The sequence below is a fragment of the Salvelinus namaycush genome, chromosome 11 (assembly GCF_016432855.1).
Source record: "Salvelinus namaycush isolate Seneca chromosome 11, SaNama_1.0, whole genome shotgun sequence".
In the NCBI taxonomy this organism is placed as follows: Eukaryota; Metazoa; Chordata; class Actinopteri; order Salmoniformes; family Salmonidae; genus Salvelinus; species Salvelinus namaycush.
In genome coordinates, this window is record NC_052317.1 from 13212771 (window position 1) to 13284859 (window position 72089).

The 72089-nt window shown below is 42.0% G+C and overlaps 1 protein-coding gene across 1 annotated transcript; it reads right to left on the bottom strand.

Annotated features, from left to right (window-relative positions):
- Nucleotides 1–3953: 3953 nt before the first annotated feature.
- On the bottom strand, nucleotides 3954–37955 carry LOC120056292 (choline transporter-like protein 5-A; the record flags this gene model as incomplete). The annotated part of the gene is made up of 22 exons (XM_039004535.1): nucleotides 3954–4087; nucleotides 6927–6992; nucleotides 7308–7392; nucleotides 7485–7573; nucleotides 8100–8170; nucleotides 8271–8344; nucleotides 8499–8602; nucleotides 8701–8795; nucleotides 8967–9229; nucleotides 9347–9434; nucleotides 9676–9768; nucleotides 9893–9992; nucleotides 10398–10529; nucleotides 13462–13574; nucleotides 13713–13796; nucleotides 13923–14046; nucleotides 14125–14185; nucleotides 16555–16683; nucleotides 17258–17342; nucleotides 20033–20117; nucleotides 28998–29071; nucleotides 37891–37955. Coding segments are annotated over 22 exons (2214 nt in total), but the record flags the coding sequence as incomplete, so codon positions are not given.
- Between the last annotated feature and the right edge of the window lie 34134 nt (nucleotides 37956–72089).

A 72089-nucleotide genomic window follows, 5' to 3' on the forward strand; every position in this document is an offset into this window, starting at 1 on the left:
TGTTTTAGGACTACAAGTAATGTATTGGAAAAGTGAACTAATGTTGGCTTGCTCCAAGGTGGACGATATTGAAAATGGGTTCAACTCAATTTCCAACAGCACGGTAAGCCTATGTTCAATATTGGCAAAAAAGTATCAGAGCATTCATCGTGTTTTGAGAATATTTTTCTTCATTTCTTGCTATTACCATTAGTTTAAATGGCCTATAATTGGACCGAATTGTCTACTCCAAACAGATAGGCTATGATTTGGTTCCAAGTTAGCGACATAATTTTATAGTAGATTTCTGATGTGCCCACCATTAGTTTTCTGGGCACAAATCAGTTAATTCATTACCTGAGGGAGTGTGCGTTTATTAATCAAAATAAATTAATGCAGCTGTGACAGCCGCGGGCTGATCGCACGTTGGTTTGAAGAGGGCTGCAGTGGCGCTAATTGCCAAAAGTCAGCAAACATTATTTGATTTGGCCAATAAGGCTATTTGTTTTTTAATATAGCCTATTCTGTTCAACCATTTGTTTTAAATTTCACTTTGAGAATTGCCCTCCTGCAGACAACTAATTTGACATCAGAAACGGATGAGTTGGCTATAAAATTTTCTCAAGAATCGTGCAATTTGGTTTGTAAATTCTTATTCTTCGAGATGGTATCTTATTTTACTCCAATTTCTTTTGACCCCTCACTATGCCTAAGGAGGGATGTGGAGGTGCATCTTCCGACCCTCAGAGCATAGGCTACCTGTGATTCCTACTTTTACTTGAACGCCTATTTCAGTAAGCGTAAAACCTTCTGTGGAAATTATGACAACTTCCAAACTCAGTTTGGACACATTATGTCAAAAATAATTTTTTGGGTCCGTAGTTTACGTATGTAAAATATTGTTCATTTTTGACTTTAATTTACTAATTTTATATCCAGGGCACCTCGGAAGACATTTTTGAAGACGAGTCATATTCACCGTCTTCGTCTTTGTCGTCATCCTCGACACTGCAGACGATGGCATCAGCCTCTCTGGGGAAAAGCCTTTGTGCAAGTTGTGGTTTGGAGATAGTTGACAAATACCTGCTCAAGGTAAGTTGCCGAGCCCATGACGGGCTTAATTTATTAATCCTATTCAACCAAGGCCTAAAAGTCTTGTTAAATGGTTGTCCCACGTCCATAAACTAATAGGCCTACAGTATTCACATTTTCAACTGAGAAGAAAGTTAGCCTAAATAAAATCACATTTCAGTTCAGATATTTAAAAAAATATTAAACATTTATTACTGACATCGAAAGATATTCATACTTGCCTTTCGTGTACTAAAATGGTAGATTAAGCTACTATTTTGGTTGAATAAATGTTTGAGGTCTGACTGCTATGGCTACATTTCAGGTGAACAACTTGTGCTGGCACGTGAAGTGCCTCTCGTGCAGCGTGTGCCAAACTCCTCTTGGAAGGCATGTCAGTTGTTACATCAAAGAGAAAGAGGTTTTCTGCAAACTCGACTACTTCAGGTAATTATATGGCCTCAGATTGTGTATCTTAAGCCTGTTTAAATAAAAAATATTGATTCTTAGAATTGAGTGTTGACATTACCTTGGGCCCTGTGAGGCCATGCACCACCTCAGCCTACAATTTACATTTCTTATGTTTGAGAACAAAGGTTTAAATCTTCAATTTGATCATGCATTTTTACATCAAACTAACTTTTCATTGCAACTTTTATAAACTTGTATATGTTATCAAGAATATTTGCATTCCCCACAGTTCTACATTATTAGTAGGCTAGAATGTATTTTAGCCTATCATGCAAAATTGTATAATACAAATGTGTTGCATTATGTAGTTCACTGTAAACGACAAACATATCAGTGTCATGTTAAAATACAATCCAACTTTCTCACAGGAAGTATGGAACTCGCTGCGCCCGCTGTGGCAGGAACATCCACTCCAACGACTGGGTAAGGAGGGCGAAGGGCAACACCTACCACCTGGCCTGCTTTGCCTGCTTCTCCTGCAAGCGCCAGCTCTCCACGGGGGAAGAGTTTGCCCTGGTGGAGGAGAGGGTGCTGTGCCGCATCCACTACGACTGCATGCTGGACAACCTGAAACGGGCCATGGAAAGTGGTAAGCAGCATTAAGGGTGTATAGAAAGAACAGGAAGGCCTGTATTTTGAGAAGGTGTTTATTGTACAATATTCAGACTGTACACAGGCCTTTTTTCTACACATTTATGATGTAGCAATTTAATTGAATGATGTTCTTTTGAAACATTCGTTGATAACTGATTGTTTGTGGTCACATGTCCTTACAGGAAAAGGTGTGAATGTAGAGGGAGCCCTACCGTCAGAGCAGGAAGAGTCCCAGGCCAAACCAACTAAGAGGGCTCGCACTAGCTTCACTGCAGACCAGCTACAGGTGAACATCATGGCTGATTTTTAAAAACTTTCTGTTCCCCCAGAAACCACTGACATGCATTTTTGGAATTGCACTTGACACCCCCCAAGTGCTCACTCTACTGATAGATACTGTACTTTGAGGAAAAATGTACCTTCTATGCCTGTGGTATGTGGTTGTCCCACCTAGCGATCTTAAGATGAATGCACTAACAAAGTTGTTCTGGATAAGAGTGTCTGCTAAATGCCTAACATGTAAAAGTGCCAAAACCATACCAAGATCAATATTCATGTGTGCATCTTGCTTTCTCTGTATCTCGTCTGTCAGGTGATGCAGGCTCAGTTTGCTCAGGACAACAACCCTGACGCTCAGACCCTCCAGAAACTGGCAGAGAGGACTGGTCTCAGTCGCAGGGTCATCCAGGTGAGCGCGCTAACATTTTAGCCTAGTCAAATAATTAGGTGTCCCTGAAATGACAAAGAAAGCTTAACCCATCCCTGTTCCATCTCCAGGTTTGGTTCCAGAACTGCCGAGCTCGTCATAAGAAGCACGTGAGCCCCAACCACCACATGTCGTCCGCAGCAATGTCATCCTTGCAGCAGTCAAGGCTTTCTCCGCCTCTCCTGGATGATCTCCAGTACACGGCTTACATACCAACAGACACACCCATGCACACGCCCATGCTTACCGCACTACACACATACATGGATGGTGAGCAAAGTCGGCACTTGGAGATCACAGGTTCATATTTTTACATGTCTTGTGTATCATGAGTGACATCTTATTAGTTTTGTTAGAAATCAGTGCAAAGATCTGAAGTCACAATAATATTTGAAATCACAATATGACTAGTGTATCAATATTACTATAACCAATCATGGGTTTTGGACTAACAATAGCATGTTTGTGTTCTTCAGTGCACTCTCCATCCTCACTGGTGTTCCAGCCTATTATGTCCCATTCCATGACACAGCTGCCAATCAGCCATGCCTGATCGTTATATTCCACCCCCTGCAGAACCGGGTCAGAATGCTGCGGAGCGATACTCACCGTCCATCAAAGGGCGTGGGGCACCTACATTAAATTATTTGTTGAGGGTTTATCGAAGGAGTTACAATGGTCAGAATTTAATGTCTAAACTTTTTGTTAATATATATATAGTATCTATATTGGTTATGAAATTTCATATTTAATTTATTTGATGCATGTGACAGCACTTTGTTTAAAGTAATGAAATGATATCTTTGTTTCTGTTTTGTCGCTGATTATATAGCTCATCTCTGTTTTTGATGGCTGTGAAGAAATACTGAATAAAAGCCATATGATCACTGCTGACAATGAGGGACTGGACTTTACTAGATGCCGTCTTGTTCTGAAGTTCATGAGGATTATAATGCCATTTGACACACTTCACATTTTAACTGATTGAGGAGTCTTTGTTGTAGGGGGCATATGCCGAAAAGTCACATTTCTGTTGCTGGTAGACTTTCGCTTGGGCACTGGCACATGCCCATGGGCAAGAATGCCGTTAGAACATTGAGACTCATCCTCTTGCCTTTAGTCCCTCGTCGTTTCACTCTACTGAATCTTTTTCTCTCTTCCTACTCTTCTGTCTTTTCGTCCGGCGCCTGCGGAGCATCCTCCTCAGAGTGCGGGTCATGTGGTAGGGTCGAGTTGCTGAACCATCATTGTACTCTTGATCCAGCACTGGAATAAGAGTTGAAAAGACTAACTGAAACTGAGGGAGAATAGACTGGCATTTGGGATTTATGGTTCTGTGTAAAAAAGTCTTAGCTGCAATAGCTGTAGCTTTATCATGTTTTTACACTTTTTTTTGTTGGTGTAATTGCATTGTGGCACAGCAAATGCTGTAAAGCACATGGAACTATTCAAATGCTTTTTATTTATAGAAGTCACTTCATGTTCTCATTGACTACATTTTACAAAAGAAAATCCCAAATGAAAAATACATTAAATACTGATCCCAAAATGTAGAAAAGAGCATGTACAAGTAATTGACAATATTAAAAACGTAGCACTTTTTTCATCTGTACCACTGACGTACAAATTCGACAAATGGCTTTGACATCCTTCCATTGTCAGGAGTCTGAAATATGTTTAGCCTAAAGTAAAAACCTCAATTTCCCACTAGCTAGACACGCTAACTAGAACCTGCAGTTGTCATACATAATACCTTATGCTCAACTAACAGAACTACATTTTTTTTATGGGTCTTCATTGCAGTGACACTGACACGTGCACATCCTCTGTATTTGCCAGAGCCACGGTGATCAAGGTAAAAGAAAATCACTTCAGACAACTGTAATCCACCAAACATCCCAACATCCATTATTTTGCTTGCAGGCTTTCCTATCAGACAACATAGTATTTGTATGGCTTATGGAAAGCAATCCATTGGCCAGGAAGTAACACCATTCAGTTGTAAGGACATCCCATCAAGACCAAGAGATGACATGCCTTCAAATCCTGAGCTCTGGTTGAGTTAAAGTGAAACCATCAGGTTTGATGAAGTCGATTCACTATTCATACAGCAGGGGAGGAGCATATTAGTTATACAGGAGCCCTTATTTGAAACTGCTAGTCCCCTCATACATACAGTACCAGTCAAAAGTTTGGTCACACCTACTCATTCAAGTTTTTAAATAAATTATTTTCCCAATTTTCTAAATTGTAGAATAGTAGTGAAGACATCGAAAATATGAAATTACACACGGAATCATGTAACCAAAAAAGTGTTAAACCAATCAAAATAAGTTGGGTGATTGTGGAGGCCAGGTCATCTGATGCAGCACTCCATCACTCTCCTTGGTCAAATAGCCCTTACACAGCCTGGAGGTGTGTTTTGGGTCATTGTCCTGTTGAAAAATCTCTGAACAGTTGAAATTGAGATGTGTCTGTTACTTGAACTCTGTGATGTACAATCTGAGGTGCAGTTAATTGCAGATTTCTGAGGCTGGTAACGCTAATTAACTTATCCTCTGCAGCAGAGGTAACTCTGGGTCTTCCTTTCTGGGGGTGGTCCTCATGAGAGCCAGTTTCATCACAGCACTTGATGGTTTTTGCGCCTGCACTTGAAGAAACTTTCAAAGTTCTTGAAATGTGTCTTTGCTTATTTAAGCTGTTCTTGCCATAATATGGACTGTGTCTTTTACCAAATAGGCCTATCTTCTGTATACCCCCCCCCCCCCTTGTCACAACACAACTGATAGGCTCAAACGCATTAAGGATAGAAATTTCACAAATTCACTTTTAAAAAGGCACACCTGTTAATTGAAATGCATTCCAGGTGAGCTGCTTGAGAGAATTCCAAGCTGCTTGAGAGAATGCCAAGAGTGTGCAAAGGGTAGCTACTTAAATAAAAAATATATTTTGATTTGTTTTACACTTTTTTGGTTACTACATGATTCCATATGTGTAATTTCATAGTTTTGATGTCTTCACTATTCTTCAATGTAGAAAATAGTTTTAAAAAAATAAGAAAAACCCTGGAATGAGTAGGTGTGTAAACTTTTGACTGGTACTGTACATGTAGGGTATCACACACATAATGTAGGCTACCAGTGCTATACATTACATGAGCCCATGTGTGGGTGTAAAGGTCATCACAGTTGCAGGTTTTGAACGCAAACTGCACTGTTTTCTGCAGTAGTGGGATATAGGGCAGAATTTGATCATGATTGTCCTTGACACAGTTGTTGCTTAACATTTAGTGGCTGAATATTTGGAACACCATTCGTACCCAATATTGACTTTGAGTAGCATAAATCAACCGGTTTGAGCATTAGCTAAAAGTCTGCAGAACAAGTATTAGTCGGACTACAATTTAGAGTTCTGTCAGTCTGCTGCACCCAAAAGGTTCCTTTTGTTCTAAATATGGAAGTTCAGCGCGTGATTGTTTTTGCAGTAAGGGCCATCGTCCATGTAAACTGCAGTTACAGTACAGCTGCTGAGGACTAATAATGATGCTAGGGATGATACAGTAGTGTACTGCATGTTGGATATGCATAGCCTCTGGTCTGTTTGGAGCAAAGCAGAAGTGTTTCTCTCTCTCTCTGGACCAGAGAGTTACAAGTCTGTTTCAGTATCAGCACAAGTCACAGTGAAGTCTGACCACCTGAACTTGTTCCAAAATAGTTCCTGCCTGTCAGTCCCTAGTCTTGAGGTAAGGCAGTAGCAAAGTCTAATGGCCACACTATTAGTCTCATTGTTCGATTCTCTAAGTCTAACAGTTATTCTAATGATCACACGTCATAGTCAATGTAAGTGTTCGTATGAGTCTCTCAAAATCAGTCAATGTTAGTTCTGAAGACTATAGAAGTTTCTGAGTTTCAAAAGTCACAGTCAATGGTCTCATTCTCCATTAGAGACTGATATCTCCTTGTTAGCTGATAGACAGCATAGTGTAGGTAGCCAGAGTTGAGCTCTGTTCAGTTTAAAGCATGCTAAATAACTTGGAAGAAGTAAAGCTATTGGTTTGTAGGAGAGTGTTGCGTTCCTCAGTGGTGCTCAGTTTTTCTCAGAATACTGTGCAGCTCAGCAGACATGAGGAAGGGTTTCTCAGGGCTCCCGTCATTCCTCTCCAAGTCCTCACCTGGAGGGGTGTATGGGAGGAGTGGAGAAAGGAATACAGGAGGAAGGGAGAGGTGGAAAGGAGATGAGCAAGAGGGATTAGAGGTGCTCAGATAGAACGTGAAGCAAAGCAAGAGAACAGCCACGGTGGTTTTAACAGTTGTCAAAAAAGAAGAAGGTCAAAGCGTTGATATTGGGATCGAGTGAATAGCCAAGGATGAGAGCAGGTGTATTCCTTCAGATGTTATTTTCGAATTAAAATGGAAATGAATCAAAAACCAACACCACAGTGTTTAGGAAGCATGTCTATGAAGAAGAATACATAGGCTTTACTTACAGAAACACAGAAACAGCGTGTCCACACACATTGCATAGACGCTGAAGAATCCATGAGCGATCAAATAGGACCCGAATATCACCGTCTGCCAATGAGAAGACACGATAATACACCATCAATACCCAGCTGAATGTAGGATGTACCCATTTCTATACCCTTTCTATTGTTGTATCTTACCAGTAGAGGTACCCAGTAGTAATGCAAGGTCGGCACATCTTCCTGAACAATTGGTATTTTGTGTGTGAAGAAAAAGAAGGCTATGACGCCTGCAACACACAAAAAACACAACATTGTAAATACCCCAGCCAGGTCACCCGTGATACAATTCAGTATTTGACGTCCATCCATGTCCCAGGACGTCAGGAGTTTATGTGGAAACTGGCCACTAGGTGGCACCAGTGAGCGCTGTTACCTTAAAGTAGGTTTCGGTAAGCTTCTGCCTTTGATTCCAAAGGTTGTAAGTTTGAATCCAGCGATAACTATGAACTTAATCATTCAGAGTTAATGACTAACCTTAAGAATTTGGAGTTAATGCCTAAACGTAACCTTAAACACTTGAAATTCAACGTTTGGAACAACTTTGAAATTCGACGTTTGAGAAACATGGATGAACATCTAATTCTGACATGAAACTGTGAGAGCTTGTTGAAAAGCCCACAGATATGCTTCATCTTTTATTTAGACTTTAAAACACGACTTTTGACTGATTGCAGTCAAATAAAATATCAACTGTTATCTAAAAGGGTTATTAAGTAGTCACAAGAAAAAATATGTTTTTTTGCAATGACTCACCTACACTCCCTGCTATTAGCACTTTCCCCAGGAACAGTAGGAAGTCTGTCACTCTGTCCAGCACCGCCACCCTGCAGGAGAGAGGGGTGAACCCAGTAAGGTTACCCCAGTGAAGTGCCAGCCAACACTGGGTAGCCTAATAATCCAACCCCTGGCTTCAGAGGGCCTTACCTTACTACGTTTCTCATCAATAGGCAGAAGGCATCTCGAGCTGACGTGCAGAAGCACTTCCCATATATCGCAATCTAGAGGGAGCACACAGACCATGGGACCATATTGAGTTATAGCATACACAGTAGCTAATCTACCCTTGATTCAGTTGCTACATAAGCAGCGATTAACACAGATCAAAGCCATGTAATAATATCAATACATATAGACACACATCACACTACTCACCATAATGTAAGCATTTCTGTTCATGAATTTGATGAAGCGCTCTAGACACCAGAAACAGCATTTGAGGCAGCAGAGCAGGAAGCGTGCTGCCACGTTACTGGCACCTGAACACAGACCACCGACCATTAGTGATGAGTTACTCCACAGAGTCACATCCACGACTAGATGATGTACGACTGTGCTTTACTAAAGCCGAACTCACCTTTGAGTTTTGAATCTAGATACTCCAGGATAATTCGAGCCATCTGAACCAGGGCCAGAATCAGAGCACCAAATGCCAGCGAGCCAGTGTGATACCTGTAACCCAGCCACACACACATCTTTAGTCAGTCTATCATGAAAAAAAATCAGAACCTCCCAAACACCTAAAAACCTGTCTCAAACAATCCCTGAGCCATAGTGAAACGAACACTTCCAGTTAGATTGCTAATCTTCCGTACTGGCAGAATGGTACGGAAGGCTCCTTACCGTATGGCCCTGCTAAATGAAGAAAACAGGGGGCAGGTGGGGATGTCCTGGGGCTTCCTCCGGGCCCAGTAGTAGGAGGCGAAGGCCCCAGCCAGGGTACACTGGCCCAGGGCGATGATAAAGTTGACCAGCCACAGGAAGATGAGCAGGTTGGACAGCTGGAGGATGAAGAGGTAGCGGTGGTAGGGCGTCTCCCCGCCGTAGAACGCAAATGTACACTGGGCGCCCGGACACGTCTTGGACACGTTGGTCTTGTTGAAAGTCTGGGAGGGAAATTGTGATAATAAATGACTATTTATACAAATCGGGGGTACTCCACACCAGAGTTTCTGTGTATTTCTGCAGGATACTTAGAATGAGTTTAGAAAAAGGGGACTTACCTCAGGATTGCATGTCTTGTTTGCGTACATGCAGTTGGGCTCAGCAGCCATTACTTTATAGATGGCATCTCCAGAGGAGGCCAGGAATCTGTGTGTAACGCTGATTAAGCATCAAACATGTTGCTGTTGTACAACAATACACAACAAAACAGCACTTTCTTAGATCAATCTCTGTGTCTCTGTTTCTGTTTCTGTATTCCATAAGTCATTCAATACAATATACCTTATAGAATCTGGGTCTTAGGTCGGAATCATGAACTGCACGATGAACGAAGAAATAAACCAACAGCGCCCTCTAGTGGAGAAACACCACACCAGTAAGAGGATACACAGAGGTGACGGAAAAGTAGGAGATGCAGATGGCCAGCAGCAGGAAGGTGATGATTGGGTAGAAAAGTGTTGACATGATGTAGCTAACAGCCCTAGAGACAGAGGCACAAGAAGAACATTGAAAATAAACTCTTCTCAAACAACAGTCATGAAGAAAGACGGCGAGAGAACACAAACAGTTACTGCGAGAGAAACTGTTACTATTAGTCGACTTACTTGCTTCCCTCCCTCAGTAGAGCGATAGCGATCCGTACTCTCTTCCTCAGAAAGATCAGAATGATCAAGATGGAGGCCTCTATGGTACACAGAGCTATCACTAACAGAGAGAGAGGGGGGAAAACACAGCAGAAGGTTAGAGAGAGTCTGAGCCAAACCATAGTTACATCAATCCATAGTAACATCAATCCATAGTAACATCAATCCATAGTAACATTAAATCATAGTAACATCACACCATAGTAACGTCAAACCATAGTAACATCAATCGATAGTAACATCAAACCATAGTAACATCAAACCATAGTAACATCAAGCCTAACCCAAATGATCCTCTCCAAATGTAATGTATTAACTAAACGACAGACTGTGTATTTACAGAACATCTATTTACTAATTTTCAACTTTTACAGGAACTGGTATTCAGGCTAAATGGTTTGAAAGAGGCTTATCCCTAAGACAAAGCTGAGAGAGAGAGATTGTCATGAGTGAGGTGATGACATACAGAAGATGAGCCATGTTTGACTGAGATGCAGGTAAACCGTGACGTCTGTCTGGAAGCCGATGTCTACGATGGTCACATCTGCCCCGGGCTGCTGCCTCAAGAGGGAGAACTCCAGGTAACAGTGCCATATCCCTACAGAGACACAGGAAGCAGAGGTTAGAGAGGTGAAAACACACACACACACTGACACACACTGGTACACGGCCATGCACGCACACACGTATGTACAGTTACACACACACTTTATTATAGTAAACTAAAACTAAAATGAAAACTAATCATGAAAAAACATTTTGTAAACAAAATAAATAATGAACACACCCGTTGCCACAGCAGCACTGCAGATATTGGCCGGGTTTGAGTGGTAAGGCTAAAGCAAACAACTGTAGACCAAATTGGAGTGAAGTCGGGGGAGGTGCATCTGCAACAGCTGAAGGTCTAATATTGATGTGTTTTTTCAACAGCAAGGCTCAGATCAACATGGCAGTGTTGCCATTGTTTCTAAAAGATTTTCTGTGTAATGTCGAAATAAACATGTCTCCAACCCCCATATCACACACTCACAAACTGAAATCATAATATAATATTATGTGTGTACATTGTACAGTTGTGACCAAACGTTTTGAGAATTACATTTACATTTAAGTCATTTAGCAGACGCTCTTATCCAGAGCGACTTACAAATTGGTAAATGACACAAATATACATTTCCACAAAGTTTGCTGCTTCAGTGTCTTTAGATATTTTTGTCAGATGTTACTATGGAATACTGAAGTATAATTACAAGCATTTCATAAGTGTCAAAGGCTTTTATTGACAATTACATGAAGTTGATGCAGAGTCAATAGTTGCAGTGTTGACCCTTCTTTTTCAAGACCTCTGCAATCCGACCTGGCAATCACTTCTGGGCCACATTCTGACTGATGGCAGCCCATTCTTGCATAATCAATGCTTGGAGTTTGTCAGAATTTGTGGGTTTTTGTTTGTCCACCCGCCTCTTGAGGATTGACCACAAGTCTCAATGGGATTAAGGTCTGGGGAGTTTCCTGGCCATGGACCCAAAATATCAATGTTTTGTTCCCCGAGCCACTTAGTTATCACTTTTGCCTCATGGCAAGGTGCTCCATCATGCTGGAAAAGGCATTGTTCGTCACCAAAATGTTCCTGGATGGTTGGGAGATGTTGCTGGTACCATTCTTTATTCATGGCTGTGTTCTTAGGCAAAATTGTGAGTGAGCCCACTCCCTTGGCTGAGAAGCAACCCCACACATGAATGGTGTCAGGATGCTTTACTGTTGGCATGACACAGGACTGATGGTAGCGCTCACCTTGTCTTCTTCGGACAAGCTTTTTTCCGGATGCCCCAAACAATCGGAAAGGGGATTCATCAGAGAAAATGACTTTACTCCAGTCCTCAGCAGTCCAATCCCTGTACTTTTTGCAGAATATCAGTCTGTCCCTGATGTTTTTCCTGGAGAGAAGTGGCTTCTTTGCGTTCCCTTCTTGACACCAGGCCATCCTCCAAAAGTCTTTGCCTCACTGTGCGTGCAGATGCACTCACACCTGCCTGCTGCCATTCTTGAGCAAGGTGGTGCCCCGATCCCGCAGCTGAATCAACTTTAGGAGACGGTCCTGGCGCTTGCTGGACTTTCTTGGGCGCCCTGAAGCCTTCTTTACAACAATTGAACCACTCTCCTTGAAGTTCTTGATGATCTGATAAATGGTTGATTTAGGTGCAATCTTACTGGCAGCAATATCCTTGCCCGTGAAGCCCTTTTTGTGCAAAGCAATGATGACGGCATGGTAAGGTAACCATGGTTGACAGAGAAAGAACAATGATTCCAAGCACCACCCTCCTTTTGAAGCTTCCAGTCTGTTATTCGAACTCAATCAGCATGACAGAGTGATCTCCAGCCTTGTCCTCATCAACACTCACACCTGTGTTAACAAGAGAATCACTGACATGATGTCAGCTGGTTCTTTTGTGGCAGGGCTGATATGCAGTGGAAATATTTTTGTTGGGATTCAGTTCATTTGCATGGCAAAGAGGGACTTTGCAATTAATTGCAATTCATCTGATCACTCTTCATAACATTCTGGAGTATATGCAAATTGCCATCATACAAACTGAGGCAGCAGACTTTGTGAAAATTCATATTTGTGTCAATCTCAAAACTTTTGGCCACAACTGTACAATCACTTAGTGAGACAGAGCCTCAAATATCAAATTAATTTGTATATATCCACTGTGAACATAAATTGCGGAAATTTGGTTTGTTTTTCAGTCACGCCTTTGGTCACGTTCACGTGGGTGAAATAAAACCCCCCTGATGATTGACAATAGAGCCTTCAATTGCAGAAACTTGCGGTTGACTGCGGTCAAAACTTCATGACCTTTGATCACATGATTTTTGTAAAGTTCATGCACCTGACATGTGGGTGCAAGTCGGACCATTTTTATCCCCAGAATGTAACACACATTGAAAGGTGGTGACCAACGACGGTAACCGACTTGATAAAATTGATCAGCTCGAACGTGGCCATTGAGATGAGCATGATGCAAAACCTTGTTCTCACACAGACAGTCACACAGAGTATCTGCGCATGTGCACGGGTACGCTTCACGCTGCTACAACGTGGTAGCTATGGAACCAAAACAGCGGAGAAGTTTAACCTCGCGCTTCACCGCTCCTGGTTGTTGTGGAAATTGACCCACTACTACGGTTTACTTTGTGCATCTATGTCATCTCGCTGAGTCTACCTTTAAACCTAACCTAATCTATGACCTGACTCATCACCTTCATCACTTTACGCATTACTGTCCCACACTGGCAAGAACTGACAACCCCAAAACACACTAAAACCTTAACTAAATAATATAAAAACTAAATATATGTTTTTAAAAAACATCAACTAAATAAAAACTAGTAAAGTGGATCAGAAAACAAACTGAAACTAAACTGAATTTCAAATAAAAGTCTTAAAATTAATAGAAATAAAAACAAATATTAAAAACACAAAACTCTAATAACTTTGACACACACACACACACACACAGACCGACCGTAAGCGATCACCAGTATGACGGCGATGATGGTGAACCAGAGGAGGAGTCCGGCAGTGAAACGTAGCAGCAGGATGAAGATCAGACTGACCACCAGTGCTATCACCAGACCTCTGGAAATAACACACAGTACACACTCTAAATATAGTATTTTACAGTACCGTAAAAGTACAATAAAGTACCGTACAGTACAATTCATTGTCCGTTATAAGAACTCAACCCAGTGTATCTCTGCCAGTAAGAGTTCTTACATTAAGATCCAGTTCCATGAGGCGGCGTAGTCCTCCACAATCTTCATCCCAACCTCCTTAGCATCCACTAGACCTGTGATGCCACTGCAGGAGACAATACCCATTATAAAACTGCCATAATTACAGAAATGTTTGTGTGTGTGTACTGTATGTGCCCGCATGCATGTATACACACATCCACATGCATGTGTGGGTGTCTTTGTAACTCACTTGGCGGCGTCTCTTAGTTCAGTCACACTGCGGGCTTTGTCCAGGGCATCTTTGAAGTGGGTTCTTTTGGCCACCGTCAGGGTTCCGTTCAGAGTGATGAAGTCAGGAAAGCAACGCTGTAGGACTAGTAGACGAGATCATTCAGTATCATAACTTCTTCCTTATTGCCCGCCAGTTGCTGTCATTTTTTTGCTGTACTTACACGGTCTGCTAGGCACAATCATTGATGGACAGTCCTCGTCTCGTAACACTTGTGCAACAGGCTTAAAGCAAGAAGAGGAGGAATGTCAGTCATGTCATACTAATTGTCGTTACGCTCTGTGAACAGAAAATTACAAAAGTGTTAAAACTCTGTTTTTAATTCATAATCTTTAACACAACGCAGCACAGTTCAGTAGCCTGGGTGTGAGGTATTTGTATTTATTATGGATCCCCATTAGTTCCTGCCAAAGCAGCAGCTACTCTTCCTGGGGTCCAGCAAAATTAAGGCAGTTTATACAATTTTAAAACATTACAATAAATTCACAGATTTCACAACACACTGTGTGCCCTCAGACCCCTACTACACCACTACCACATATCTACAGTACTAAATCCATGTGTATGTATAGTGCGTATGTTATCGTGTGTGTGTGTGTGCGTGCGTGCGTGCGTGCGTGCGTGCGTGCGTGCGTGCGTGCGTGCGTGCGTGCGTGCGTGTGTATGCATGTGTCTGTGCCAATGTTTGTGTTTTTTAATCTGTTTTTTAAATACAATTTTACTGCTTGCATCAGTTACTTGATGTGGAATAGAGTTCCATGTTGTCATGGCTCTATGTAGTACTGTGTGCCTCCCATAGTCTGTTCTGGACTTGGGGACTGTGAAGAAACCTCTTGTGGCATGTCTTGTGGGGTATGCATGGGTGTCTGAGCTGTGTGCCAGTAGTTAGACCGGCAGCTCGGTGCATTCAACTTGTTAATACCTCTCATAAATAAAAGTAGTGATGAAGTCAATCTCTCCTCCACTTTCAGCCAGGAGAGATTGACATGCATATTATTAATATCAACTCTCTGTGTACATCTAAGGGCCAGCCGTGCTGCCCTGTTCTGAGCCAATTGCAATTTTCCAAAGTCCTTTTTTATGGCACCTGACCACACGACTGAACAATAGTTAAAGTGCGACAAAACTAGGGCCTGTAGGACCTGCCTTGTTGATAATGTTGTTAAGAAGGCAGAGCATCGCTTTATTATAAACAAACTTTTCCCCATCTTAGCTACTACTGCATCAATATGTTTTGAAAATGACAGTTTACAATCTGGGGTTACTCCAAGCAGTTTAGTCTTCTCAATTTGCCTAATTTCCACATGATTTATTACAAGATTTAGTTGAGGGTCAGGGTTTAGTGAGTGTTTTGTTCCAAACACAATGCTTTAGGTTTTATAAATATTTAGGGCTAACTTATTCCTTGCCACCCACTCTGAAACTAACTGCAGCTCTTTGTTGAGTGTTGATGTAATTTCAGTCGCTGACGTGTATAGTGTTGAGTCATCCGCATACATAGAAACTCTGGCTTTACTCAAGTCAGTGGCATGTCGTTAGTAAAAATTGAAAAAAGCAAGGGGCCTTAACAGCTACCCTGGGGAATTCCTGATTCTAACTGGATTATATTTGATAGGCTTCCATTAAAGAACACCCTCTGTGTTCTGTTAGACAAGTAAATCTTTATCCACATTATAGCCATAACACAAACGTTTTTCCAGCAGCAGACTACGATCAATAATGTCAAAAGCTGCACTGAAGTCTAACAAGACAGCCCCCACAATCATTTTATCATCAATTTCTCTCAGCCAATCATCAGTCATTTGAGTAAGTGCTGTGCTTGTTGAGTGTCCTTCCCTATAAGCATGCTGATATTCTGTTGTCAATTTGTTTACTGTAAAATAGCATTGTATCTGGTCAAACACAAATTTTTCTAGACGTTTACTAAGGGTGGGTAACAGGCTGATTGGTCGGCTATTTGAGCCAGCTTTAATATTCTTGGGTAGCGGAATGACTTTAGCTTCCCTCCAGGCCTGAGGGCACACGCTCTCTAGTAGGCTTAAATTGAAGATGTGACAAATAGGAGTGGCAATATCATCTGCTATTATCCTCAGTAATTTTCCATCTAGATTGTCAGGCCCTGGTGGCTTGTCATTGTTGATAGACAACAATAATTTTCTCACCTCTTCCACACTGACTTTATAGAATTCAAAAGTACAATTCTTGTCTTTCATAATTTCGTTCGATAATACTTGGATGTGTAGTGTCAGGGTTTGTTGCTGGCATGTGATCCCTAAGTTTGCTTATCTTGCCAATGAAAAAGTCATTAAAGTAGTTTGCAATATCAGTGGGCTTTGTGATGAATGAGCCATCTGATTTAATAAATGATGGAGTCGAGTTTATTTTCCCAAAATTTCATTTAAGGTGCCCCAAAGCTTTTTACTATCATTCTTTATATAATTTATCTTTATTTCATAGTGTAGTTTCTTTTTCTTTTAATTTAGTTTATTTAGGTTGCTCCTGCTTTAGACAACTAGTCGTTGTTACACACGATGAAAGTAGTTCACATCCTAACAGTACACACTTCCAAACAGTACTACGCCTACATGCATACCTTTGTTGGGTTGTTGAATCCTGGTTTGCAGAACAGCCTGTAATATTCCCAGGGGGCTGCAGTGATTTGGTATTGCAACTGCATATCTGTGTAGGTTGCAAATCTGTCCGGGCACTTGGAAACACACATCTGAGGAAGTATTGAACACACTAATGAATACTCAGTAAGATGATATGACACCCTTTTTTAAAGGCCCAATGCAACCGTTTTTTATATCAATATCGAATAACTTCGGAGCAACAATTAAGTACCTTACTGTAACAGCTTTCATAAACAATTGACAAAAATTGCTTTTTTAGCAAAAAACTATTTCTCAAGCTAGAATTTTCCTCGGACTGTCTGGGAGTGGTCTGAGTGGGGAAGGGAAAACTGAAAACTAGCTGTTATTGGCAGAGAGGTTTGGAACTCTCTCTGTTATTGGTCTATTAACCAATTCACTTCATGGTGAGGTCACCATGGAAAGCCGGAACTCCCACCCATGCAAACCTGCTGATTAGAAGGTCCTGTGTAGATTGTATTTTCAACCAGCAACTATCAGGAAATAACACTGATGTTTTGTTTTTGTTTTTTACAGTGTTAGTTTCATCAGCTGTTGTACAATATGATATAAAACAAATATTTTGACTGCACTGCGCCTTTAACAATAACTGTACCTATGTACTCTATGAGTCAATATTGTTATTGACCAATATGTTATGAATACCTGAGTGGTGGGACACTGGAGGTTGATGAGGACAGCAGGGTTGGCACATTTCAGGATATTGAAGTAGAACAGTATGGATTTTTTTCTATAGAGAAAAAAAAACATTGACACAGTGCTGATACAGTATTAGCACTAGGTGGCTGCAGAGTACAGAGCACACATTCAAAGAAAAGCCCTCACATACAATGATGTTAAAATGGACAACTATCTCTTCCCTTCTGTTCTTAATATCTCAATGCATTTTTGCTGAATTTCAGGATGATATTCTCCAGTATTTCAGTATAATGGTTGAGAGAATGGTGTAGTCTCTCCCCGACACGTGTTCCAGACTAAACTCCATCGTAATCCTTTAAGCCTGGGAGAACAACACAGTGCTAATTATGAGCGGATGAGATCTGAGGGCCCTAGCTAGCTGGGAGTAAACACACTACTCCCTATCTCACAGCCCGGCTCCACAAACAGCCTTATCACCGCTCCGCAGCCGCCACTAAAGAACTACTTTAATCATTGCCAAGGTTACAGCCTGTCAATCACACTTGAGGTTTATGAGGGGAATTCAACACCAAGCTGTTTAGTGTGGGGATCCAGTACCAAGACTTTTGATTCAATGGGTTGGATTCTGTTGACAATGGGAACTGTGTGTGTGGGGGTGAGCTGCCTTTCAATTGTAATGGTCAATATAACAACATTGAAGCATGCAGGGCTAAGATAAAGAACCAGCCAATGGCCCAGGTGGCCTCGCTAGGGCTAGATTGAAGTTAACATTAACAACAGATCTAGGATCAGATTATCCTACATTGAATTCAAGGGGCTGAAAACCTATTTAACCCTGTATCAGTGGTAGGGGGGAAATTCTACTTCTGGAAGGTGTGTTAATTGGCAGGTATGCACCCATTAATAGCAGCAAACTGGGCACAAGGGAATTATCATGTCCTCAAATTGCTCATAGGTATGTCCCTATGGCTGCGTTTACATAGCCAGCCTAATTCTGATCTTTTACCACTAATTATTCTTTTAACCAATCAGATCAGATCTTTTGCCAATAATTGGGCAAAAGATCAGAATCGGGCTGGCTGTGTAAACACAGCCTAATTACTCAGAGATATAGAGATATACAGTTGAAGTCGGAAGTTTATATACACTTAGGTTGGAGTCATTAAAACTCGTTTTTCAACCACTCCACAAATTTCTTGTTAACAAACTATAATTTTGGCAAGTCGGTTAGGACATCTACTTTGTGCATGACACAAGTAATTTTTCCAACAATTGTTTACAGACAGATTATTTCACTTATATTTCACTGTATCACAATTCCAGTGGGTCAGACGTTTACATACACTAAGTTGACTGTGCCTTTAAACAGCTTGGAAAATTCCAGAAAATTATGTAATGGCTTTAGAAGCTTCTGATAGGCTAATTGACATAATTTGAGTCAATTGGAGGTGTACCTGTAGATGTATTTCAAGGTCAACCTTCAAACTCTGTCCCTCTTTGCTTGACATCATGGGAACATCAAAATAAATCAGCCAAGACCTCAGAAAAAACATTGTAGACCTCCACAAGTCAGGTTCATCCTTGGGAGCAATTTCCAAATGCCTGAAGGTACCACTTTCATCTGTACAAAGAATAGTACGCAAGTATAAACACCATGGGACCACGCAGCCATCATACCGCTCAGGAAAGAGATGCGTTCTGTCTCCTAGAGATGAACATACTTTGGTGCGAAAAGTGCAAATCAATCCCAGAACAACAGCAAAGGACCTTATGAAGATGCTGGAGGAAACATGTACAAAAGTATCTATATCCACAGTAAAACGAGTCCTATATCGACATAACCTGAAAGGCCGCTCAGCAAGGAAGAAGTCACTGCTCCTAAACCGCCATAAAAAAGCCAGACTACGGTTTGCAACTGCACATGGGGACAAAGATCATACTTTTTGGAGAAATATTCTCTGGTCTGATGAAACAAAAATAGAACTGTTTGGCCATAATAACCATCGTTATGTCTGGAGGAAAAAGGGGGAGGCTTGCAAGCCGAAGAACACCATCCCAACCGTGAAGCACAGGGGTGGCAGCATCATGTTGTGGGGGTGCTTTGCTGCAGGAGGGACAGGTGCACTTCACAAAATAGATGACATCATGAGGCAGGAAAATTATGTGGATATATTGAAGCAACATCTCAAGACATCAGTCAGGAAGTTAAAGCTTGGTCGCAAATGGGTCTTCCAAATGGACAAGCATACTTCCAAAGTTGTGGCAAAATGGCTTAAGGACAACAAAGTCAAGGTATTGGAGTGGCCATCACAAAACCCTGACCTCAATCCCATAGACAATTTGTGGGCAGAACTGAAAAAGCGTGTGCGAGCAAGGAGGCCTACAAACCTGACTCAGTTACACCAGCTCTGTCAGGAGGAATGGGCCAGAATTCACCCACATTATTATGGGAAGCTTGTGGAAGGCTACCTGAAACATTTGACCCAAGTTAAACAATTTAAAGGCAATGCTACCAAATACTAATTGAGTGTATGTAAACTTCTGACCCACTGGGAATGTGATGAAAGAAATAAAAGCTGAAATAAATCATTCTCTCTACTATTATTCTGACATGTCACATTCTTAAAGTGGTGATCGTAACTGACCTAAGACAGGGAATTTTTACTAGGATTAAATGTCAGGAATTGTGAAAAACTGAGTTCAAATGTATTTGGCTAAGGTGTATGTAAACTTCAGACTTCAACTGTACCTGGTTAATCAGTCACTACAGTAATTACTCACGCGTTTGGGGTGCCCTTCTGCCCACAGAACTGTCCGTAGCTGTCTGTAGGGTAGATCACCTTCCTGGGGTCACCGTGTAGCCACGCTAGAGAGAGAAAAGGGAGGAGGTAGGAGGGAGAGAGAAAAAGAGAGAGAAAGAGAGAAACCAGTGAATGAATGAATCACCCTCTTGTATCTCTGTTTTCCTTTACCAAAATAAAAGACCAACAGATGGAAAGTCTCTTTGCACGATAGACTGAAATCGTATTCCCATTCCCTGGATCTAACTGCTCTGATTCTTTTGTGTAGGACAATCCTGATGTGTTCTTCAGCTCCTGTGGCAGGGTTTTAAAGACAAGGTCAGTGTGTGTATTCTAGTGCCTCTCTACTGCTCTAGCTGAGTGTTGACAAGAGTCAATAGTGTCCGCCAAAAGCACAATCCCTCTTCTAAGGCTTATTTTCCGCATCGTTTACAGCACTGTTCAGAAAGCGTACAGGATAGGAGATAGCTGGATTTCCCTTTCTAAGACACCATATGTGTGTATGTGTGTGTGTGTGTGCTTGCGTACGGGCATCTTTATCTGTGTCCTTTCGTTTGGATCAATAGCAGTACCTTTTTTCCATGAATGAAAGCCACTACCTCTCTCTAAGAGTCTGATTGACTAATGGAATCATTGATTCCTGGCTAGCATTAAATGAATGGCAGGTAATGTACTTCACTGCACAGTCTATATTGTCGCCACATCAAAACTGATGCTTACAACTCACTCCGAGCAGTAAGTACAATATTCATGTTTTCACCCGTGTCTTGGCTCTTTCCTTGCCCATTAAGGTAGTATTCCATAGTCACCCATCCATAATGGGGTATCAGAATCCAACTGTAATGCGTCTGTACAGTATCGGAACTACTTAGAGAATGCTGATGACAGACAGATAGAGAGATAGAGAGTGGACTGGCAATGTAGGGACCTGGACCTGTAGATACACTCACCGGACAATTTATTAGGTACACCACCCCATTCACGAAAATGGTTCACGCCTACAGACAGTGAGTCACGTGGCCGTGGCATGCTATATAAAGCAGACAGGCATTGAGGCATTCAGTTACTGTTCAATTGAATGTGACCTAAGTGACTTTAAACGCGGTATGATCGTCGGTGCCAGGCGCGCCGGATCCAGTATCTCAGAAACGTCCGCCCTCCTGGGGTTTTCACCAATGACGGTGTCTAGGGTTTACCGAGAATGGTACGACAAACAAAAAATAACTGCATCTTGGAACACACAACTCGTCAATCCTTGTCACGGATGGGCTATTGCAGCAGATGACCACACCAGGTTCCACTCCTATCAGCTAAAAACAAGAAGAACAGAAATATTATACAAATCTTTAAAAAACAATGCACTTAAGAATTCAGGCTGTTCTGGAGGCAAAGGGGGGTCCGACCCAGTACTAGATGGGTGTACCTAATAAGTTGGCCGGTGAGTGTATATAGTATAGTTGCCACTACTCTACAAATCAAAGAGAATCAGTAATTATGCTGAATTAATTATACACTGTATGGTGTCAGACTAATCTTTTTATTATGGTCCAAGAGTACTTTAAATCAGCACAGCCAGAGGCTTCCCCCAAACCACACATGATGCGAAAGAGAGAAAGTGTGAGAAAGTGAGAGAGAAAGTATGTATGTATGTATGTATGTATGTATGTATGTATGTATGTATGTATGTATGTATGTATGTATGTATGTATGTGTGTGTGTGTGTGTGTGTGTGTGTGTGTGTGTGTGTGTGTGTGTGTAAGAGAGAAAGAGAGAGAGAAAGAAGTGGGGTGAGTGACCGTGTCTGAGAGGATGAAGTCATTGTGGATTTTGTTTTTGTGTTGTAGAGAGGGTTGGATTGGAGTAAATTGTAGTAAGGTGTGTGTATGTGTGTGTGTGTGTGTGTGTGTGCACGTGCTCATGCTTGTGCGCATGCATCCATCTTTTTTTTGTGCATGTGTGTACGGTGTTTGCAATGACTGTCTGAGTGAGTGAGTTTGCAATGACTGTCTAAATGTGTGTTTGCAATACCTGTCTTGTGTGTGTGCGTGCGTGTAGTATGTGTGTGTGTGGGTGAGGGTGGGCTCTCCTCTCCTAATAGCATGAGGTCATTTGTATCTGGCAGGCGGGATGAAGAGTAAAGAGTGACTTCATCATCGCTCCAATATCAAGCTCTCTACGCTCTATTGGTTATGACTGCCTGCATCCCTTCTGCTCTTCAAAGGATGAGATCACACTAAAATATGAGACAAGAGCTACAACACGCCATTACCGAGGAGAACTCATACTAAAATATGAGATGGAATGGCTGTGGCACATTGAAAAAGGATGAACTTGAGTCTAGAGAACTGGGCTGCAGCAGAGTGGACAACTTACATTATAATGGGTCTGGATGGCACGGTTCAATAATGACATTGGATGGAATAAGGCCCGGTCGGCGGTTAAAGGTCATGAGTCTCTGGTGGCCAGTTCTGAGTAAGCTGCCTTCATGAATATGTCTATCATCTGTCTCAAAGAAGGGTTGGGATTGGGAAGCTCCTCAGCTCAATGTTTCAGAAGCAAATATAGATATTCAAAACACTGATGCCTGCATTCACTCGTCTTATTCTGAAAACTGGAGGACGGTATTTGTGTGCTAAGTTGCCAAGGCCATTCTGTGGTTTCATTTGACTACAGGACAAAAGGTTTGTTTCCATTGTGTGCTACTAAGGACTGCCATGTAGGTTTGAATTGAATGAAGCCTTATGTTCTCAAAGGCAATGTCACAGTATATATATATATATATATATGTCCCTTTTTCAACAAAAAGACCCCTTGCTGAGACTGTCTGAATCAAAGAGATTTTTGAACAAAGGGCCTCTCACCCTTTTTCACTCTCTCCCTGGCTGTCCTTTGCAGCATATCACTTCTCTATTTCAACACTGACCAGATATCAGTCATAACCCAGCTCTCTAGAACCGGAATCAATACACAGGACTGCTGTATTTTACATTTCTGTGTTTTATCTTTCTCTCTCTTTTCTCAACGATGCAGCTCCCTCTTACTGAGCTACTGTTGGGCATAGGGAGTAGGGCTGCCTAAAACGTTTGTACCTAGTGGTGATGGTAATAGAAGGGGAACAGTTGATTTCATCAATAAGTATTCAGAATGGAAAACACATTTCCGCTAACAAGGGAAATTGTAGAGCACAGCATGCATAGTAATTAGCTGCTTGTACTCGATGTTTGAAGCAACTTTACCTTCAGTGCAGAGTCACTTCTAAAACTACACTTTCAATTTGCTGGCTGCTTACCATTTCTGAGATCATTACTATGAGAAAAGGTACAGAACTTTTGAAGCCGAAGCAATCATTGACTGACGGATTGATCTATAACAGAACAGGGGAGGAGGAGAAGAGGAGAGAGGAGATAAGAAGCACTTCATAGAGCTGTGGGGCATGAAACATTCATTTCTAGGTGCTGTGAACGTCTTCGCACTCTGTCTCTGTGAATAGAACAGATGCTACACACTTATCTTTTTATTTCTCTCTCTCGCGCACTCTTTTTCTTTGTATCTCTCTACTGCACACTCTATGACGGCAATGTTTACTATATCTCTCACACTTGCTACTTCTTTCTCTATTTCTCTCTCTCTCTCACACACGCGCGCACACACACACACACCCCCTTTCTTGTTTTTACCCTTTTATCTTCCTACTCCACCATCTAAACCCCAGTAGCTAGTTAGAAATGAATGGTATTCTGTTTTATCTTTTCTAACACAGCGCTGAGTATTGAGTGGTGGGTTTTCAGAGCCCTCTGTGATCAAAGGTTAATCTGCTGACTCGCACTCAGGGGGACAGTGTGTTTGGGTTTAGGCCAGTGTGGCATCACTGCTTTCAAAGAAGATTTCTAAACACAAGGCTTCTCATGGAGCATCTCCCTTTACATCGCTTGTTAACACGGTTTTGTTTTGAAAGTAACAGAAATTTGACTCAACTAGGACGATGAAAAAAGGGATGGATAGAATTTTACAGAATGGGGACCTGGAGGAAAATGGAGGGTCATGCTTTTCCAATTTCAGTCAGGGGGAGGGTTTAGTACTGTTTTAAATCTAGTCCGGGGGAGGGTTTAGTACTGTTTTAAATCTAGTTCAGGGGAGGGTTTAGTATTGTTTTAAATCTAGTTCAGGGGAGGGGTTAGTATTGTTTTAAATCTAGTCCAGGGGAGGGGTTAGTATTGTTTTAAATTAAGTCCAGGGGAGGGTTTAGTACTGTTTTAAATCTAGTCCAGGGGAGGGTTTAGTATTGTTTTAAATCTAGTTCAGGGGAGGGTTTAGTATTGTTTAAAATCTAGTTCAGGGGAGGGTTTAGTACTGTTTAAAATCTAGTTCAGGGGAGGGTTTAGTACTGTTTTAAATCTAGCCAAGGGGAGGGTTTAGTATTGTTTTACATCTAGTCCAGGGGAGGGTTTAGTATTGTTTTAAATCTAGTACAGGGGAGGGTTTAGTACTGTTTTAAATCTAGCCAAGGGGAGGGTTTAGTATTGTTTTACATCTAGTCCAGGGGAGGGTTTAGTATTGTTTTACATCTAGTCCAGGGGAGGGTTTAGTATTGTTTAACATCTAGTTCAGGGGAGGGTTTAGTACTGTTTTAAATCTAGCCAAGGGGAGGGTTTAGTATTGTTTTAGATCTAGTCCAGGGGAGGGTTTAGTATTGTTTTAAATCTAGTACAGGGGAGGGTTTAGTACTGTTTTAAATCTAGCCAAGGGGAGGGTTTAGTATTATTTTACATCTAGTACAGGGGAGGGTTTAGTACTGTTTTAAATCTAGTCCAGGGGAGGGTTTAGTATTGTTTTAAATATAGTTCAGGGGAGGGGTTAGTACTGTTTTAAATCTAGTTCAGGGGAGGGTTTAGTATTGTTTATCCAGGGGAGGGTTTAGTATTGTTTATCTAGTCCAGGGGAGGGTTTAGTATTGTTTATCTAGTCCAGGGGAGGGTTTAGTATTGTTTATCTAGTCCAGGGGAGGGTTTAGTATTGTTTATCTAGTCCAGGGGAGGGTTTAGTATTGTTTATCTAGTCCAGGGGAGGGTTTAGTATTGTTTATCTAGTCCAGGGGAGGGTTTAGTATTGTTTATCCAGGGGAGGGTTTAGTATTGTTTATCTAGTCCAGGGGAGGGTTTAGTATTGTTTATAATCTAGTCCAGGGGAGGGTTTAGTATTGTTTTAAATCTAGTTCAGGGGAGGGGTTAGTATTGTTTTAAATCTAGTTCAGGGGAGGGTTTAGTATTGTTTAAAATCTAGTCAATGGGAGGGTTTAGTATTGTTTTACATCTAGTCCAGGGGAGGGTTTAGTACTGTTTTAAATCTAGTACAGGGGAGGGTTTAGTATGGTTTTAAATCTAGTCAAGGGGAGGGTCATCCAATTTGTAATGGATTAAATTTAAATATTTCTCAGTGTTTTAGAATTAGTCGCTATATATCGATGTGTGCCCAATACCGCCCCTCATCTCTGATTCTTCGCTGGGCGCGCAATACCAAGTGAGCCTATAGGCTATTTAGTGAGGTCTCAATAAATGATCCATAGCCTATAGGCTATGGGCTATGAAGTGCATGCTAGGAGAAGCACAGAGCAAAGTTATATTTCTAAGATAGCTGCTGGCATGGTGTAAATAAAACTACGCTGCATTACATACTGCAATGGATATTCCAACCCTGAGCCCCAGGCCTGCTCTGCTTTTGCTGATCAAAAATGTATTTGTGTTCTGCCTAACCGATGGCTGTGCTGTGTAGGCCTACGGTGGCAGTTCAGTAATTTGTGATTAGGTCTAGTCCAAAAAATCTTGCGCGAGGACTAGCCTATAGCCTATGTTCTGTTCAGTTTGAGAAGGAGAGCGCGAAGATGGAAAGGAGGACCGGTGGCTACTACTATAATAGATGTTATTAAAAACAATATGTTTCTTGCCCATGATGTATTTATCAGAGTTATTGGCCTCTCAATAAGACAGATTAGAGAAATGTACACTGTGGTGCTGAAACTTGAAGCAGCAGCCGCAGCACAATCAATCGGAAACGGACAGCTAATATTGCTGAAAGTAGGCAAATTAGAGTAGGTATAATTCATTAAAACTGTCTTCATTTGAATTAGACTTTACTAACAACAAGAGGGCATTGTTTTGGAGCCTATTTCTTCCTATTTAAGAAATAAGAGGTAAGCCTACCTGTTTGACAGATGAAATCTAGCTATAGGCTGCTATATCCATATCCATCCATTTGTCGGTCAATTTCTCCACCCACCATGCACTCTTTAAATAGCCTACCTTTGTGTCAGTGAAGGGCTGTTAAGTTAAAACCAAGACTAGAATTGAGGGGGTATGCCATAGATCTTCCGTTAATTAAAGAAAATGGTAATAAGCACAGGCCTATCACGTGCTTAAGATTTTAAAGAAAAGAAAACGGATCCGATTATATAAAGAGATCAATAACAGCGATTTGGTCCGCGATACTTTATGCTACAAACAAGCTGTAAAATACCAAGGTAGGACGTGACTCTGATGCATATGGCGATATCATTGTTTAGTTTCTTTGTCATTCAAAGGCTGAGCTACAACCTTCTAAATCCAAGGAGACAAAACATTTACTTTGCTTGGGAAGTAATGTAATTCGGTCACTATCCATTGATTAAGCTATTCACTTTCTGTACAATAGAAGATGTTTAAACCCAGACAGCTTTTAGGAAAACACTTGTGACCTTCTCTCATTGGGTTTAGCAACGGAAGAAGAGTAGCCAGTATTTAAAGCTTACGTTTTTCTGCCTCGGTTGGTCTACTCTGTCTGGGGTGGAAAGGTAGGTCTACTCTGTCTTGGGTGGAAAGGTAGGTCTACTCTGTCTGGGGTGGAAAGGTAGGTCTACTCTGTCTGGGGTGGAAAGGTAGGCCTACTCTGTCTGGGGTGGAAAGATAGGCCTACTCTGTCTGGGGTGGAAAGGTAGGCCTACTCTGTCTGGGGTGGAAAGGTAGGTCTACTCTGTCTGGGGTGGAAAGGTAGGTCTACTCGGTCTGGGGTGGAAAGGTAGGTCTACTCTGTCTGGGGTGGAAAGGTAGGACTACTCTGCCTGGGGTGGAAAGGTAGGCTTTCTCTGTCTGGGGTGGAAAGGTAGGTCTACTCTGTCTGGGGTGGAAAGGGCGGCCTACTCTGTCTGGGGTGGAAAGGGCGGCCTCCTCTGTCTGGGGTGGAAAGGTAGGCTTACTCTGTCTGGGGTGGAAAGGTAGGCTTGCTCTGTCTGGGGTGGAAAGGTAGGTCTACTCTGTCTGGGGTGGAAAGGTAGGCCTAACTTTTGAAAGTACCATGCTCAGATTCCTAATGACATCTCTGTCAGGTGGTGGGTGTAGCTGGTGCATGAAGTCAGGCGCAGGAGAGCAGAGATGAGTGAACAACGCACTTTACTTGAGAAAACAGCACAAAGTAACAAAACCAATGTGCGAACAATAATGGTAGCCACACAACACGGGTGAACACAGCACCCGGAAAAAAACAGCCGGGAACGTACCGACCTTAACAATAAACAAACACACACAAAGACTTGGGGGAAACAGAGGGTTAAATACATGACCAGTAATTGGGAAATGAAAACCAGGTGTGTGGGAAACATAGACAAAACCAATGGAAAATGAAAAGTGGATCGGCTGTCACGTTCATCGTAATGTGGAAGAGAGGAGGACCAAGGCGCAGCGTGAAGTGAATGCATTCTTCTCTATTTATTTAACCAAAACGAAGAACACTCAAACAGACTTACAAAACAACAAACGAACGTGACGCTATATAATAAACAGTGCAGACACAGGCAACTAACACATAGACAATAACCCACCACCCACAATAAAAAACAGGCTACCTAAATATGGTTCCCAATCAGAGACAACGCAAAACACCTGTCTCTGATTGAGAACCATATCAGGCCAAACACATAGAAATAGACAAACCAGACATACAACATAGAATGCCCACTCAGATCACACCCTGACCAAACAAAACATAAAACATACAAAGCAAACTATGGTCAGGGCGTGACATCGGCGATGGCTAGAAGACCGGTGACGTCGACCGCCGAGCGCCGCCCGAACAAGGAGAGGAACCGACTTCGACGGAAGTCGTGACAATCTCAGATGTAAATATTTGCAAACAGGGACAGTTTTGTTGCAAACAAGACACACTGATTTGGCATTAGAGAAATATAATAAGATAGGCCTATTTAGGCCTATTTCTCTGTCCATTCTTAGCCTGTAATTTTGGTAATTTGTGTGGTATTAAAAAAGATTCTGCTAATATATAAAATGACATACAATTGCATTAAATGTTTACAAAAGGCAATTTTTTCTTGGACATACAAACTATATGATAAATTCCTGCAATGATTTTACTATAAAGATCTGTCCACCCCTACTCTTGTCCACGGTTCTGCGAACCCACAACCTTCTGCCACGCAGCCATATGTGCTATCAACATTCCTGCATTGCCATGTAATGCTTACCGGATGAAGAACAGTTTCTAAAACTGCATATCTTAGGCAATTGTCTGTCCAAGAAGTGAGGGTAAATGGTAGGCATGTTCTCTGTATCCACTTTATGTTTTAATTATTATTTTGGGTATAGGGGAGGGTCACTTGTTTTTTTTCAAGTGTTAAGGGAGGGTTTAGGTCAAATATATTTTGCTGAAGGCAGGGCCATCCATTTTCACTTCAGAGAGGTCCGATTTTCTCCAAGTAACCCTTATTATAAACAGCGTTCCCTCCATAAAGGCTAATATTTAGTCTGTCCAATGCTAGTCTCACATTGGCATACTTCCTAGACTCGTGGGAAGGTGAGAGATCGGATTTTGTCCAATACATGTAGACCTATATGTAATGAAAAGTTGTATAGACATCCTTACACTTTCCTGGTAATAGTGGTTATGGTTTTGTATCCACTCACCCACAGTCCCCAGTGCTATGTATCCAAGGATGACGATGATGAAGATCACACAGCAAAACACGTCTGTACAGCTTCTGTAGAGAGAGAGAGAGAGAGAGAGAGAGAGAGAGAGAGGAAGGAAGAAAATGTAAATATCCTTGACAAGGCTTTCAATATTCAACATACCCACAGAGAGAGAAACGATAGGAGAGAGAAATTAGAGCGTAAAGAGAGAGAGAAACGAGAGGAGAGAGATAAGTACCCATCAAGGCCTCGTTCATTATTCTGTTTAAGATCAAACCGCAGCAGAGGGGAACCATGGTGATGAGATGTTTTCCAAACGTTTAAATGAAATATTAACCTCAACAATCTGCTGCTATGAATCCCTGTGGACACATCACATTCCCACACTCTCTTTCCCAGGGTTTGGCCATTGGAATGGCTCTTGCAGTGTCTGTACTAGTGTGTGTACCAGTGTGTGTGTGTGTGTGTCAAGTGCTTACATGTTTCTCTACAACCGAGGACTGGATATTGTCACATATCCACAATGGGTAGTGTGCACGCAAGTGTTCCGATCCATGATTTGATTTGAGATAATTGTTAGCGTGGCCTCCAGGAAATCATTGATCCAGCGACCTATCTAGTGTCATGTTTAATCACAAAGGGGACTGTGAAGAAACAAATCCATTTTATACATCTTGTATTGTAATTTGAACTGTACTATGTATTATCTCATGTTTCATGTGGACCCCAGGAAGAGTAGCTGATGCTTTTGCAGCGGCTAATGGGGATCCTAATAAATACCAAATTAATCAGCTTACATATCAATCGAATGTGTAGAAATCCCCCCCTTGCCTCCCAGCTGACTACTTATCGAGCACTGAGGTAATGTCTGATTACTCCAATTTGATTGGTTGGGATTGACCTCTATCAATGAGAGTTATGCTCAGCCCCTCTCTAACCTGTCAGGTAAGGCCTTCATAAGTGGCAGCGTTTGTTTTGGGCGGAATTTCCACATTTTAGACCATTCCATTGGTCCTTAAGTGAAATCTCCACCCAGCCCAGGGACCGGGCAATACAAAATGAGAGCACCCAATCCCTTTCACCAGCAGTATACTTTCATTGGAATGAATGAACCTCAACAGTCCAGGTTAGTGGGTTATAACAGACCATGACTGTAAGGTGATGTGTTTAGGGAATAGTGATCAGGTTGTGATTGGCAGCACTGGGTCATTGAGTTGACAGTGTTAGCATGAGACCTGGTGTTGAGCTGCACAGCAGGCTTTCACAAACACATTGCTCAACGCTCCCCACTGCTCCCTAGTGCTCAATAATTCAGTCTTTAGCTGAGCAGCACTTTTCCCAGATCCAACAGGCCTGCCGAGACACACAGAACTGTACACAAATACACAAATACACACACAAGCACCTGCACAGTCATGCACGCATGTATGGCACACACACACACACACACACAATGTTGAGCCGTGTGAATGTGTGAGTAGTTTAGGATCCCCATTATCTACTGCACATGCACCAGCTACTCTTCCTGGGGTCCTCATAAAACGCACAAATACATGACAAAGTACAGAACAGTTATAGACAAGCACGTTACATTTAAATAATAATAAATCAATAAAAATTAAACAAGCAAAATAACTGAATAAAATAAGCGTTATATATTGGAAAGACACTAAGACACAACAAAAATACTATTTACACACAATCCTATTAAGTATTCATATTCTAAAATACAGTTAAGCAGTAGTAGTAGTAGTAGAAGGAATAGTGGTAGGACAGGTTGAAGGTTCTGCCTCCCTGGTGATATTGGGTCTGTCCATAGTACAGTAGTTAGTGTTTTCCTGCTCTGTCCTTTCCAGTCCTCTGGAACGACCATGCGTGATGCTGAAAGCATAACACTCTCCTCTTACCTCTCATTCACCAGCTGATGAGAATTAAACACATTGACTTGAGAGCAGAAACATCAGCTAAACTCAAGCAGGGAGAGAGGGAGAGAGAGACAGAGAGAGACAGAGAGAGACAGAGAGAGAGAGACACAGAGAGAGACACAGAGAGAGAGACAGAGACAGAGACAGAGACAGAGACAGAGAGAGAGAGAGAGAGAGAGAGAGAGAGAGAGAGAGAGAGAGAGAGAGAGAGAGAAAGAAAGATAATGTGTGTGTGTGTTTGTGTGTGTGTTTGTGTGCAACCTCAACAGTCCAGGTTAGTGGACTTTTTTTGCACGCTTGTGGGTGTTTGTGTGCAGGCTTGTGGGTGTTTGTGTGCAGGCTTGTGGGTGTTTGTGTGCAGGCTTGTGGATGTTTGTGTGCAGGCTTGTGGGTGTTTGTGTGCAGGCTTGTGGGTGTTTGTGTGCAGGCTTGTGGGTGTTTGTGTGCAGGCTTGTGGGTGTTTGTGTGCAGGCTTGTGGGTGTTTGTGTGCAGGCTTGTGGGTGTTTGTGTGCAGGCTTGTGGGTGTTTGTGTGCAGGCTTGTGCGTGTTTGTGTGCAGGCTTGTGGATGTTTGTGTGCAGGCTTGTGGGTGTTTGTGTGCAGGCTTGTGGGTGTTTGTGTGCAGGCTTGTGGGTGTTTGTGTGTGCGAAATAAAGTTAGAAAGATAATACTTTTTCAGAATCAGGATTCTAAAAACCCAGAGGACACTAAAATCAACTCAGAGTAGCGCACATTGATAATGCCCCTATATACACTACCGGTCAAAGGTTTTAGAACACCTACTCATTCAAGGGTTTTTCTTTATTTTTTTACTATTTTCTACATTATAGAATAAAATTGAAGACATCAAAACTATGAAATAACACATGTGGAATCATGTAGTAACCAAAAAAGTGTTAAACAAATCAAAATATATTTAATATTTGAGATTCTTCAAATAGCCACCCTTCATGAGGTAGTCACCTGGAATGCATTTCAATTAACAGGTGTGCCTTGTTAAAAGTACATTTGTGGAATTTCATTCCTTCTTAATGCGTTTGAGCCAATCAGTTGTGTTGTAACAAGGTAGGGATGGTATACAGAAGATAGCCCTATTTGGTAAAAGACCAAGTCCATATTATGGTAAGAACAGCTCAAATAAGCAAAGAGAAACGACAGTCCATCATTACTTTAAGACATGAAGGTCAGTAAATACGGAACATTTTAAGAACTTTGAAAGTTTCTTCAAGTGCAGTCGCAAAAACCATCAAGCGCTATGATGAAACTGGCTCTCATGAGGACTGCCACAGGAATGGAAGACCCAGAGTTACCTCTGCTGCAGAGGATAAGTTCATTAGAGTTAACAACCTCCGAAATTGCAGCCCAAATAAATGGTTCACAGGGTTCAAGTAACAAACATATCTCAACATCAACTGATCAGAGGAGACTATGTGAACCAGGCCTTCATGGTCGAATTGCTGCAAAGAAACCACTACTAAAGGACACCAATAATAAGAAGAGACTTGCTTGGGCCAAGAAACACGAGCAATGGACATCAGACAGGTGGAAATGTGTCCTTTGGTCTGGAGTCCAAATTGAAGATTTTTGGTTCCAACTGCCGTGTCTTTGTGAGACGCGGTGTGAGTGAACGGATGTGCATGGGTATTTCCCACCATAAAGCATGGTGTGGGGGTGCTTTGCTGGTGACACTGTCTGAGATTTATTTAGAATTCAAGGCACACTTAACCAGCATGGCTACTGCAAGATACACCATCACCTCTGGTTTGGGCTTAGTGGGACTATCATCTGTTTTTCAACAGGACAATGACCCAACACACCTCTATGCTGTGTAAGGGCTATTTGACCAAGAAGACGAGTGATGGAGTGCTGTATCAGATGACCGCGGACGCTGTATCAGATTGCATAGTGGAGAAGGTACGGTTGGAATCGAAATGGTCGGTGATCTGTTTATTAACTTCGCTTTCGAAGACTTTAGAAAGGCAGGGCAGGATGGATATAGGTCTTTAACAGTTTGGGTCTAGAGTGTCTCCCCCTTTGAAGAGGGGGATGACCGCGGCAGCTTTCCAATCTTTGGGGATCTTAGACGATACGAAAGAGAGGTTGAACAGGCTAGTAATAGGGGTTGCAACAATTTCGGCGGATCATTTTAGAAAGAGAGGGTCCAGATTGTCTAGCCCAGCTGATTTGTAGGGATCCAGATTTTGCAGCTCTTTCAGAACATCAGCTATCTGGATTTGGGTGAAAGAGAAGCGGGGGGAAAAATGCTTATTGAAATTCTCGATTATTGTAGATTTATTGGTGGGGACAGTGTTTCCTAGCCTCAGTGCAGTGGGCAGCTGGGAGGAGTTGCTCTTAGTCTCCATGGACTTTACAGTGTCACAAAACTTTTGGGAATTAGTGCTACAGGATGCAAATTTCTGTTTGAAAAAGCTAGCCTTAGCTTTCCTAACTGACTGTGTATATTGGTTCCTGCAAAAGTTGCATATCGCGGGGGCTGTTCGATGCTAATGCAGTACACCACAGGATGTTTTTGTGCTGGTCAAGGGCAGTCAAGTCTGGAGTGAACCAAGGGCTATATCTGTTCTTAGTTCTACATTTGTGGTTCGTTTTTTTGTTGTTGTTGAATTTTTACCCCCTTTTTCTCCCCAATTTCGTGGTATCCAATTGTTAGTAGTTACTATCTTGTCTCATCGCTACAACTCCCGTACGGGAGAGACGAAGGTCGAGAGCCTCCGAAACACAACCCAACCAAGCCGCACTGCTTCTTAACACAGCGTGCATCCAACCCGGAAGCCAGCTGCACCAATGTGTCGGAGGAAACACTGTGCACCTAGCGACCTGGTCAGCGCGCACTGCGCCCGGCCCGCCACAGGAGTCACTAGTGCGCGATGAGACAAGGATATCCCTACCGTCCAAACCCTCCCTAACCCGTACGACGATAGGCCAATTGTGCGTCGCCCCATGGACCTCCCGGTTGCGGCCGGCTGCGACAGAGCCTGGGCTCTAACCCAGAGTCTCTGGTGGCACAGCTAGCACTGCGATGCAGTGCCTTAGACCACTGCGCCACCCGGGAGGCCCCCAGTTCTACATTTTTTGAATGGGGCCTGCTTATTTAAGATGATGAGGAAAGCACTTTTAAAGAACAACCAGGCATCCTTTACTGACGGGATGAGGTCAATATCCTTCCAGGATACCCGGGCCAGATCGATTAGAAAGGCCTGCTCGCTGAAGTGTTTTAGGGAGCGTTTGACAGTGATGAGGGGTGGTCGTTTGACCGCGGACGCAGACAATGAGGCAGTGATCTCTGAGATCCTGGTTGAAGACAGCAGAGGTGTATTTAGAGGGCAAGTTGGTCAGAATGATATCTTTGAGGGTGCCCATGTTTACTGATTTAGGGTTGTACCTGGTAGGTTCCTTGATAATTTGTGTGAGATTGAGGGCATCTATCTTAGATTGTAGGACGGCCGGGGTGTTAAGCATATCCCAGTTTAGGTCACCTAACAGTACGAACTCTGAAGATAGATGGGGGGCAATAAATTCACATATGGTGTCCAGGGCACAGCTGGGGGCTGAGGGGGGTCTATAACAAGCGGCAACAGTGAGAGACTTATTTCTGGAAAGGTGGATTTTTAAAAGTAGAAGCTTGAACTGTTTGGGCACAGACCTGGATAGTATGACAGAACTCTGCAGGCTATCTCTGCAGTAGATTGCAACTCCGCCCCCTTTGGCAGTTCTATCTTGTCGGAAAATGATGTAGTTGGGGATGGACATTTCTGAATTTTTGGTGGCCTTCCTAAGCCTGCACTAGAAGAATTAACAATAATAAACATCTACCTGTGAGCTCTATGATAAAGAACGACCACCTCAGTCTGAAGGATGATGGACAACTTATAGAGATAAATCACCAAGACAGTCACCTCTCAACGCCGCGCTGCAATTTATGTGTTGCCTTTCAGGAGTTATCGGCACAAAACATTTAGTTTTATAAATCACTGCCTCTGAACCAGTCATGTGTGTGGGGGGCCCTGTGCTGTTCGCTTAATCGCTGTCATAAATTCAAATTTCACAGGAGAATTTAGGAAGGAGAGAAACAGTCAGAGTATGAGAATTGATGCGACCTGGGATTCAATAGCCTGGTCCCTGATCTGTTTGTGCCTTTTTGCTAACTTGCGGCAATCAGTGACAAGGAGTTGGAAAGGTAACACAAACAGATCTGAGACCAGGCTAGAGATTCAATAGTCGACTGGTTTAATCTGTGGCCATCTTTAAAATCCCATCATTAAACGACTCCATATCTCTCACTCAAAATAGACATTGAAGAGACTGAATTAATGTCTCTCGTTTTTAATTAAAACCACTGATCCATTCCTGCAGGACTGCTTTATGTCTCTGAATAGGAACTTGATTAATGATTCTAACAATGGCTGTGAACGGTAATGAGAAGATGGCAGTTGGCACCCTGAGTGAAATATGGGCTTGAAATTATAACTGCACATAACAAAGCAAATCTATATGTATGAGCACAAAAAGAACAACTAGACAAAAGTGTCCCCAAATAGGCATAGTCAAAGTTTTCAGCATCTTTGAGCTACTGTAAATGATTGGATAAACAGACTGGAGGAAAAAAACTATTCCTCTTCTGTGTGGCGAGCCAGAGAAAATATATGGTCAGCAGCAGAACTAGTAAATGGGCGGAGGTGTGTGGTGTCTCATCCTTGACAGGAACCCGAGAGTGTTCTTAGAGTCGAGGGTGGTGGGGGGGGGGGGGGCAGAACTTGAAAAATAGAGGGTCGCTAGCTGGCTACAAACCCTTCACTTCATCATGTCCACTCATTGGTTTGCAACAAACTGCACTTGTAAGTTTGAACACGGATATCGTAAGGACATGAGACAGTCATTAACCAGTACTTACTTATGAGATAGCAAGCGACCCAAGTTCGTATCTTGAGGTATGAGTGTGTAAGACTCTCATAGGTAGCTCTCATTATACAGGTAGGACTCACTGTTTTAAAGGTGAAAACGAACTATATTCTAATACAGCAAAAAGTTTAGCAATACACATACACAGCTTTAGAAAACTTTTCAACATAGTCTTAGTCATCTGGGGAGGATCTCTGTCTTGCTGGGTAGCTGAAACATATCTTCAATAAGATATCCACTGAGCCCTGAAATTGCTGCTGGGGTGAAAACACTGATACAGAGACATCCTAAAAGAATCAAATAGAACAACATTAACACTTATTGTGTAGCTATAAAACGTGTGGTAATTTAATCATTAACCCCTGTGTCATTTTTGCCACCATAAGAGCTTCACACACACACACACACACACACACACACACACACACACACACACACACACACACACACACACACACACACACACACACACACACACACACACACACACACACACACACACAGAGAGGATCTATAATTACATCTCTGCAGCTCCCTACTCTGACTTTAAGGGAAGCCTTCCGTAAAGGATCAATGCATTTTTCACATTCTCAATTGGAATAACTGTAATAATGTGCTCTTACCCAATTAAGAAGTGAAAGATACTTTCCCTCATCTGCTAGCTAAGGTGTTATTTATTGTCAATTGAGCCTTGTGAATATAAGCTGATGAAGAAACAGTGGGAGTTGGGTTGATGACAGATCTGAGGTCTGTGCACCCACACCGCTCTTCAAATCATACAATTAGTCCTAATACATTTCCATTGACAAACACTCTAAACAAAACCACAAAGATGACTACAATCTCCACAACACCAATCCTCCAGCACTGTCCCACCATAACAATCAACCACCCAGACACTTTAATTTCCCCTCTCTTTTCCCCTGGATAGGTTTTGTCAGTGACGTCTAATAAAGGATTTGAAGTGTCCTCCTCGTTGCTTATTTAAACATCCCACTCTGCTCCACTCCTTGCCACCCCCCTCTGTCTGGGCTAGTGGGGCTCTAGCCGGTTGACCTGGTCCCTGTTCCAGCTGGTTGGAGCCACACTGATTGCAGCCAGTCAGTCACCTGAGTCTCTAATAGCCATCGATTTCCTCCCCCTTTTTCTCCCTATTTTCTCTGACAGGCTTTTAGCTGTGACACTGTCAGACGGGAGAGAAAAGGCTTCTGTCAGGTGTAATGCTAGGAGATGGGTAGGGAAGGGGGGGTCTGTATCATCTCTGAAGGTTGGCTAAGGAATCTCAAATGTTTGGGTTTGTAATGTAGTGGCAAAGACATGTATAATATGATTGGTATTAGAATAGAACGTTTTATCTCTATGGTTAATAGTCTTTCTGTCTGAAGAGATTTGTGCTTTTCCAAAGCACCAAATCCATCTATTAAATTATATGGATTAATATTTAGTTATTTCACCAAAGGATAATCTCTTATAATATCTGAAATGTAAGTTAAACACTGGGTCTACACGGACATTTCACAGGGTCTGTATGAGAATAGGCTTAACTCACATTCAATATTAGCTTGAAAGTTAATGGCTATAGCCTATAAAGGTAATTTCCATTTTCAGTCCAGCCAAAGCAGAGATCAGAGCAGACCATGGGCTCCGTCTCAAATGACATTCAATTAGTGCACTACTTTTAAAGTGTAAGGGACATAGCCCTTCGTTCATTAAAATATGATGTTTTATATCAAATCAAACACTACTGTCGATATGGGCAGTTCCATGGTGACTGAGTCTTTAACATTGATGTGTAGTACTAAAAGTTGTGTAGTACATCACCAAAGCCCTATAATGTGAGCAGTACATCACCAGTGGGACAGGCCTTTGGCAGCACTCTCATTTCATCACCACTGCTAGCCATTAGCAGCAGTATAGTGAAAACAGTCACCGTCTGGAAATGGGATCACACATAGCAACAAGCACTCAGTGCCTCTCACAAATGAAACAAGACCCACTGTTGAGCTGTGAAGGCAAAAGCAAAAAAGGCAAAAGCGGGAAAATACCTGTTGCTGATTGGTCCTCTGAATGTTGGGTCAAACTTGCGTGGTTCTCCTGAAAAACAGAGGTTTGCACATTAGTCAAAGTGATACGAAGAGTAACGATACGAAACATAATTAAACAGCTGTCAGCTTACACTTAATAACCAAACAGCAAGACCCAACAGACATGATTCTGTCCATGGTCTGTCTGTAGTGGTCCTGGTCTTTGTGCGAAAAAAAGTTGAAAAAGCCACAAAAGAAGAAAAACAAAAAGGTAGAAAAGGTTCAAGTCAGTGACCTGGAAAGCTTTGGGGAGAGAAGACTGAGCTGAGTTTGAAGGTATTCTGCTCATAAATTCTGTATCTGTCTCCAGTATAGTTCCACTTGTCTGCCTGTGGTAGCAGTGTGCGAGAGGAGTAGTGTAGAAGGGTGGTGGTGTGTGTGTGTGTGTGTGGGGGGGGGGTGACGGGGGTGACAGAGGTTAAGAGACTGAGGCAGAGAAAGAGTTTGTGATTCTGGGTGGAAAATTACTTCATTGTAGTTTGTTGAAGGTGACTTTCCTGAGTTTGTGTTTTCACAATCTCACTCAGGTGTATGAATGCCAGTCATCCCCCATCCAATTTCTCTCTTCTTGTCCGACTAATGCAGCTTGAGTGACTTTGCTGAATGTAAATCCGGCACTTGAAATATGAGTGTGAAAAAATGAGTGTGCTCACTCAACAATTATTTAATCTCAAACCAAAAACAAAAGATGCAGTTGATTGGCAGGCCACAGTAGAACTTTAAAGGGGAACTGCACCTGCTGATTTGGCCTCGTTTTTTGGCTTGCTCCTCAAGAAATGCTGGCGGCCATGAAAAGAAGCCAAATATGAGTTGGCTTGGGGGTGTGGTTTGATGTGTGTGTTTCTTGGGTTTGTCCTTGCCACCAGCAAGACACACCCATCTGTCAGAACCTTGCCCGCAGCTGTTTCCTCCCACTCAATCACAACAAACAAACCTCCTGCAGGTTGAGTTCAATAACTACAGGCAGATGTATGGTGAGATGCCCGAGGAAGCTTTGAATAGGTCAGTAACCTACAGAGTAATATGATAAGAAGGCAATTGATGAATTTATGTAGATATTCTAAACTAAGTGTTTTCATACATTTCAAATGTAGTAACAGGTCCATGTAGAATAAACAACCCTTTACATAATACCATAGAAGCAGTGTCCTGCTAATATAACAATGTGCATGTTTAACCTTTCATTGTCATTCCCAGCCGAAACAGACACTGTGTCCATTTTGTCTGGTGGTAATGGGGCTACCTTGGCAAACATGTCAGAGTGGTCATTCCTTCCTGTGTGGTCTCCCTCCCCATATTGACTAATACCATTCAATTCAATAATAAAAAAAGACAATACAGGTAAAAGTTGTCGAGCAAAATGTTAATGCCGAGTGCCAGGTCCCTCTCCATTCAGAGGCATCAGTATCAAGCCCGTCTGTCAGTCTGGACTCCATCACATCATCTTGCAAGTCTCCATGTACTGGCTCCATACATGTTTCTATGAACACACACAATCACTGTTCTATTACCAATGGCAGTTAGGATAGGTGATATCTGACACACAAACAGGTACTATGTCGAAATTTGAACGGTCAGATAAAACCTACCTAAATCTGTTCTCCCCATCGACGACCGTTGGTGAGCAGGCAAGAGGTGAGGCTGGAGGTGAGGTCTTTGCCAGAGCCTCCTTGATGATCATAGCAGCGTAGATTAGCTCCAACATGTGGCTGACCGTTATATTTGTAGGAATTCTCACAGTGAGGACATGTCTGTATGATGCTGATGAGGGTCCCCTTGTTGGTCTTCTCTATGCTGCATGTTCGGCTGCAAACTGGACATGTCTCCAACAACTGCAGCAGGCAATGTTACAAGGTGGTGTTGACTAGGGGGGCCTGTGACAGGGTGGTATGAGAGAGCCAAGCCTATGGGTTCGTAGCCTCAACCCCGCAACACACACACACACACACACACACACACACACACACACACACACATTGGTTAATGGACTGCTGAATGTATATTTTTGTCTCTTGCTTTGTCTGCTCTTTTCAGTATTATGTTTATCTCTGATAAGCTACCCAGGAAAGGGCTGAAAATAGCCCATATGAATACAGTTGAAGCTGGAAGTTTACATACACCTAAGCCAAATACGTTTAAACTCAGTTTTTCACAATCCCTGACATTTAATCTAGTAAAAATTCCCTGTCTTAGGTCAGTTAGGATCACCACTTTATTTTAAGAATGTGAAATGTCAGAATAATAGTAGAGAGAATGATTTGTTTCAGCTTTTATTTCTTTCATCACATTCCCAGTGGGTCAGAAGTTTACATACACTCAATTTGTATTTGGTAGCGTTGCCTTTAAATAGTTTAAGTTGGGTCAAACGTTTTGGGTAGCCTTCCACAAGCTTCCCACAATAAGTTGGGTGAATTTTGGCCCATTCCTCCTGACAGAGCTGGTGTAACGGAGTCAGGTTTGTAGGCCTACTTGCTCGCACACGCTTTTTCAGTTCTGCCCACAAATGTTCTATAGAATTGAGGTCAGGGCTTTGTGATGGCCACTCCAATACCTTGACTTTGTTGTCCTTAAGCCATTTTGCCACAACTTTGGAAGTATGCTTGGGGTCATTGTCCATTTGGAAGACCCATTTGAAACCAAGCTTTAACTTCCTGACTGATGTCTTGAGATGTTGCTTCAATATATCCACATAATTTCCCTACCTCATGATGCCATCTATTTTGTGAAGTGCACCAGTCCCTCCTGCAGCAAAGCACCCCCACAACATGATTCTGCCACCCCCATGCTTCACGGCTGGGACGGTATTCTTCGGCTTGCAAGCCTCCCCCTTTTTCCTCCATACGTAACGATGGTCATTATGGCCAAACAGTTCTATTTTTGTTTCATCAGACCAGAGGATATTTCTCCAAAAAGTACGATCTTTGTCCCCATGTGCAGTTGCAAACCGTAATCCGGCATTTCTTTTGGGGTGTTGCTATAGGCCACCAAGTGCTAACAGTCAGTATCTAAATAAATGTGTGAAATGCTTGATAGTGTATGTGATGTAAACAGAGAGGTCTACTTTCTTGGGGACTTGAATATTGACTGGTTTTCATCAAGCTGTCCGCTCAAGAGGAATCTTGTTACTGTAACCAGTGCCTGTAATCTGGTTCAGGTTGTTAATCAACCTAACAGGGTGTTTACAAACACTACAGGAACAAGATCATCCACATGTATCGATCACATTTTTACTAATACTGTAGAACTTCGTTCTAAAGCTGTATCCGTACCCATTGGATGCAATGATCACAATATAGTGGCTACATCCAGGAAAGCCAAAGTTCTAACAGCTGGGCCTAAAATAGTGTATAAGAGATCATACAAAAGATTTTGCTGCGACTCTTATGTGGATGATTTAAAAAATATTTGTTGGTCTGATGTGATGAATGAGGATCATCCAGATGCTGCATTTGATGAATTTTTGAAATTGCTTCTTCCAATTATTGATAAACATGCATCTGTTAAAGAAACTGACTGTTAGAACTGTTAAGGCTCCATGGATTGATGACGATAAAAAAGCTATATTTTTTATAGGGGACAATGCACATTAATCAACATCAATATTACAATAATGCAACATCCATGTAAATGTGGCAGGGTTAGCCAAAAGCTAACTTGCACCCATAGTCCCAGGGCAGCTAAGGACAATTACACAACCACAATACACATACTCACTAAAACAATACAAATACATCACATCCAATAATATATCATTCTAACGACAACAGCAACACTATCATCAACTGTCGTCTTACATATGAGGAACCACAGATAACTCATCTGTACAGGTTTGGATAGAGTTTAGCCATGTTTTCAAGTCAAATGTAAAAGTATAATAATCAGTGCAGCTCTCAAGTCCATGGGCATTGCATTCCAGTATACTGTAGCTCTAACAGAGAAGACTGATCGGCTGATTTTACTGTGTTGAAAAGGGACAACAATCCCCTCTAGTTACTGGCCTTGTTATCCTGGAGTTGCTTTCCTTGAGCATGATATGCCGGCATAGGGGTGGAGGGGCAAGACTATGCAGGATCTTAAAGACAAGGCTTGCATCTACATAAAGCTATCCAGACTAAATAAATGATGTTTGTAAATGATATGACAATGGTGGTACCTGTTTGGTTTGTTATCAAAAATCTTAAGTGCTTGTTTGTAGAGTGATTCAATTGGTTTCAGAATAGTAGCTCCTGATTGTGACCAGCATGTCACAATCAATATCTCAGATGTGAGAAGATCACAGCATGCATATATAACTGGTGGCCTCCAGAGGAAGGAAAGGTCTTATAAACCTAAAGTTGGATAATCCAAACTTGCCTGTGTTAACCACCTTCTTCACATGTTTCTTAAATGTCAAGTTGGAGTCCAATATGACACCAAGATATCTGAAGTTAGACACAACTTTCAGATTCTCCCCATTAACAAGAACAGCTCGTTGGGAAGAATCAATGGATTTCTTAGAGAAGTACATACAAACAGTCTTGTCGATATTTAAATGCAGGCAAGAATTAGTCATCCATTTAGAAACATGTACCATAGCTCCAGTTAACTTGTTAACAACCAATTGTCTATTTCTTGAGTATACATACAGAACTGTATCGTCTGCATACATCTGCATGTTAACTTGTGGGCAAGAATGGGAGATCATTTATATAGATGGTAAACAGAAGGGGGCCTAATATTGACCCTTGTGGGACCCCAATGTTATAGTAAAGAGAGTCCGGCTGAGTGTCCCCCAAACGAACGCTTTGACTTCTGTTTGTCAGATAGGAATACATCCAACTAATGACTTCAGTCGACACATTAAGGGAGGATAGTTTGGATAGGAGTAACTCATGATTCACAGTTTCAAAATACTTTTTAAGATCCAAAAGACAGCGCTGACTTCACCGCCAATGTCCAGTTTAGATTTATTGCACTCCAGAAAATAGCAATTGGCTGTTTCGGTAGAATGGTTAGTTCTGAATCCAAATTGCATTTGATGTATGGCGCTACCCTGAATGAGGTGATCAGTCAGATGATCAGCTACCCATCTTTCTGCTACTTTTGATAGCACTGGAAGTATGCTCATAGGTCGGTAATTTTCCACCAGTGTTGGGTCACCAGATTTTAAAACAGGTATCACTGCAGCAGCATTCCAAGCATTGGACAGATTAACTAGATGTACAATAGGTGCAATCAGAGAATATTTGTGTCTCTTCAGGAATACAGTATCTAGACCAAATACATATTTTGTTCTAGAGCTACTGAAGCTAATAATACTGTCCACTGTTGACGCTGATATTTCAGGAATTCTGAATATTAGTTTATTATTATCTATGGGAGTGAGAACTGTGGTCTTGGTTGTTAAAGGTGGTGGATATGAAATTGGAGTCTTGAATTAGAATTCCATTAACCTTTAATTCAGGATGTTTTTTGGACTTTTCAGCTCCTCTCCCTGTTAGTTTATTGAGATTTTCCCAAATCACTTTGCCATTTCCTTTTGCTTAATTTATCACTCTAAGAAAGAACTCTGCTTTTTTTATATTCCTAACCACCTTATTTCTCAGTGATGCAAATATACGTCTGTCATCATTCTTACCAGACTTTTTCAAGGAAAAATCCTGTTCTCTCATCTGCCTCCAGAGGTCCTCACTGAGCCATGGTAGAGAGGTTTTCCGTCTTGGCTTACGTTGAAATTTCCTAGTAAAAGAGGTATTCCACTCTGTCAGTAGCTGACAGAAATGTTCTGTATCCAGACTCTGGGTCTTCATTGCTTAACATATCAGACCGGTCAATTTGACTTATAGCTGCGTAGTAGTTACTCTGCTCACTTTTCTGGATTTTTATTTTTTTTAAATTTTACCCCCCTTTTCTCCCCAATTTTCGTGGTATCCAATCGCTAGTAATTACTATCTTGTCTCATCGCTACAACTCCCGTACGGGCTCGGGAGAGACGAAGGTCAAAAGCCATGCGTCCTCCGAAGCACAACCCAACCAAGCCGCACTGCTTCTTAACACAGCGCGCCTCCAACCCGGAAGCCAGCCGCACCAATGTGTCGGAGGAAACACCGTGCACCTGGCCCCCTTGGTTAGCGCGCACTGCGCCCGGCCCACCACAGGAGTCGCTGGAGCGCGATGAGACAAGGATATCCCTACCGGCCAAACCCTCCCTAACCACGCTAGGCCAATTGTGCATCGCCCCACGGACCTCCCGGTCGCGGCCGGCTGCGACAGAGCCTGGGCGCGAACCCAGAGACTCTGGTGGCGCAGCTAGCGCAGCTAGCGCTGCGATGCAGTGCCCTAGACCACTGCGCCACCCGGGAGGCCCTCGTTTTCTGGATTTTTTTAATCGTACTGTTGCACATTAATATAGTTCTTAAATCTCTTTTTAGTGAGCTTTCTAACCACCAATGTAACATTGTGGTCAGATATGCCAGTTAGTAAATTACTGGACTTAATTATTCGATCAGGTCTGTTAGTAAATACCAGATCAATTTGAGTCTGGGATGACTGTGTTACTCTGGTAGGACCTTGTATTATTTGAGTCAGGTTGAAATAATCTGTGATCTCTGAGTTTTTTCCTGCAAGTTTTGTTTTCACAGTTTATATTGAAATCGCCCATGAAGACGCCTTTTTATGATCACATTCTTTAAGCATGGCATTTAGATTGTCATAAAACAAGATATCAGATGTTGGTGGTCGATATAATCCAATAATAGTAAGAGACATATGAGGGGAGAGGAAGACATTCAGCCCCATACAGTCAATGTCATTGGCATGTTTCCATATGATACGATTGCATTTAAAGTTATCTTTCATGTACATAAACAATCCACCCCCTCTGCCCTCTGCCCACATTAAAGGCAGAAATAGGAGAAGATTTCTTCAGCCATATCTCAGAGAAATAGAAAACATCTAGATTAGAGTCGTTCAATAAATTAATTGAAAAACTGTATGGTTGAAAGAGATGGGGCAAAAGAGAAATTATGTGACTAAACTCAACAAAAAGAAGAAACTTTATTATGAAGCCAAGATCAATGATATAAATTCAACTCCATCTTTCATCGAATCAGGTGGCTGATTCATCACAAAACCATTTGATGTTGCCAATTATTTTTAATGATTATTTCATTGGCAAAGTGGGCAAACAGGCAGGAAATGCCAACAACCAACAGTGAGCCATTGTACTCATGTTTAAAACAACAAAGAATGAAAGAAATGCAGTGCAAGTTTGAATTTTGTAAAGTTAGTGTGGGAGAGTTGGAAAAATTATTGTTATCGATCAATAATGACAAACCTCCTGGCATTGACAACTTAGATGGAAAGCTACTGAGGATGGTAGCTGACTCTATAGCCACTCCTATCTGTCATATTTTTAATCTGAGCCTAGAGGAAAGCCTTTGTTCTCAGGTCTGGAGGGAAGCCAAAGTAATTCCGCTACCCAAGAGTGGTAAAGCGGCCTTTACTGGTTCTAACAGCAGACCTATACGCTTGCTGCCAGCTCTTAACAAACTGTTGGGAAAAAATGTATTTGTCGGAATACAATGCTATTTCTCTCTAAACAAATTAACAACAAACTTTCAGCATGTTTACAGAGAAGGGAACTCAACATGAACTGCACTGACACAAATGACTGATGATTGGTTGAAAGAAATTGATAAAAAGAAGATTGTGGGAGCTGTACTGTTAGATTTCAGTGCAGCCTTTGTTATTATTGACCATAACCTGTTGTTGAGAGAACTTATGTGCTATGGCTTTTCAACTTCTGCCATATTGTGTATTCAAAGCTATCTATCTAATATAACTCAGAGGGTTTTCTTTAATGGAAGCTTCTATAATGTCAAACATGTAAAGTGTGGTGTACCACAGGGCAGCTCTCTAGCCCCTCTTCTATTTTTACCAATGACCTGCCACTGACATTAAACAAAGCATGTGTGTCCATGTATGCTGATGATTCAACCATATACGCGTCAGCAACCACAGCTAATGAAGTCACTGAAACCCTTAACAAAGAGTCGCGGTCTGTTTTGGAATGGGTGGCCAGTAATAAACTGGTTCTGAACATCTCTAAAACTAAGAGCATTGTATTTGGTACAAATCATTTCTTAACTTCTTGTGGGCAGGGGGCAGCATTTTCACTTTCGGAAAAATAGCATGCAAAAATTCAACTGCCTGCTACTCATCCCCAGAATATAAGATATGCATATTATTAGTATTTGGATAGAAAACACTCTGAAGTTTCTAAAACTGTTTGAATCATATCTGTGAGAATAACAGAACTTATGTAGCAGGCAAAACCCTGAGGACAAACCATTCAGATTTGTAATGGACTTGCTTGCAGTTCCTACCGCTTCCACTGGATGTCACCAGTCCTTGGAAATTGGTTGAGGTTATTCCTTTGTGTACTGAAGAAGTAGGGCTGTCGTAAATGAGGGTCACATGAAGTAAATTTTTTGAGAGAGCCACGTTACGAAAAAAGTTGCGTCAGTTTGTTTTCTTTTTGTATTGGACACAGATCATCCCGTCTTCAAATTGATCGATTATTAACGTTTAAAAATACCTAACGTTGTATTACAAAATTAGTTTGAAATGTTTTGGTAAAGTTTACATGTAACTTTTGATATATTTTGTAGAGAAGTGGCGATAGTTGGAAGCTGTGTTTTTCTGTGTTTTTCCAAATAAATTGACATTTTGGATATATAACGACGGAATTAATCGAACAAAAGGACCATTTGTGATGTTTATGGGACATATTGGAGTGCCAACAAAAGAATTTCGTCAAAGGTAAGGCATGATTTATATTTTATTTCTGCGTTTTGTGTCGTGCTTGCAGTGTTGAAATATGCTACTCTGTTTGTTTACTGTTGTGCTGTCATCAGATAATAGCATCTTATGCTTTCGCCGAAAAGCCTTTTTGAAATCTGACATGTTGGCTGGATTCACAACGAGTGTAGCTTTAATTTGGTATCTTACATGTGTGATTTAATGAAAGTTTGATTTTTATATCATGTTATTTGAATATGGCGCGCTGTATTTTCCCTGGCTATTGGCCGGTGGGACGTTTGCATCCCACCTGCCCCAGAGAGGTTAAGTTCTAGACCTCAGCTGAATCTGGTAATGAATGGTGTGGCTGTTGAACAAGTTGAGGAGACTAAATTACTTGGCATTACCTTAGATTGTAAACCGTCATGGTCAAAAGATATAGATTCAGTGGTTGTAAAGATCGGGAGAGGTCTAGCCGTAATAAAGAGATGCTCTGCTTTTTTGACACCACACTCCAAAAAGCAAGTTCTGCAGGCTCTAGTTTTGTCTAATCTTGATTATAGTCCAGTTGTGTGGTCCAGTGCTGCAAGGAAAGACCTAGTTAAGCTGCAGCTGGCCCAGAACAGAGCGGCACATTTTGCTCTTAATTGTAATCAGAGGGATAATATAAATACTATGCATGCCAGTCTCTCTTGGCTAAGAGTTGAGGAGAGACTGACTGCATCACGTCTTCTTTGTATAAGAAACAATGTGTTAAAATCCCAAATTGTTTGCATAGTCAACTTACACATAGCTCTGACACACACACTTATCTCACCAGACATGCCACCAGGGGTCTTTTCACAGTCCTCAAATCCAGAACAAATTCAAGAAAGTGTACAGTATTATATAGAGCCCTTTTGCATGGAACTTCTATCCATCTCATATTGCTTAAATAAACAGCAAACCTGGTTTAAAAAAACAGATAAAGCAACACCTCGTGGCACAACGCCTCTCCCCTATTTGACCTGGATAGTTTGTGTGTATGCATTGATATGATTTTTTTTTTTTAAGTCGGTAGTTCTATCCTTGAGCTGTTCTTGTCTATTGATGTTCTGTATTATGTAATTCTGTATTATGTTTCGTGTTTTGTGTGGACCCCAGGAAGAGTAGCTGCTGCTTTTGCAACAGCTAATGTGGATCCTAATGAAATACCAAAATACCAAATATACAGTGCATTTGTAAAGTACTCAGACCCCTTGACTTTTTCCACATTTTGTTTCAGCCTTATTCTGAGATAGATTAAATAAAAAGGATCCTCATCAATCTACACATAATACCCCTTAATGACAAAGTGAAAACAGTTTTTTAGAAATGAACAGATTTTTTGAAATGTTTGCAAATTTATTACAAATAAAAAACAGAAATACCTTATTTACATAGGTTTTCAGACCCTTTGCTAAGAGACTAAAAATTGAGCTCAGGTGTATCCTGTTTCCATTGATCATCCTTGAGATGTTTCTACAACTTGATTGGAGTCCACCTGTGGTAAATTCAATTGATTGGACATGATTTGAAAAAGCACACGTCTATATAAGGTCCCACAGTTGACAGTGCATTTTAGAGCAAAGACCAAGGTATGAGGTCGAAGGAATTGTCCGTAGAGCTCCGAGCCAGGATTGTGTCGAGGCACAAATCTGGGGAAGGGTACCAAAACATTTCTGCAGCATTTAAGGTCCCCTAGAACACAGTGGCCTTCATCTTTCTTGAATGGAAGAAGTTTGGAATCACAAATACTCTTCCTAGAGCTGGCCGACCCACCAAACTGAGCAATAGGGAGAAAAGACCCTTGGACGGGGAACCCGATGGGCACTCTGACAGAGCTCCAGAGTTCATCTGTGGAGATGTGAGAACCTTCCAGAAGGAAAACCATCTCTGCAGCACTCTACCAATCAGGCCTTTATGCTAGAGTGGCCAGACAGAAGCCACTCCTCAGTAAAAGGCACATGACAGCCTGCTTGGTGTTTGCCAAAAGGCACCTTAAGGACCCTCAGACCATGAGAAACAAGATTCTCTGGTCTGATGAAACCAAGATTGAACTCTTTGGCATGAATGCCAAGCTTCACTTCTGGAGGAAACATGGCACCATCCCTGCGGTGAAGCATGGTGGTGGCAGCATCATACTGTGGGGATGTTTTTCAGCGGCAGGGACTGGGAGACTAGTCAGGATCGGGGGAAAGATGAACAGAGCAAAGTACAGAGAGATCCTTAATGAGAACCTGCTCCAGAGCACTCAGGACCTCAGACTGGGGCGAAGGTTTACCTTCCAACAGGCCAACGACCCTAAGCACACAGCCAAGACAATGCAGGAGTGGCCTCGGGGCAAGTCTCTGAATGTCCTTGAGTGGCCCAGCCAGAGTCCGGACTTGAACCCAATCTAACATCTCTGGAGAGACCTGAAAATAGCTGTACAGCGACGCTCCCATCCAACCTGACAGAGCTTGAGATGATCTGCAGAGAAGAATGGGATAAACTCCCCAAACACAGGTGAGCCAAGCTTGTAGTGTTATACCCAAGAAGACTCGAGGCTGTAATCTCTGCCAAAGGTGCTTCAACAAAGTACTGAGTAAAGTGTCTGAATACTTACGTAAATGTAATATTTCAGTTTTTATTTTTAATACATTTGCAAACATTTCTAGAAACCTGTTTTTGCTTTGTTAGTATGGGGTATTGTGTGTAGATTGATGAGGGGGGAAAACGATTTAATTAATTTTAGAATAAGGCTGTATCCTAACAAAATGTGGAAAAAGTCAAGAGGTATGAATACTTTCCGAATGCACTGTAAGACAGCCAAGAGGTAAGTTGCATTTTGTTCTAAAGAAAGGACAATGCTTTTTGCTAATGCAATTCACAAACAAAATTACTCGAATAGTTAAATCTGCTTGGCTGGAGAATTATCCTAATATTTTTCAAACCAGGTATTGTTTAATACAACTTTTCAAATTTCGCATAACACACATTAGCTGTCGTTGTTGATGATGCCGTCTGGGCAGTCATCAGGGGAATAACACGGGTCACTATCAGAGGCCTCATGTCCTTTTCATAGGAGTCGAGGGAGACTCTTGCAACAATGGAGGTGGTGTTACAAGTCTACTTGTGTCGCATGACACACCTTTATTCTGTGGTCTTGCCTGACAAGCTGTGAAAATAGCAAGTGAACAGTGAATTAAATTACTTTGGAGGTCGCTAAACCATTGCAATCACATTGCTGGACATGTTATGATGCCCACCTTTGCTGCTTCTGGTAGGTCCCGGCATCCGTTCATAACCAGAGGATCAGTCTGGCACCCTACTGTGCACTTTGTCTAACAAAAAAACAGGGTCAGTGATTGTCATCATCCCTCAATTATAAAATAACGTAATCTTGATTGGATTAGATTCAGGTCGGTGACGCCGTCACACTACGCAAACGACTGTGACATGTTTTGCTATGGCCCTGAAATGGTTTGAGTTTGTTGCTGCTAGTTAGTACACTGTTGTTGCTAGTTAGTACACTGTTGTAGTCAGACATGAGTTAGCTAGTACCACCATAGCTGCATCCAATATTGATTTATGCCCTAGATATGGGTTGCACCTAGGAGGCTAATATGATTTTTCTTTTAAATTACATTAGCTAACTTAGAGTGGCATGAAAATACGATGACATTGCTAAAGTAGGCAATACTTAGTAGGAAACAACTTTGTCACATTATGATATCATCAAATTTACTTTAGAGAGATGGCCAAGTTGTGATTACTGTTACTAGCAAAGTTCGTCAAAAATAACTAGCAATGCTAATGTAGGCTAGCTAAAATACGGTGGTCCCCTCAATCTTAGTTAGCTGGCTAAAGGTATACTGCATCTAAAATCAATCGCGTGACATCACAATCATGACAAAAGGTTTTCCTACAAATCATTTGCCTTCTTTTGAAATGTTATTGTGTTTCCAACCCATATCAGAGTTGTATTGTGGTAGGCTAACGTTAGCCAGCTAGCTAGCTTGCTAGTTAGGTAGCCAGCTTAATACAGTAGTTTGGTAGCTAGCTGGTTGGTAGCTAGCTAGCTACTTAGGTAGGTAGCTAGCTAACGCCAGCTATGCTAGCAATGATAGTGATAATGATTATCAAAATCTACATAACTAGATACATTACCAGCAGTCTATGGTCTAGCTACTGGTATACTCACTGGGGACCAACAAACTCTAACCACCTATTCTGATAGGGTCCTTCGGCAGGGCATGCAAACCATAGTTGTTGGCTGTGCATCCTCCTGTAACCATGCATTGCATGGTCAATCCGAATAGGGCTTTTCAGTCTCAAACGGCCGTGTTCCTTTGAACGAGTTGGTTGGGGGGCGATGAAACAAAGGAGCCTCATTCAATGAAGGGAAGCAAATTGGGCAAAGGGGCGATTTGCACGTGGAGCTTGGCACAAGGAGGCATGATTTGTTGACATAATTGTAATCCAAACCCAAGCTTTATTTACTCGTTGTGGCTCACTGAGGTTCCAAACTCTGTTTTAGACGAAACTGACTTTATGACCGAAATTATCCTGTTTACACTTTGTTTTAAACTTTGACACTAGAATAACAGTTTCTGACTCATATCGATGCCACATAGGCTGTTTTTCAAAGGGATTGGTTGGTGTGAAAAACTGGGCTGAGCTAGAGCAGTGTTTGTGAGTCAAGGGCAGACCTGGAAAGGGGCCTGGGGCCGGGTCTTTTATCCTAAAACGTCTGTAGAGTCGGAATGGTTTGAGCTACAAACTATTAAAAGCTATCTATGAAAAGCTGAGACTCTCACAAACACGCACATGTTTTACTCTATGACGCTCACAAGCCACACAAAAGTCGCTAGAAGGTAAAGGTCTCTTCTGAAGCTCATAGAAGATCATAGGAAATCACAGGACATGGTGTCTATAATACTGTAATAAGGTCACATAGTTGCTGTCACAAACTCCAAACGCCACACAGTTGTCACTGACTAGTTGGATATTAATTTCCCAGTGTGCCAACAATTTCTGTACTTAAGCATTCATATAAATATATTTTTATCAGGTTTTTGCTTTGGCTGAACTTGTTTTTTGAATGACATTTGTCAATAAAAATAAATAACAAAAAAATAACTATAAAACTCATGACTGCAACTGTTTATGTCATATTGTTTTGGGAAATGTTAAAACACTTAATTGTGAGGGTAAATATAAGGGCTGGACATGCAGATAAACGAAAGTCAGATAAATGAAAGGCAGATTTTCTGCTGGGGTCTCGGAACTGATATGGTTAAAATAACTACTGCTATACTGCTGTTTAACTACCTTCAAACTACGCCACTGGATAACCAGCATCTCCAACAGCATTCTACTGTGAAACAAAATAAATCCTGACATAAAATGGAGAGTAGGTACTGAATAGTCCAGATTTTTCAAGATTCAGTCAAAGCTTTTGTAAACTACTGTAAATCTCTCTCTATAATTGGCTCAGTTTGTGCATCATCCCTCCATGTAGTGTGTTAAGCAAAGGAAACAGAAATAGGCCAGACAGAGTTACTCTCATTTCTTATTTAACACTCTTTCATAAACAGCTACACACAAACACACACACACACATAGCACTGATTACATTATCAATGGTGGTTATGATTAACATGGTGGAACCGACCTAATCGCTGCGTTCACCTTTCTATTTCACTTCAGATATCATAAATAAAAGTCAGATAAATGAAAAGACGATTTTTGCTGGGGACTCAGGACTGATAGGGTTAAAATACCTACTGCCATGCAGTAACTTAACTATAGTACAGTATGTACATGTACTTACTGCTGTCTAACTACCTTCAAACTACTGTACTCCACTACTCCAGCATCTCCAACAGTATTCTACTGTGAAACAAAATAAACCCTGACCTAAAATGGAGAGTAGGTACTGAATAATCCACAATTTCAAGATTAAGTCAAAGCTTTTGTAAACTACTGTCACTCTCTCTCTCTCTCTCTCTCTACACTCATCGGCCAGTTTATTAGGTACACACACATAGTACTGGGTCGGAACCCAAATGCCTCCATAACAGCCTGAATTCTTTGGGGCATATTATACAAGGTGTCTGAAACATTCAACAGGGATGTTGGTCCATGCTGACGCGATGGCATCGCACAGTTGCTGCAGATTGGACGGTGGTACATTCATGCTGCGAACAGCGCATTCCATCTTAGAGGTTTGGTCAGCAACAATGTTCAGATACGCTGTGGCGTTCACTCGTTGCTCAATTGGTATCAAGGGACCAGGAAAACATTCCCCACACCAGTACACCACCGCCACCAACCTGTACCGTTGACACCAGGTAGGATTGGTCGATGGACTCATGCTGCTTATGCCAAATCCTGAATCCAAAACCACGGCCACGTGACTCACTGTCTGTAGGAGCGATCCATTTTCGCGAACAGGGGTGTATACCTAATAAACTGGCTGGTAAGTGTACAGATGTCGGATCTTAACTTGATCACTCTTTTGTCTGGGAGAATGTTCCTGATGCATCAGGAAATTCCAATAAGCTTCGTGAGTGGCGGAAAATGAGCAGTTCTCTTTCTGTCCATGTGGAGGCAGTCGACTCATTGGGATCAGGGCTTGCTACTTTTATGTTCTCTCTTGCTCGTTCAAACGCTAGGCCTAGCTTCTATTACTGCATCATTCAAATATCATTCCCACGGGGGGGCCAGTACAAAAAAAAAAAGTATGAATGTATGTACTTGTAAGTCGCTCTGGATAAGAGCGTCTGCTAAATGACTTAATAAAAAAATAAAAAAAATAAAAAAATATATACATAAATGTATCAAATGCAGCCATACACATCAACAAACATTGTTTTATATAGCTTAATAACACAAGATAGAAACTAATCTCAATTAGGCTACTACATACAAGTGTCTAGTGTATCCTAAGGTTACAAATGAACAAAAACTGAGGCCTGGGGTGGTCTAGCTGTTAGAGCAACTGCCTTCACCGCGCACATATAGGACTACCGTGTCACCGTGGGTTTGATTCCGGCCCACGCCCTTCTGGCACAAATAACTCAATCCCCTGATTGACTTAATGTAGTTATACGTTTCAAATATGGACAGTATAGGGTTATTTTCCCTGTTCTCTCAACACTATAGTTTTTTTTAAAGTGACTAGGAAAAACTTTATTTCTATTGTACGGAATGCTTGCCAAATAGATAAATCGCCTTTAGTCTGTTCAAAAATAACTAAATTGTTGCGATGACAATACCAACCAGAGGGTGAACATATCTTGAAAGACTTTGGTTGCAAGCATCTTTTAGGGTGTGGTAATGAGGTGACCAATAATGGTTGCAATTGAGACAAGTTGTGAGTGTGAATTTAGCGAGTATTGATGGTTTAACGAGACAAACTTGTGATGCTTGGAGATGAAGCGTGCTGCTCAGACCACTGCACTACGGCAGTTCACAATGCTTCGGCAAGCCGTGAGAATACTTGATGATACTTTATGGTATGAGGTCGGTTGATTTGCAGAGCCTTCCCCAAACCATAGCCCCATAGGTACGGTACTGCATTTTAAAACAACTTACAAATACCGTTTCCAGCTGCCCCCTGGCGGCAATTATACATTTAAATATAAAAATCCTCCTGCTAAAGGATTATTTTCCTCCTGCGACGACATAGGTCATATTAAGATCTGACATCTGTATAACTGGCTCAGTTTGTGCATCATCCCTCCATGTAGTCTGCTAAGCAAAGGAAACAGAAATAGGACAGACAGAGTTACTCTCATTTCTTATTTAACGCCCTTTCATACACAGTTAAATCAAAGGGTGTCATCAGAGAATAGGCCACTGGAGTGTGGGAGTTGATTATCAGGTTTGCCTGGCAAGGATCCTAGTTATTTTTGTGACATTGTGATGTTTTCAGAAGCTTTAAGTATCGAATAGAAGTAACCAAAATGTTTGACACACCTACTCATTCAAAGGTTTTTCTTATTTTTTTACTATTTTCTACATCGTAAAATAATAGTGAAGACATCAAAACTATGAAATAACACATATGGAATCATGTAGTAACCAAAAAAGTGTTAAACAAATCAAAATCTATTTTATATTTGAGATTCTTCAAAGTAGCCACCCTTTGCCTTGATGACAGCTTTGGATACTCTTGGTATTCTCTCAACCAGCTTCACCTGGAATGCTTTTCCAACTGTCTTGAAGGAGTTCCCCCATATGCTGAGCACTTGCTGGCTGCTTTTCCTTCACTCTGCGGTCCAACACATCCCAAACCATCTCAATTGGGTTGAGGTCAGTTGATTGTGGAATGAGTATGTGTCCAAACTTTTGACTGAAAGTATTCACACCCCTGACTTATTCCACATTTTGTTGTGTTACAGCATGATTCAAAATGGATTAAAACATTTTTTTTCTCACATACTGTATCTACACACAATACCCTATAACGACAAAGTGAAAACATGTTTGAGACAATTTTCATAAGTATTCACACCCCTTTGCTATTATACTCCAAACTGAGCTCAAGTGCATCCAATTTCTTTAGATCATCCTTGAGATGTCACTACAGCTTGGTTGGAGTCCACCTGAGGCAAATTAATTTGTTTGGACATGAAAGAAACACACTTGTCTGTATAAGGTCCCACAGTTGACAGTGCATGTCAGAGCAGGAACTATACCATGATGTCCAAGGAACTGTCCGTAGATCTGTCTTGTGATGAGGCATACACTGAGTGTACAAAACATTAGGAACACCTGCTCGTTCCATGACACAGACTGACCAGGTGAATCCTGGTGAAAGCTATGATCTCTTATTGATGTCACCTGAAGTCCACTTCAATCAGTGTAGATGAAGGGGAGGAGACAGGTTCACAGATTTTTAAGCCTTGAGACAATTGAGACATGGATTGTGTATATGTGCCATTCAGAGGGTGAATGGGCAAGACAAAATATTTAAGTGCCTTTGAACGGGCTATGGTGGTAGGTGCCAGGCGCACTGGTTTGAGAGTGTCAAGAACTGCAACGCTGCTGGGTTTTTCTTGCTCAACAGTTTCCCATTTGTATCAAGTATGGTCCACCACCCAAAGGACATCCAGCCAACTTGACACAACTGTGGTAAGCATTGGAGTCAACATGGGTCAGTATCCATGCCCCGACGAATTGAGGCTGTTCTGAGGGCAAAAGGGGGTGCAACTCAATATTAGGAAGGTGTTCCTAATGTTTTGTACACTCAGTATATATCTGGGGAAAGGTATAAAATAATTTCTAGAGTGTTGAAAGTTTTCAAGAGCACAGTGGTCTGCATCATTGGGAAATGGAAAACATATGGAACTACCTAGACTCTGTCTAGAACTGGCCGTCCGACCAAACTGAGCAACCGGGCAAGAAGGATGTTGGTCATGAATGGAAGCAAGTCCCCGCAGCAATGTTCCAACATCTAGTGGAAATCCTTCCCAGAAGAGTGAAGGCTGTTGTAGCAACAAAGGGGTAACCAACTCCATATTAATGCCAATGATTTTGGAGTGAAATGTTCGATGAGCAGGTATCCGCATACTTTTGGTTATGTAGGGTAGTACCCTAAACCTATTGATGTTACATTGAACTGGGTGAATGGAACATAAATGACAGACATACAATATAATGTAATAGAAATAAGGCCATGCTCATAAAAAAAAAAACATCGGCCTCCCTCATTTTAAGCGGCACCGACCGCCACTGTAATCCACATAATAATTCACATTTCCTGTTGCTGCAGGATTATTTCCCTGCTGTAGCAAACCGGCTCAAATTAAGATCCTACATCTGTTATCATTTTATTTGTTTATGCTATCCAAAAGTGTCTGGTATGGTAATGTCTTATAAAGATCGGGGAGAAAATATCCCTGGACTGTCTATATTAAAATAAATCAAGTCAATCATGGGGATTAAGTTATTTGTGCCAAAAGGGAATGGGACGGAATCGAACCCACGCCAACACAGTAGGTTTATATGTGCGTGGCCACAACCCTGACAGCTAGACCACCTCAGGCTAGGATTGAACTAAATTTTGACCTAAGCATAAACTTGACACTAGTTGAGACCAATATCTGTCTTCTGTTATTAAACTATATAAAACGACAGTTGTTGATGTGTATAGCTGCATTTCAGAGATTTTTTTGTACATTTGAATGTTGCAGTAATAGTACCTAGGCTTAGCGTTTGAGCGAGCGAGAGAGAAAATAATTTTGATAGCAAGCCCTGATCCCAGTGACTCGACTGCTCCCACATGAAGAGAAAGATAACTGCTCTTTTTCAGGGACTCATGAGGCTCATTTGAATTTTCTGATGCAGTAGGGAAATTCTCTGTGACAAAAGTGTGATGAAGTTAAGATTTGACATCAAGTACAGTGCATTTGGAAAGTATTCAGACCCCTTGACCTTTTCCACATTTTGTTACGTTATAGCCTTATTCTAAAATGGATTAAATAAAAACGTTTCCTCATCAATCTACACACAATACCCCTTAATGACAAAGTGAAAACAGTTTTTTTTTGTGCAAATGTATAAAAAATAGATATACCTTATTTACATAAGTATTCAGACCCTTTGCTAAGAGACTCGAAATTGAGCTCAGGTGCATCCTGTTTCCATTGATCATCCTTGAAATGTTTCTACAACACATCTGTCCATATAAGGTCCCGCAGTTGACTGCATATCAGAGCAGAAATTAAGCCATGAGGTCAAAGGAATTGTCTGTAGAGCTCCAAGACAGGATTGTGTCGAGGCTTTGAGCTGAGAGAGAGGATGGGGTACACTATCACTAAAGCTACTTTGAGCTGAGTGGGATTTTAGTGAATTATTACTACGTAAGTCTGTTAAGTCTGTGTGTGCACTATGTGTGTGTGTGTCTATTCATGGTGTATGCATCCGTGTGTGTGTGTGACTGTGTGTACTGCACCTAGAATCTCCAGGAGAGAAGCAGAGAGGCAGAAAGAGAGCAGAAATGTTGTGTTTACTCCAGTCAGGCAAGACTACAGGGGAAGAAGTGTGCTTACACTATTGAATCGGATGTGCAGCTCCAAACCCTGCCAAGTCTGCTGGCACACAGACCCATACCAGCCTTGGATTGATCTGTTTAGGTGGCTGGGGAGGGAACCTAAGTCCACTGATAGAGCGGTGTTGTTTTCTCCACTGCTAGCATTGAGTACAGGGTAGGTACGTACGTGTGGAGAATTTTGAGTGTACTGGGGAGTGGAGAGGAGAGGCACTTACACTTTACTAGCCAACTAGCTCACGGTTTGTGTCATGACTGTGAAAAGGGAGTTTTGTCTGACCACTGAGGAAGTTTTGTCTGACCACTTACAGTTTTGACTGATAGCTGACCATTTCCTAATATGGATGCCGTACTATTTCCATAAGATGACGACAGCTACCATGACTGTTGATATGCAGGTTTCCATTGACCCAGGTCTATTCAACAAAAGCAATGGTCGCATTTAAAAAAATTCGCGACGTGTAATGGAAACGGCAGATATAGGAGACATTTTCTAAAGATCAAAAGCAAAATTCAGTTTGCCAAAGGTGGATATTTCTTCTGTCTAACTTTCTTTATTGTGACAAATGATTATGGAAACCGTTTCTTCAAATAAATGATGATTGCGAATCACAGGGCATGTGATGTCACCGGGTAACTATAAAGCTTCACTCCACAATTAATTCTAAATGCTTACGTCTTGCAAAATCAATTTTTTCAACTATAAAAATGTTTCTTTGCAGGACAAGGATGGTCTTGACTTTCAAGAATGGCTGAATTGCTTCGCCTTGTTTTTCTGGTTGGCTTCACCATCCAATTATTTCAGATGTGCAAGTTTTACCATGGCACAGACCATGGCGATACGTTGGTGTAACGGATGTGAAATGGCTAGCTAGTTAGCGGGTACGCGCTAGTAGCGTTTCAATCAGTTACGTCACTTGCTCTGAAACCTAGATGTAGTGTTGCCCCTTGCTCTGCAAGGGCCGCGGCCTTTGTGGAGCGATGGGTAACGATGCTTCGTGGCGACCGTTGTTGATTTGTGCAGAGGGTCCCTGGTTCGCGCCCGTGTCGGGGCGAGGGGACGGTTTAAAGTTATACTGTTACATTGATGCTGTTGACCCGGATCACTGGTTGCTGCGGAAAAGGAGGAGGTTGAAAGGGGGGTGAGTGTAACGGATGTGAAATGGCTAGCTAGTTAGCGGGTACGCGCTAGTAGCGTTTCAATCAGTTACGTCACTTGCTCTGAAACCTAGATGTAGTGTTGCCCCTTGCTCTGCAAGGGCCGCGGCTTTTGTGGAGCGATGGGTAACGACGCTTCGTGGGTGTCAGTTGTTGATGTGTGCAGAGGGTCCCTGGTTCGCGCCCGAGGTCGGGGCGAGGGGACGTACTAAAGTTATACTGTTACATTGGCACGTGAATAATTAGAATATGGCAAATATTTGTCCATTATTGTATTCTATCCATGCAGGCTTTCGCAGGATACCTGAGACGTGAAACAGATAGGTGGGAGGGCATAAAGGCTGTCGGCAATTTATTAATGCACAATTTGTCTAAATGGGTAATGGAAATACTTCAACCACTACATTTGTTTTCAACACTAGGTTTCTCCGCATATTTTTATTTGTTTGACGTCATTACTATTTTCATCGACACCAGATAGTTAAATGGAAACGCCCCCTAGCAGGTAATTGTCATATCTATTTTCTATGCTAACTTTCTATTTGCTCTGTCAAATTAGTTGTTGATACTTGCTAGACAACAATTTTCAGGTCTTGCTGTAATAACCCATGGAACTCTTTATGCCTTGGAAGGAGTTAGAGTAGTTCTTTATAAACTGATTACTGTATTACTAACCCGATGCATAGTGTAACAGGCAGGCAGTCGCAGCTGCACACAACGTGTGTATTGCGTGCATCCCAATCCTCAATGATACCAATAGGTACTCAAGTGCTACACCACCTGGTGGCGTGTATGTGTAATGACGTTAATACCACATTACCATATTCCTCCGCGCTAAAGACTTTAACATAACATCTTCACATATAAACCTGTTTTTAGGATAAAAAACGCAAGATGCTCTTCTATTGCGTTAATGAACTAATTCTGAAATAAAGTTCCTTCGACTGAAACATTCTTTAAACTTGTTATGTACTCCACTGATCTAAACAAGTCAGTTTAACAAATAAACCTGACATTCCACATGTTCACAATAAATGTATTTTCACATGCTTGTGTTACTGTAAGTATTTCACGCGAGTCTCTTTTGATGTAAGTCTTTTAGTGTATATCACCTTTTAATTGTTTAAGTCTTTTAAGCGGCTTGGAAGCTTTGTATGCATGTGTGAACGACGAACACTAGGGGTAGTGTTCATTCTCAACGCTGGAAAAGCCACCAGCTGTTTCTGAGCCGGGTTCAGAGTATCTGATTCTGAAACTTTCCTCTGTTACAGTCTCTGTCTGTGGAATGTGCACCACAGGTCGCATTGTCGCTCACCACCATCTCAGGTATCCCTTGGTTACTAAAGCTCTGTCGTATGCCATCTATAGTAGCTGTGAATGAAGCAGAACTAACAGGATACACATCCATCCATTTTGAATGTGCATTGATGACTATCAGGAACCTTTTCCCCATGAATGGCCCTGCGTAATCTATGCGCAATCTTCTCCAAGGTATCACTGGAAAGTCCCAAGGGTGGAGTGGACCTGCTGCTTGTGTCTTATCTGTGTTCCTGACACGTGATACATGTCTTGACTAGATTCTCTTTCTCCTTATAAAGTTTTGGCCACTATAAGTAACTCCTAGTCATCGCTTTCATACGCGAGACCCCAGGGTGACTCTGATGTAGTTGCTGTAGGATAGCCTGGCATGCTGGCTGTCCTGTGCTTCCCACAAAACGCAACCATCCTGTACGCTCAACACTGTTTTCCTGACACTGTATGGTGTGAATTCAGTCCCTTCTGTTTGTTGTGGCCATACCCTTAGAACATATTCTCTAACTCTAGACAGTACTGTAACTTTACCTGTCCGGGTTCTCACTTGCTCTGCAGTCACGAGTGCCATGTCTGTGACCTCGAACATCAGCACTGTCCTCTTGAGCTGTTATGATGGGTGTGTACGGTGGCAGAAGACAGCTCAAGGCATCTGCGTTCCCATGGTACTTTCCTGCCTTGAAAACGATGACATACTCGTACGCCCTCAACGTTACTGCCCACCTCTGGCTTCTCGGAGACATCATCTGTGAAACTGCCTTCATTTAATTGAATATAGACAGTAAAGGTTTATGATCTGTACATATGGTAAACTTCCTGCCATATGTATTTGTGGAACCTCTGAACTACAAACATTACTGTTGTGGAACCTCTGAACCACAAACATTACTGTTGTGGAACCTCTGAACCACAAACATTACTGTTGTGGAACCTCTGAACCACAAACATTACTGTTGTGGAACCTCTGAACCCCACTTTGTCTAGTTTGGAATAGTTATTTTCTGCTGGGTTAACAGTTCTCGACATTTAACCTCATTGCTCTCTCAGTTCCGTCCTGCATACAGTGTGACAGAATTGCTCCTTCCCCGTAGGGTGACGCATCACATGAGAGAATGAGGTACTTTTCTCCGTTGTAGTGAACCAACAGATCCGATGACTGCATCAGTTTCTTCGATTTTGCAAACAAAGTCTCCTGCTCTTTCCCCCACTGCCACTTTGTCTTTTTACACAGTAGTGTGAAGAGGTGCTAACACTGTTGACAAGTTCGCCAAAACCCTGTTATAATAGTTTAGCAGTCCCAGGTAAGCTTTTAACTCACATTTGTAGGAGCAGGTGCGTTCTGTATTGCTTGTACCTTGTCATTGAGTGGATGGATACCCGTGGCGTCCACACTTTGTCCTAGGAACACTACCTCATTCTCCATGAAGTTACACTTACTCCACTTGAGACGTAAGCCTATACTCCCCAATCTCTGTAGTACCTCAGTCAGCGTGCCCAGATGTCATCCAGGTAAATGGCAACATGTGGAATCCCTTGAAGTACACCTCGATAGTCATCTAAAAAATAGCAGGAATGCTGGAGACACCAAAAGGTAAACGTTTATACACAATCAACCCCTTGTGTGTGTTCACTGTACAATACTTCTTACATTCCTCATCCAGACTGATCTGTTGATATGCATGGCTCATATCTAACTTTGAACTTCTGTCCACCAACCTGATTTGCAAATAGATCCTCTGTTTTTGGAACTGGATACCGCTCCAACTAGGATACTCTGTTAACAGTCAGATTGTAATCCCCTCAGATTCTCACAGTATTGTCAGGTTTCCAAACAGGCACAATGGGAGCCTCCCATTCTAAGAATTTGACTGGTTTCATAATGTCCTCTTTCAAGAGACGGTCAATCTCTGCCTCTACGTTTGGCTTCATGGCATAAAGCACAGGTCTTGGTTTGTAAAACATTGGTGTGTCCTCCATGTCTACATAGATTTTAGCTGAGGGCCTTTCAATGTTCCAAGTTCCTTTTTGAACATATTCCCATACTTTGTCAACACCTCTTCCAATGTCCACTGTTGAGCCTCATCAATCTGATTTACTGTTCCCCAGTCTAACTTCAATTATTTTATCCAGCCACAACCTAGGTTTGGTCCAGAGCATCATAGGACTACTACAGGTAGCTCAGTCACTGTGTCTCTGTGCTGCACAGTTACTTTAGCTGCACCTAATGTTTCTACTCTCTCACCTGTGTACGGTTTGAGATGACGAGAACAAGTCTTTAAGTCGGGAACTTTTGCACTGTCCCACAACTCTGTTCATTATGGTTACATTGCACCCTGGTTCCACTTCCAACTTCACATCTGATTCATTGACTTTCAATTTCAATGTGATCGGAGCCACTTTTGGAACGTCATCTGACATTGTTAACATATCCTCTTCTTCCTCTTTGTTTTGTTCAGCTTCCCAGCTGATGTTTTGATTTTATATAACCTTTATTTAACTAGGCAAGACAGTTGAGAACAAATTCATATTTACAATGACGGCCTACCAAAAGGCCTCTTGCGGGGGCTGTGATAAAAATATAGGACAAAACACACCAGGACAAGAGACACCACCACTACATAAAGAGAGACCTAAGACAAAATCATAGCATGGCAGCAACACATGACAACAACATGGTAGCAACACAACATAGTAGCAGCACAAAACATGGTACAAACATTATTGGGCACAGACAACAGCACAAAGGACAAGAAGGTAGAGACAACAATACATCACGCGACGCAGCCACAGAACAGTGTCCATGATTGAGTCTTTTGAATGAAGAGATGGAGATAAAACTGCCCAGTTTGAGTTTTTTGCAGCTCGTTCCAGACACTAGCTGCAGCGAACTGAAAAGAGGAGCAACCCAGGGATGTGTGTGCTTTGGGGAGCTTTAACAGAACGTGTGATGTGTCCCACACTTTTTAACTCATTTTTCTTGCTTTTGCTTCCCTCCCCCTTTTGGATTGGAACTCCGCAGGGGATTTAGCCCTACATGCTCATTTTATGAGTCCTTGTTTACCACACTTAAGGCACTTTCCATCCTGAAAGCGGCCCTCACTTGCCATGTGATCACCTTCACATCTGTAACATGCTTTCACGTGCTCACCTCATGAAGGTTTCTCTCTGATGCATGCTTAGCTTGTGCACACTTCTCTGGCATGTCCCTTGTTTCCAAGTCACATTAGCACTGTCCACACATTTCCCCTGGATTTCTTTTACATCTTTGTTGGCAGTCACTATTGCTTGTGCAAGAACCAATGGTCTATCATAAGTACTCCAGTCTCAGATAATAACTTCAGTTGGATCCTGTCATTATTTATGCAGCAAACTAGCCTATATCTCAGCATTTCCTTCAGATTGTCCCCATAACTGCAAACTTGTGCCAGTTTACGCAACACAGCTACAACACTCTTGTCTGCATTTCTGTTCCGTGACTTCAACTTTAACCGTTGACAATCTCCCTCGGCTTCAGGTTGAAATGTGCTTTTAGCAACTCCTCTAGCTCCTCAAAGTGTTGATCTCCAGGCTTACCAGGACTAAGCAGATTTCTCATAAGACTGTAGGTTTGGCTTCCCACTGAACTCAACAGAATGGCTTTTTTCTTGTCAGTACTTCACAGTATTCCTCCCACGATTGCGTCTGATGATCAAAGGAAGATACAAATCCTACTGCGGCAGCCATTTCTCTGCTATCTTTAGCCTTCCTGTTAGTGAATCCTTAGAAGTCCCTGGAATGTAAACTTGAATGTTTCAAGCATCCAGTCGATCTTTTCGTCGTCCTTTTACCTCGTCGCCACTTGTAATAACCCATGGAACTCTTTATGCCTTGGAAGGAGTGAGAGAGTAGTTCTTTATAAACTGATTACTGTATTACTAACCCGATGCATAGTGTAACAGGTAGGCAGTCGCAGCTGCACACAACGTGTGTATTGGGTGTTTCCCAATCCTCAATGATACCAATAGGTACTCAAGTGCTACACCACCTGGTGGCGTGTATGTGTAATAACTTTAATACCACATTATCAGACTTGCCATAGATTTTCAAACAGATTTAAGTCAACTCGGCCACTCAGAAACCATCACTGTCTTCTTGGTAAGCAACTACAGTGTAGATTTGCCCTTGTGTTTTAGGTTACTGTCCTGCTGAAAGCTGGATTAATCTCTCAGTGTCTGATGGAAAGCAGAATGAACCAGGCTTTTCTCTAGGATTTTGCTATGCTTAGCTCCATTCCGTTTCTTTTTCATTCTGAAAAACTCCTCAGTTCCTAATGATTACAAGCATACCCATAACATGATGCAGCCACCACTATGCTTGAAAATATGGAGAGTGGTACTTAGTAATGTGTTGTATTTGATTTTCTCCAAACATAACACTTTGTATTCAGGACAAATAGTAAATTGCCTTGCCACATTTTTGCAGTTATACTTTAGTGCCTTATTGCAAACAGGATGAATGTTTCTGAATATTATGTACAAGCTTCCTTTTCACTCTGTCAATTAGGTTAGTATTGTGGATTAACAATGTTGTTGAACCATCCTCGGTTTTCGCCTATCACAGACATTAAACTGTAACTGTTTTATAGTCACCATTGGCTTCATGGTAAAATCCCTGAGCGGTTTTCTTACTCTCCGGCAACTGAGTTAGGAAGGACGCCTGTATCTTTGTAGGAACTGGGTCTATTAATACACCATCCACTTCACCATGCTCAACGTGATATTCAGTGTCTGCTTTTTTTACCCATCTACCAATAGGTGTCCTTCTTTGCAAGTCATTGGAAAACCTCCCTGGTCTTTGTGGTTGAAATTCACTGCTTGACTGGGGGACCTTACAATTATCTGTATGTGTGGGGTACAGAGATGAGGTAGTCATTCAAAAATCATGTTAAACACTATTATTGCACACAGAGTGAGTCCTGGCAACTTATTATGTGACTTGTTAAGCAAGGGGTTGAATACTTATTAAGACATTTCAGCTTTTCATTTTTAATGAACTTGTAAACATTTCTAAAAACATAATTCCAATTCGACATTATGGGGTATTGTGTGTAGGCCAGTGACAAAAAAATCTAAATGTAATCAATTTTAAATTCAGGCTGTAACACAACAAAACGTGGGAAAAAATCAAGGGGTGTGAATACTTTCTGAAGGCACTGTAGCTAATGAAATCACTCTTAAATGACCGTATGATGGATAGATCAAGTAAAATGTCACCTCTTTGTCTATAGGAGTGTTTGTTCAACAATACCCTCTCTGCCACATAGTGGATGTGTTCAGTACTGAGACTCAGGCCTAGTAAACACACCCGTCATTCAGGCCCTGCATGGTTTAGGCTGTGTCACTCTGTGACTTTAATCCTGTAACAATCCCATTAGCGACACCATGGCTACAATGGCTAAATCCCTGTTTAGTTTGGCCTGCCACACTTGTTTACATTTGCCTTATATTCCCCAGTACTACGCTCAAGTCAGGGGTACAGGTCGAATGGACCAAGCAAGGTCTATAGGCCAAGCTAGCTAGGTGAGACTAAAGAGCTTATTACAGTCCAAAACTTGTGTACGTGTCTGCACAGCAGTGTTCTAGAATATTGAACCATTGGCTTTCATACTTATCTAATTCTCAGCCCGGCTCAAGCTATTTCTCCAACGGTCACCACGTTCAAATTAATACAGGAGGACAGTTGTCTCAGAGCAGCCTAGCTATGCCACAATGGACCACCATACTATCGAGTCTGTGGACTGAGTTGCGCTTAACAGAGGTGAGACAGACCAGTCCTAAACATATGTGCAAGATAGTGGACCATTACAGCCAAGGGAGGTGACAGGAAGTCAGGCTTGCATCAATGTCTTAAATGCAGATTAGATAATTTTACAGTGAAAGAATTGAAGATGTCCAGATCCCACCACTGTCAGCAAATGTAAGATAGTGGATCTTATCTTACCGGCTTCAATTATACCAAACTTTGCTGAAATTTGCGGTGATGAGTTGGTGAATTCCTATTAACTGAACCATAAAGGGCAGTCCAGCAAGTGTAGCATAATGTAAGTTAATATCCAGTGTGAGTTTCTTCAGCTGTCTCATGTCCCTCATCCAGCACCATGAGCAGCCAAACTATCAGACAGTCTAGTCTCCCCACGCCTCACGCACCACACATTCCCCAGCAAATATACTACCAAGAAATCTCCCTGTTTTTAATTCTGCTTTAATTCCCTGGCCTACAGTAAAAACACACATTGGCATTATTACTGCTTGTCAGGAGCAGACCCCATGAAACACAAACCGTCTGCGTTCATCCCACAGGAAGATTGCTGTGCAGCGGTGTGCAGAGAGGATGACGACAATGTTTAGTGTAGTGGTTCTGCTCTGGGCTATCTCATGGTCAGACAGATGCTCATGATCAAGTGAGTGCTAAGGGTTCTCACAGCTATACGGTCATGGTCAAACGCGGTCAGACAGAGTAGAAATCGAGGTAGCATTTTACAATAAAGGGTCAGACACACTGAGAAATCTGACTGCCGATAGGTACTTAGCACCTCTGCCCAGAGTGTTGGCAGTTAAATTTTGTTGTTCACATGGAAAACGTTTACCTCTGATTTGTTTCGTTTAAATACTCCAGGCCACAAGGTGGTAGTAGCCTGTTTGGCGTGTACCTGCTGTAGCTAATGTTATTGCTAGCTAGATAGAATTTGTAGTAAGACCTTGTTGATACTAACCAGATGGCCACAACTAGATAAATAGTGTAGTGAGCAAAATTATAATTCAATCCCAATGGATTCGTTTTTGAATGAAGCAGATGCCTGTTAGCTGTCGAGAGTCAGTGGAGTAGCTAACGAGCTATGTTGTGCTAAAGAGCGTTGCTAATGTTAGCTAGCAAGCGAACTGGCACTGGCAGTATGGGAGAGTGAATTAAATGATTTATTTATCTTGCTAGATAGCTAGCTTTGTAAAGCATTTAGTGTTGTGTGCATTGTCCTGCACTTACCACTCCCTTAGTTTCATATGAAGTGTGTGTGACTGCCTGGCTAACTAATGAGCAGGTGCACATCATCAAACTGAACATAACAAAAAAATCCTTCTTCAAGAACAACATTTCTTAGCTATGTAAAATATGTAAAGACATGCTCTAGAAAATATGCATTATGCAGCTTTATTGTTTTAGTTAGAACAATCGTGATGAAAAGGGGGCGGATCACACTGGGAAAAGCGCCCTTTTTTCCCCTTTTCATTTCTGTCACCTCCCTCACGTGGAGGTTTGTGCTCTCTCATTGGCTTAAAGTCAAATTTTCTACCACTGACGAGGATTGCGATTCTATAAGCAGAAATGGCAGGTTCCAGGTCGGGACACAGCAGGAACGTATTTTGTTCTAGCAAGAGAAAGACAGGTCTCCTAGTGTGCTAAGTACCTGTAGCCAGTCAGATTTCCCAGTGTGTCTGTACCATAAGACTTTGCGGTGCCACAGCTATTTCTACCTGGAGTAGCACAACACAGCAGTGCAGTAAGAACTTATTTTCTTCACAGCAGTGCAGCTCCCAATACTGTAGGTGTGTTTGTTTTTCATGGTCAGGAGGATTATTAGACCACGCAGGGTTAACATTGGTGAAGGCCACAGGACCTGCTGTCTATGCCATCCATTTAAGAACTGTTTTCAACAGAATCGGCAGAATGAATTCACCCCTGATCACGCATAAACACAGTTCACTTTCATAGCAGCCATGTTATATTCCTTCTCACATCTATGCGCTCTCCCCCTTTCACCTTTTCCCTTTGTTTGTGAACTTCAATGCTCAACACATCTGTACATGACCAGGTGAAAAAACCTTTCCAAGCCAAACCATATCATAACCGCTACACACAGCCTACATAGTTGTCACCATATTAGCTAAAGTAAACATAGCTAATAGAACTAGCGCGTTAGTAAACCTGCTACAATCATGCAGTAACGTTACAGTGTATAGTCAGTAAGCAGTTTAGCAGTTACACCGGTGGGCCCCGTTGACAATAAATTAGTAAAACCAAAAGCTTACCTTGACTTGGAAGAGTTCCAGTGTAGTGTTGAATAGTCATAGCCAGCTAGCTAACATAGCATCCCTCTGTTTGAGCAGGGTGTTTGAGTAGGATAAACTAGCTAACTGCATTTTCTAGCTACTAGTAAGTTAGTGAACCTGAAAGTGAAACAAAATTAAGAAATCTCTCTTGATTCTCTTTGAGACAACTACTCACCACATGTTATGCACTGCAGTGCCAACTAGCTGTAGCTTATGCTTTCAGTACTAGATACATTCTCGGATCCTTTGATTGGGTGGACAACATGTCAGTCCATGCTGCAAGAGCTCTGATAGGTTGGAGGACGTCCTCCGGAAGTTGTCATAATTACTGTGTAAGTCTATGGAAGGGGGTGAGAACCATGAGCCTCCTAGGTTTTCTATTGATGTCAACGTACCCAGAGGAGGTTGGAAGCTAGCTGTCCTCTAGCTACACCATGGCGCTACCCTACAGAACACTGTTGAGGCTACTGTAGACTTTCATTGCAAAACAGTGTGTTTTAATCAATTATTTAGTGACGTGAATAGTATAGTTTTATCTAAAAAGGACAACTTTTTAAATGTTTTTTATGAAATTCACTGAGGAGGATGGTCCTTCCTCCTCTGAGGAGCCCACTGGTATTCACACACATCTCACCACCACATACAGGTAGTGTAACGGATGTGAAATGGCTAGCTAGTTAGCGGGTACGCGCTAGTAGCGTTTCAATCAGTTACGTCACTTGCTCTGAAACCTAGATGTAGGGTTTCCCCTTGCTCTGCAAGGGCCGCGGCTTTTGTGGAGCGATGGGTAACGATGCTTCGTGGGTGTCAGTTGTTGATGTGTGCAGAAGGTCCCTGGTTCGCGCCCGTTTCGGGGCGAGGGGACGTACTAAAGTTATACTGTTACAGTAGCAACTTCCAGGTCTTCAATCAGGTCGAGCTGAGACACGGACAATTCTACTTCAGTGGCACATTGCTACAACAATAAAACTCTCTTACAGCTAACTTCAGCTGAGATACAGAGGGACTTGATATAGGAACAAAAACAGAGGAAGCACTTTCTCGTGTGTTGGGCTTCCCTCCCAGCACTAGCAGTGATAGATTGAGGCACTTTGTTCCAGACAAGATGATTCAAACACCAACACCCACAGTCAATGACTATCTATTGAAGAAGGAAGTCAGATTGGCTCGTTCAGTCATAATAACACAGTGAGGTAGAGGAACAACACTTTGTCCTGTCTCAGGGTGGTTAGAGCTCTGAGCTGTCTTGACTACCGGCCCACTGAAATACATCACACTGGAACACACAAACACGCGCAAGGGTGCATGTATGCGCGCACACACACACACACACACACACACACAGACATAGCGCCATTTCGACAGAGCTACGGAATTAAATGTCAAAAGGTCAAATCAAATTTGACACGGAATTACATGTCAAAAAGTGTTGCTGTACTACCATGATCAACTCGCAAACGTTGTCATCAAGCCACCATGTCTCAGGAACGTTATCAAATAACTAAAATTGTTTGCAATTCAGCAAAGTTCGCAGTTCAAAGGTTTGTTTGCTTGGAGGTTCGTTGTGGAGTCTGCAATATTGGAGGAAGTAAGTTGAGAATTTATATGGGGAGCAATAAGCATAAGTAGCCTAAATACACTACATTACCAAAAGTATGTGGACAAGTCTGCTCATCGAACATCTCATACCAAAATCATGGGCATTAATATGGAGTTGGTCCCCCTTTTTTGCTATAACAGCCTAAACTCTTCTGGGAAGGCTTTCTACTAGAAGTTGGAACATTGCTGCGGGGACTTGCTTCCATTCAGCCACAAGAGCATTAGTGAGATCGGGCACTGATGTTGGGCGATTAAGCCTGGCTCGCAGTCGGTGTTCTAATTCATCCCAAAGGTGTTTGATGGGGTTGAGGTCAGGGCTCTGTGCAGGCCAGTCAAGTTCTTACACAGTGATCTCGACAAACCATTTCTGTATGGACTTCTCTTTGTGCACGGGGGCATTGTCATTCTGAAACAGGAAAGGGCCTTCCTTCCCTAAACTGTTGCCACAAAGTTGGAAGCACAGAATCGTCTAGAATGTCATTGTAAACTGTAGTGTTAAAATGTCCCTTCACTGGAACTAAGGGGCCTAGCCCGAACCATGAAAAACAGCCCCAGACCATTATTCCTCCTCCACCAAACTTCACAGTTGGCACTATGCATTGGGATATGTAGCGTTCTGCTGGCATCCGCCAAACCTAGATATGTCCGTCGGACTGCCAGATGGTGAAGTGTGATTCCTCACTCCAGAGAACACATTTCCACTGCTCCAAAGTCCAATGGCGGCGAGCTTTACACCACTCCAGCCAACGCTTGGCATTGCACATTGTGATCTTAGGCTTGTGTGCGGCTGCTCGGCCATGGAAACCCATTTCATGAAGCTCCAGACGAACAGTTATTGTTCTGACGTTGCTTCCAGAGGCCGTTTAGAACTCGGTAGTGACTTTGCAACCGAGGACAGACAATTTGTACATGCTTCAGCACTTGGCGGTCCCATTCTGTGAGCTTGTGTGGCCTACCACTTTGCGGCTGAGCCGTTGTTGCTCCTAGACGTTTCCACTTCACAATAACAGCAATTACAGTTGACCGGGGCAGCTCTAGCAAGGCAGAAATTTTACGAACTGACTTGTTGGAAAGACGGCTTCCTATGAGGTGCCACATCAAAAGTCACTGAGCTCTTCAGTAAGGCCATTCTACTGCCAATGTTTGTTTATGGAGATTGCATGGCTGTGTGCTCGATTTTATACACCTGTCAGCAACAGGTGTGGCTGAAATAGCCAAATCCACTAATTTGAAGGGGTGTCCATATAATAGACAGTGGAGGTAGTAGGAACAAAAGTTATAGAAACAGAGGAATTCTCATGACTCAATCTACGCAGTAGGAGGTACAGAATCAGTCTTAAGCGCCTCCATGTAAAATGTATGATTGAGGCATCATAAGCTGTTAGGCTCCATAGACTTTCCCATCTATTTTCCACAAGCTTTATGATTAGACTTTCACCAGTGTGAATTTAGAGCAGGTCTTGCTGTGTGGTATATAGAGGGTGATACACCCAGCTGCGTTTGTAATAACCCTTTTCCTTCTCCTGCACCAAGTGTGGGGGAATATAACGCTGGCTAATAATTCATTTTGGAATTGAATTATGGAGGGTGTTAGTCTCTCCTTTATCACGCTGCCACAGGATGTCTTACACATTAAGAACAGAGTTTCATCTTTGCAGAAATGGGAGCTTCTCTCTCTCTCTCTCTCCCTTCTCTCTCTCTTTCTCTCTCTCATTTGGCTTGAGAGCTGCACCCATATCCTGGGTAAGAACAATAAATGAGAGAGGCATCCATATATGACGGTGGTACAGGAGGTATAAATAAAACCAGGCCCTAACTCGTCTGACGCCTCCCTTCTCAGATAAATCTGTTTACCTCTTGGAGGAAAAAACTGAAATATTGGGCGAGCATGTGACATCACTCCCCTCATCCTGCTACTTCCTGTGAGTACGATCAAAGCGTTGAGTCGTTATGTAACAGCCAATCAACCACCCCCGTCTCGGCCAGGGCCCAGATACTAGAATCTCTATTTTCTCTTCCTTCTCTCTTTCTTCTTTTCCCTCTCTCTCTCTCTTCTTCCCCTCTATCTCTCTCCCTCCCACTCTCTCTCATCATCTTGTCATTACTCTCAGTGAGGGATAGTTTAAATTGCCTCACTAGTATCCACTATCCTGAGATGGAGAAAA